The 66,806-nt window shown below is 44.9% G+C and overlaps 20 protein-coding genes across 20 annotated transcripts in view, besides 20 other annotated features; 9 read left to right on the plus strand and 11 right to left on the minus strand.

Moving 5' to 3' along the window:
* The first annotated feature begins 964 nt into the window (after positions 1 to 964).
* Positions 965 to 984: a microsatellite.
* A 265-nt stretch (positions 985 to 1,249) lies between these two features.
* Positions 1,250 to 1,307: a microsatellite.
* A 255-nt stretch (positions 1,308 to 1,562) lies between these two features.
* Positions 1,563 to 4,670: a mobile genetic element.
* A 2,336-nt stretch (positions 4,671 to 7,006) lies between these two features.
* Positions 7,007 to 7,120: a microsatellite.
* A 2,565-nt stretch (positions 7,121 to 9,685) lies between these two features.
* Positions 9,686 to 9,717: a microsatellite.
* Positions 9,718 to 9,982: 265 nt separating this feature from the next.
* Positions 9,983 to 10,040: a microsatellite.
* Positions 10,041 to 11,840: 1,800 nt separating this feature from the next.
* Positions 11,841 to 13,295: a mobile genetic element.
* TSTA_022840 (uncharacterized protein) lies at positions 11,844 to 12,449 on the plus strand (the record flags this gene model as incomplete). The annotated part of the gene is made up of 2 exons (XM_002484419.1): positions 11,844 to 12,270; positions 12,319 to 12,449. The coding sequence occupies 2 exons, from the start codon at positions 11,844 to 11,846 to the stop codon at positions 12,447 to 12,449; spliced, it is 558 nt and encodes a 185-aa protein (XP_002484464.1).
* On the plus strand, positions 12,831 to 13,373 carry TSTA_022850 (uncharacterized protein; the record flags this gene model as incomplete). Its single annotated transcript, XM_002484420.1, has 2 exons — positions 12,831 to 12,902; positions 12,963 to 13,373. 2 exons carry the CDS (start codon positions 12,831 to 12,833, stop codon positions 13,371 to 13,373), a joined length of 483 nt encoding a protein of 160 aa, XP_002484465.1.
* A 344-nt stretch (positions 13,374 to 13,717) lies between these two features.
* On the minus strand, positions 13,718 to 15,480 carry TSTA_022860 (O-methyltransferase, putative). Its single transcript, XM_002484421.1, has 4 exons — positions 15,077 to 15,480; positions 14,379 to 14,964; positions 14,117 to 14,301; positions 13,718 to 14,035 (listed from the first exon to the last, which is right to left on the minus strand). Exons 1-4 carry the CDS (start codon positions 15,354 to 15,356, stop codon positions 13,926 to 13,928), a joined length of 1,161 nt encoding a protein of 386 aa, XP_002484466.1. The 5' UTR covers positions 15,357 to 15,480; the 3' UTR covers positions 13,718 to 13,925.
* A 1,349-nt stretch (positions 15,481 to 16,829) lies between these two features.
* TSTA_022870 (uncharacterized protein) lies at positions 16,830 to 17,594 on the plus strand (the record flags this gene model as incomplete). The annotated part of the gene is made up of 2 exons (XM_002484422.1): positions 16,830 to 17,162; positions 17,196 to 17,594. 2 exons carry the CDS (start codon positions 16,830 to 16,832, stop codon positions 17,592 to 17,594), a joined length of 732 nt encoding a protein of 243 aa, XP_002484467.1.
* Positions 16,857 to 18,380: a mobile genetic element.
* On the plus strand, positions 17,898 to 18,466 carry TSTA_022880 (uncharacterized protein; the record flags this gene model as incomplete). The annotated part of the gene is made up of 2 exons (XM_002484423.1): positions 17,898 to 18,436; positions 18,460 to 18,466. The coding sequence occupies 2 exons, from the start codon at positions 17,898 to 17,900 to the stop codon at positions 18,464 to 18,466; spliced, it is 546 nt and encodes a 181-aa protein (XP_002484468.1).
* Positions 18,467 to 19,149: 683 nt separating this feature from the next.
* TSTA_022890 (uncharacterized protein) lies at positions 19,150 to 20,825 on the minus strand (the record flags this gene model as incomplete). The annotated part of the gene is made up of 3 exons (XM_002484424.1): positions 19,150 to 19,583; positions 19,716 to 20,126; positions 20,348 to 20,825. 3 exons carry the CDS (start codon positions 20,823 to 20,825, stop codon positions 19,150 to 19,152), a joined length of 1,323 nt encoding a protein of 440 aa, XP_002484469.1.
* Positions 19,225 to 20,106: a mobile genetic element.
* Positions 20,088 to 22,844: a mobile genetic element.
* A 1,846-nt stretch (positions 22,845 to 24,690) lies between these two features.
* On the minus strand, positions 24,691 to 25,051 carry TSTA_022900 (uncharacterized protein; the record flags this gene model as incomplete). The annotated part of the gene is made up of 2 exons (XM_002484425.1): positions 24,691 to 24,857; positions 24,907 to 25,051. The coding sequence occupies 2 exons, from the start codon at positions 25,049 to 25,051 to the stop codon at positions 24,691 to 24,693; spliced, it is 312 nt and encodes a 103-aa protein (XP_002484470.1).
* A 480-nt stretch (positions 25,052 to 25,531) lies between these two features.
* Positions 25,532 to 26,546, plus strand: TSTA_022910 (uncharacterized protein; the record flags this gene model as incomplete). The annotated part of the gene is made up of 4 exons (XM_002484426.1): positions 25,532 to 25,579; positions 25,647 to 25,796; positions 25,857 to 26,156; positions 26,193 to 26,546. The coding sequence occupies 4 exons, from the start codon at positions 25,532 to 25,534 to the stop codon at positions 26,544 to 26,546; spliced, it is 852 nt and encodes a 283-aa protein (XP_002484471.1).
* A 40-nt stretch (positions 26,547 to 26,586) lies between these two features.
* Positions 26,587 to 27,065, plus strand: TSTA_022920 (uncharacterized protein; the record flags this gene model as incomplete). The annotated part of the gene is made up of 3 exons (XM_002484427.1): positions 26,587 to 26,599; positions 26,647 to 26,909; positions 26,961 to 27,065. 3 exons carry the CDS (start codon positions 26,587 to 26,589, stop codon positions 27,063 to 27,065), a joined length of 381 nt encoding a protein of 126 aa, XP_002484472.1.
* Positions 27,066 to 27,275: 210 nt separating this feature from the next.
* On the plus strand, positions 27,276 to 28,007 carry TSTA_022930 (uncharacterized protein; the record flags this gene model as incomplete). The annotated part of the gene is made up of 2 exons (XM_002484428.1): positions 27,276 to 27,512; positions 27,684 to 28,007. The coding sequence occupies 2 exons, from the start codon at positions 27,276 to 27,278 to the stop codon at positions 28,005 to 28,007; spliced, it is 561 nt and encodes a 186-aa protein (XP_002484473.1).
* Positions 28,008 to 32,418: 4,411 nt separating this feature from the next.
* On the minus strand, positions 32,419 to 35,512 carry TSTA_022940 (uncharacterized protein; the record flags this gene model as incomplete). The annotated part of the gene is made up of 5 exons (XM_002484429.1): positions 32,419 to 32,793; positions 32,882 to 33,643; positions 33,671 to 33,781; positions 34,178 to 34,882; positions 35,093 to 35,512. 5 exons carry the CDS (start codon positions 35,510 to 35,512, stop codon positions 32,419 to 32,421), a joined length of 2,373 nt encoding a protein of 790 aa, XP_002484474.1.
* Positions 35,513 to 35,747: 235 nt separating this feature from the next.
* On the minus strand, positions 35,748 to 41,040 carry TSTA_022950 (uncharacterized protein). The gene is made up of 2 exons (XM_002484430.1): positions 37,344 to 41,040; positions 35,748 to 37,318 (listed from the first exon to the last, which is right to left on the minus strand). The coding sequence occupies exons 1-2, from the start codon at positions 40,919 to 40,921 to the stop codon at positions 35,965 to 35,967; spliced, it is 4,932 nt and encodes a 1,643-aa protein (XP_002484475.1). The 5' UTR covers positions 40,922 to 41,040; the 3' UTR covers positions 35,748 to 35,964.
* Positions 35,986 to 37,308: a mobile genetic element.
* Positions 37,301 to 37,879: a mobile genetic element.
* Positions 38,039 to 39,796: a mobile genetic element.
* Positions 38,609 to 39,577: a mobile genetic element.
* Positions 41,041 to 42,650: 1,610 nt separating the features above from the next.
* Positions 42,651 to 43,544, minus strand: TSTA_022960 (uncharacterized protein; the record flags this gene model as incomplete). Its single annotated transcript, XM_002484431.1, has 2 exons — positions 42,651 to 43,423; positions 43,496 to 43,544. The coding sequence occupies 2 exons, from the start codon at positions 43,542 to 43,544 to the stop codon at positions 42,651 to 42,653; spliced, it is 822 nt and encodes a 273-aa protein (XP_002484476.1).
* Positions 43,545 to 48,765: 5,221 nt separating this feature from the next.
* Positions 48,766 to 48,803: a sequence feature (UNKNOWN FEATURE KEY polypurine).
* Positions 48,804 to 48,904: 101 nt separating this feature from the next.
* Positions 48,905 to 50,458: a mobile genetic element.
* On the minus strand, positions 48,923 to 50,043 carry TSTA_022970 (uncharacterized protein; the record flags this gene model as incomplete). Its single annotated transcript, XM_002484432.1, has 3 exons — positions 48,923 to 49,223; positions 49,443 to 49,725; positions 49,843 to 50,043. Coding segments are annotated over 3 exons (785 nt in total), but the record flags the coding sequence as incomplete, so codon positions are not given.
* Positions 50,459 to 50,479: 21 nt separating the features above from the next.
* TSTA_022980 (uncharacterized protein) lies at positions 50,480 to 53,230 on the minus strand (the record flags this gene model as incomplete). The annotated part of the gene is made up of 6 exons (XM_002484433.1): positions 50,480 to 50,739; positions 50,833 to 51,073; positions 51,206 to 51,635; positions 52,020 to 52,199; positions 52,302 to 52,776; positions 52,840 to 53,230. The coding sequence occupies 6 exons, from the start codon at positions 53,228 to 53,230 to the stop codon at positions 50,525 to 50,527; spliced, it is 1,932 nt and encodes a 643-aa protein (XP_002484478.1). The 3' UTR covers positions 50,480 to 50,524.
* Positions 50,921 to 52,651: a mobile genetic element.
* Positions 51,140 to 51,733: a mobile genetic element.
* Positions 52,436 to 53,230: a mobile genetic element.
* A 952-nt stretch (positions 53,231 to 54,182) lies between these two features.
* Positions 54,183 to 55,857, plus strand: TSTA_022990 (uncharacterized protein; the record flags this gene model as incomplete). Its single annotated transcript, XM_002484434.1, has 2 exons — positions 54,183 to 55,104; positions 55,141 to 55,857. The coding sequence occupies exons 1-2, from the start codon at positions 54,187 to 54,189 to the stop codon at positions 55,855 to 55,857; spliced, it is 1,635 nt and encodes a 544-aa protein (XP_002484479.1). The 5' UTR covers positions 54,183 to 54,186.
* Positions 54,232 to 55,719: a mobile genetic element.
* A 975-nt stretch (positions 55,858 to 56,832) lies between the features above and the next one.
* Positions 56,833 to 57,806, minus strand: TSTA_023000 (uncharacterized protein; the record flags this gene model as incomplete). The annotated part of the gene is made up of 2 exons (XM_002484435.1): positions 56,833 to 57,277; positions 57,355 to 57,806. 2 exons carry the CDS (start codon positions 57,804 to 57,806, stop codon positions 56,833 to 56,835), a joined length of 897 nt encoding a protein of 298 aa, XP_002484480.1.
* An 821-nt stretch (positions 57,807 to 58,627) lies between these two features.
* On the minus strand, positions 58,628 to 59,048 carry TSTA_023010 (uncharacterized protein; the record flags this gene model as incomplete). The annotated part of the gene is made up of 2 exons (XM_002484436.1): positions 58,628 to 58,680; positions 58,751 to 59,048. The coding sequence occupies 2 exons, from the start codon at positions 59,046 to 59,048 to the stop codon at positions 58,628 to 58,630; spliced, it is 351 nt and encodes a 116-aa protein (XP_002484481.1).
* Positions 59,049 to 61,250: 2,202 nt separating this feature from the next.
* On the minus strand, positions 61,251 to 63,351 carry TSTA_023020 (uncharacterized protein; the record flags this gene model as incomplete). The annotated part of the gene is made up of 3 exons (XM_002484437.1): positions 61,251 to 62,067; positions 62,903 to 63,069; positions 63,118 to 63,351. 3 exons carry the CDS (start codon positions 63,349 to 63,351, stop codon positions 61,251 to 61,253), a joined length of 1,218 nt encoding a protein of 405 aa, XP_002484482.1.
* Positions 63,352 to 65,778: 2,427 nt separating this feature from the next.
* TSTA_023030 (uncharacterized protein) overlaps positions 65,779 to 66,806 on the plus strand; it is a gene marked incomplete at both ends in the record, with an annotated part of 1,073 nt that continues 45 nt past the window's right edge. Inside the window, 2 exons of the mRNA XM_002484438.1 lie at positions 65,779 to 65,821; positions 65,924 to 66,751. Coding sequence (XP_002484483.1) covers positions 65,779 to 65,821; positions 65,924 to 66,751 — 871 coding nt within the window. The remainder of the gene's footprint in view (positions 65,822 to 65,923; positions 66,752 to 66,806) is intronic.

Genomic DNA, 66,806 nt, shown 5'->3' on the forward strand with positions numbered 1-66,806 from the left:
CTCGTTTCTAACTGCCTACTAACATTCCATTGTTCTGTGTGAAGCTGCTGTGGTGCTAAAGAGCAATGTGGATTGCTTCTAGTATTCAAAACTGTTGGCATTCTGGTGGTATCAACCGAGTCTGGGCAACTTGATGGGGTTAAGTTCGGTGGCTGTCCAGTGCTAAAGCTTCTAGACGCTCGATTTCTACCCTCTTTGGATCGCTTGAGGGGCTTAGATATGCTATAAGTGCATGCACTCTGGTTGCTCTGACATCTTTAGCATACAGGTCGATCGCCTGAGCAGCGGGCTTTGCATCGGAAACATTGATCACAGGCAGTGCCACAGTATAATTTAGGCCGGGAACCTGAGGTTGTGTTCTCCATTCTACCTAGGTGTCCATATAGAAGCCAAGTCTAGAGGCCAAAATCAAACGATTAGAGAGAATGTGTGCTGGAGAAAATGCTTCTATGGGGGGATTTTGTCACTCATATACAAGGGAAGTCAAGTTTCCTGCCGCCTGTAAGCGTTGTAGAATATACAGCCCAACCCGCTATTGCTTTAACACTGACTCGGTATTACTCTTTTAGTCAGAGGCAGTACTCGATAGGTATAACTTAGGATGCCAAAGACTCTAATTTAGAGCCTATCTCGGGCTTTCATATAACCACTACGTAGCAATCTTGCGTTAGAACGAGCAAATTAGACAAGCGTGATTTTTATTAATCGAGGCTAAAGTTGGGGCTCTTATATAGTGGAACGCCTAAACAGTACCTACACAGATAAAAGAGGGGTTTTGCCTTGCAGCAGGGAATTGAATCCATCTATGCACAGAATATTCGCTACTCTTATTGTTGGTTTAACTACGGTCCGTATCACGAAGCATAGACGGTAGTAAGGCGCGAACACGAAGCGGCCTAACGAGCCTGACAATATGAAGATATCTTGATTCCTAATATTGTGACTTATTCCTAAGAACGAGGGGGTGTGTGTGTGTGTGTGTGTATATTTAACGGCCGTGGTTCGTGACTCGCACGCTTCCCACCGATCCCTACTGGGACATAGGCCGCCGAGGGGTAAGCCTCAGGTTTCAGGTCCTATCAGATTTATATACAAATAAGAGACTCTTTGGCGCATTTCCATAGCTGCCGTGGTCTTACAGGGAGGTCCACTTTGAGTGGGTTTTAGGTATTTGCTAGCTGTAATGGTCCGCCTACACTCCATGACCTATTACTCTACCACTATTATAACTGAATAGTAAGTTTTGCAGAGAGGGAAAGAAAGAAGAGAAGAGAAAGAAAGAAGGAGAAGAGAAATATAAAGGAAGAGTAGGGCTGTCTTAACTAGGTGCTAAGGAGAGGTTGGCGAGGGCAGATATCCTCAAAGAAGTGGGTCTCTGCTAGCCATGTGGCTAGCTTTTGTGCTCCTTTAGCAGTGCCTAAGAGAAAAGAGATGACCTTAGAAGAGGGCCCAGGAGGCTGAGGGGCTTGTCTCTTAGCTATATAACAGAAGAAGAAGTGCAGAGGTGCTTTTCGTGCTCTGCATCAGCAGAGAAGATAAGCATCATCATGGTTGAAGCATTCATAGTAGTCTGCAAAGTCTCCATGACCAGTATAGGCCGCAATAACATAGCCGAGGTCAAGTCAGTTGAGTTGAAGCTTCCCAGGGCGCTTAGGGGAAGTGGTTATTTCTAGATCTTGATAGCTCTATGGTGCCACCTTCTCCCATTGTGACTGAGCAGTGGATAGGGATTGAGTCTTGGCGTATCTCTTTAGCGAGGCGTATGAGGATTTGTGAGGAGCAGGAGGGATTGAGGCAGCTCCCTCTTTGGCAGTGAGATCAGCCGCTTTGTTCTTAGGGATTTTGGCGTGTTCAGGGACCCATTGGATTTGGATAGATCCACTTTTGATGTGAGGAAGCCTTTTACGAAGTGGCCAGGCAGCTGCAAGGGTGTGGAAGGATTCAAAGATTTCTTGGGAAGATCCTGTAGAGGGAGATAGAAGGCATATAGCAACTTCTAGGTTGTCAAGGCAGATCCATAGGTTGGTAGCAAATTAAGCTGTTGGATATACTATTACTGCTTGAGCGCTAGCTAGAGCTGCTTCTGCTTCTATGTTGAAGACCTCTTTCCTATGTCTATATGAGAGTGAGGAGCGGAGGAACTAATGGTGTGCTTGAAGTCCAATATAGCTATCCCCTGCACGTCCGTCTGCTAGCCTAGATCAATCTGAAAAGATTACAATATCTGAGCTAGGGATGGTATATTGAAAAGCTATGAAATTAGCCACTGCCTATTCCTTAGTGCGTCCCATGGGAGCTCCTATTCAAGCTTGAGCATTCCCACGAGGCTCGCGAGGGTGCCAGGGAGCATATTGGAGAGGGTTTATCTGTTCAGAGTTTGGGAGGGCCAGTATATGGCGGGCAAATTGGCTGATTTGTTAGCTATTACTAGCGATCTGTTCTGCGCGTCTTCAAAGTGGGTGATAAAGGTCGAGACGCCGTAGGCGGACAGTTGCAAGGAGGGCTATTCAATCTAGTTCGATTTCTGGTGGAGAGAATCCAGACTCTTGATAAAGGACTGGCTTTGGGGTTGTGTGGAAGACTGGAAGGACTGCTCTTGCGCCTGTTAGTATTACTTTAGTTAGTTTCTCAAGATGTTCTCCAACTTAGTTTGAAATCTGGGAAGGTCCAGGGCGAGTACGTCCTAGCCACCAGGTTTCTGCGCCATAGTATGCTTTATAGAGTACACAGGCTGATACAGCCTGCTATAGTAAATTAGGTTTGACTCCTCGAACAGTATTCCCTAGAGAGCGAAGAGCGTTAGCCATAGTGAGGGCTTTAGATGCTGTTTCTCTAACGTACTATTTAAATGTTAGCTTTTTATCAAAGAGGATTCCTAGCCATCGTAGATATAGCTGTTTAGTGTTTTCTGATATTGTAATAGATCCAGCTTTTACTAAAGGTATATGGGTTGGGTCCTAGTCTGCTTTATATCGGGAGAAGTGAAGAAGCTTGTATTTATCTAGTGCAAATATAATGCCCTCTATAGCGCCCCAATTAAGAGCTTCTTGAAGTGAGTCTGATAAGGCTTCGCAATTAGTAGCAAGAGAAGTTAAGATCGCTAGGTTAGCTACATCGTCCGCGTAACTAAATCTGTTCCTTGGGTTTCCTAGACGGAATAGAGGTGCTATATAGAGCATGAAAAGAATGCCAGATACTGGGGATCCTTATGGAAGACCGCAGGTAATGTCTGTTGAGGAGCCGATCTCTCCATCGAGTCAGATCTGAACTGATCTTCCAGTAGCAAAGGAGGCAATCCAGAGAATGAGATTGGTAGGCCAGCCCTGCTCGCATAGTCTGCGGATCAGTCTGCCGGGAAGTACGGAATCAAAGGCGCCTTTGACATCTAGGATAAGGAGTAAGGCAGTCATGCCTTGATTTAGCGCTTGTTCAATATCATGTATTAGGCATGTGGTCAGGTCAGTTGCAGATCTTAGTGAGAGAGCCCCAAATTATTACCTTGCTAATACTTTATAGTATATAGAGATCCATGCCATATTCCGTGCCACCAAGCGCTCTAGTCCTTTGCTAAGTACTGATAGGAGAGCGATTGGTCTGTATAATCTAGGTAAAGACCAATCAGTCTTTTTTAGTTTCTAGATAATTGCTAAGATTGCATGTTAAAAGCATTTAGGATGATAACCAATCTTTAGGCACCCTTGATATAGCATTAGTACCTTGTCTTTGATCAGAGGCCAGGCTACTTTGAGTATGCAGGTTGGGATTTCATCTGCGCCAGGGGCTGTGTTTCCTGCCTGAAGTACTGACTCCTCCACTTGTAGCATCAATATATCTGGGAAGTAGAGACTAGTGGAAGGCACTGCTGGGGAGTCCAGAGGTATGTCTCCTGCCTCTGCCGAGTTCTGGAGAAGATTGCGGACTAGTACGTCTCGTTTCTTATGTACAGTAACTGCTAGGAGGCTGTTGGGCCTTAGCGGATCTTTTAGTGGAGGGCTTCGGAAGATGCCTGTAGACTTATGCCATTTACTCATGTTAAAAACATCCTTCATTTGTGTTACCGTAGAGAGCTTCTCTCGCTAAAATTATCGTTAAGACCATCTAGTTATCCTGCGGAAGTCTATCTTTAAGCAGAGGCCTAAGCAGTAATTATATAAAGCTTTCTTGCAGTCTTTGTTCCACCATAGTTGTCCTATGCCTTGTGTCATAGTTCTCTTAGTAGAGCCTCTATATACTCCTTGAATTGTAGATGTTAGTTTTTTAGCAAGGGTATCAAGATCTTCTTCTGTTGTGGCTGAGCTCTCGGTGCCAGCGAGATTAGAGGCGAGGAGCGAGAGGAAGGAGGTGTGGTCTAGTGTATTAAATCTTAGTTTCTGAGCTGTTTCCTTGTATCTCTGATCCCATGGAACAGTGGTAATTAGTGGTTGATGATCAGAGGTAGCATCTAAGTGGCTCGCTATGCTAGCTTTGGCTCCTGCGAGTGCCAGAGGGCTTGAGGCAAAACTAAGGTCTAACACGTTACCCCTTTCATGTGTGGGACAGTCTATGTCGGAAATGAGTACTAGACCCTAGAGATCCAGCCAGTTGATAAACAGCTCTGCAAAAGTTGTAGGGCTGCATTGTAGCAAGGGTTGCCATCTGTTGTGTAGTAGGTTGAGATTGCCTGCAAGTATTGTTATTTAAGGGAAATACATCTCTGGTAGGGTTGTGAGAGCTTTCGCAGCTTCACCTACTCTGCTGTAGCCTGCTAGGGCATTATAGATGTTAACTATCAGAGCGGACTTTCCTATGGGCGAAAAAATCTAAAGGAATAGGAGATCTAAGGCTTCTTTAATGTCAGTTGTAAAGGGGCGTAGCTAGGAGGTCCAGATGCCTTTCTTCTTTTAGACATAGGTAAGGACTTGTAGTTGGCCACTTATTACCTAGCTATTAGTTAGGGAGAAGCATTCATATAATAGATATTTTTTAGTGATCTGTTGGCTGAGGTCTTTAAATGTATATAGTTCTTGGATTAGGATAATATCGATGTCGCTAGTATATGCCAATGTGAGGGCTATTTCATGTGCATCTGACGCGTGTCCTACATTTAACTATAGGATTTTGAGAGGCGCCTTTTGAGTTGGATAGTGATAGATCATAGCTCCTGTTCAAGAAGAGAGGCGAACCAGTTTTATGGTTGAGGGGTTATAAAATGGACTGCACAAGCTATAATAGAAGGATCTTTAGTTAGGGCGCAAGGTAGAGAGGTTACTAAACAGAAAGGAGAGATAATCTCATAGATTAAAGGCTATAATGGCATCTCATCTAATACTATAGGTGTTTCTTATGTGTCTATGAAGAGCTGAGAGCTACATCCTCCTTTAGTTCGAGCTTTTGCGAGGTTTATAGCGCAGGATTTACAGATCTCTATTTGTTAAGCTTTAGTATGTTTAGTATTGCCTTTGGGGCGCAGAAGGTATTCTATAAAATCAGCTGGATGTGGTCCATGGCAGTGTATGCATCTAGGAGGGCATTGATAAGGCTCTAGGGCTGTGCAGCAGTTAACATGGCCCTCTTTAGTATGCTCTGAGGAGCTACATAGTTGGCATTGAGAGGAGCATGCACAGAATCGTGCATTATACTATTTCCAGCATCGTATGCATTAAATAACTGTTATTTTCTTAGAGAGGTGATAAGCATTGGTGATAGTACTAAAAAGACGTAGCTGGATAGGCAGTAGTGATTTCGTGCCTTCTAGGAAGTTAACAAACCAGCTTGAGGAGAGAATATCAGGGTTGGCAGCGCTTGTAGTGGTCTCGCTAATAGATATAGGCTTAAGCCCTGTAGTTTCGCTAATTTCTAAGGATAGTAGTGTAGGATTGACAGGGATTAGAGAGTATTAACTATCCAAGATTTGGCCAATTTTCCTTGGCACGTTGGTGACTCGGTATGAGACCTATCAGGAGCTGCGTTCTATCTGGCAGTTAACAAAGAATGCAGAGATAGTCTCTTTTTGGGCCTCAAGGGCTAGAAGGGCTTCTGGAGATGAGGGGCATAGTGCAAAGCCAGTCTTTGTAGCTTGGACTTCTTTTAGTACTGCACTATTTAAGTTTAGTTGAGATTGTAGGCTAGAATAGATAGCGTAGGCTTCCATTTTTCTAGCTGCATAGTCAGCTAGGAGGCATACAAAGAGCCAGATGTCAGGAAGGGGTTGTTTCACCAGAGGCATAGGCTTTTTGATGGAGGCTTTAGGGTGAGTGGTGGGAGTTAATTTAACTAGGGCATGTTAGGTAATAGTCGCATAAGTTGACTGGTTAAGACCTAAGGGGGGACGTAAGGGAGGGGGTGAAGAGGGTAAGGGATTTAGGATGGGGGAAGAGGAAGGGGTAGGAGATAGGGCAGGTAGAATGGAGGTCGTCAAGATACCACTAATATAAGCGTTGAAATGTTATTGAGCTACCAAGGTGAGGTCATCGCTTAGAGTGGTGAGGGCTCTCAGTAGGTGAGGAGTAAGGCTGGTGGTTTAGCTGCGGTGTTTATCAAGGAATACAGCTATGGGGCTGAAGATCTTCTGTCCTTTAGAAGCTCTTGTTGTGGCTGCAGACGTGGATTCCAGAAGGGCTGTCTGTAGAGGGCTGTCTGTACCAGGGCCTTTACGCGCCATGGTGTTGCCGGGCGCGTTGAGACGCGTCAAAGGCTGCACTCCTGGGAGCTAGGTGGTAGAGAGGGTTGAGGATTTTGAGCCTCCGACTGTTTGATATAAATAATTATAAGGAAGTCGCCTACCAACTCGTTAAGAACGAGGGGGAACGGGGGATAGCTAGTTAGATATACACGCGGCACGCACGTGCCACGTGAGACTGAGTAGTCCGGTGCCGAAACGCGTAGGGTTTGATATTCACGTTCCGACACTTATCGTATATACGACCAATTATTTCTGGACTAAGGCACGCTATCCAGTTACCCTATACTCGCCGATGCATCTAGACGAATCAGGCTACGCTCGCCAGCTGTCGACTACCGCTCCGTACGAATCGAATCGAATCGAACTTTTTCCTAATTCGATTCGATTCGAATTAATCCTGAATATGGCTATTCGTACGAATTCGAACCCACAGTCGATTCGAATTCGATTCGAGGTTCGCGAACTTATTTGATCTAGTCCCAATTGGGAAGGCGGTAAGAGATACTCGGCAGTACTTTTGTTCAACACCATGTCCAGCAACGTACTCGATTTTATATATATAGCAATACCGCGTACAATTTAACAATTAACTCTTATCAAATAAGAGATATAGGGAGAGCTGAGCTAAAAATATCCTAGGATATAAAATTTTATATAGTTTTCCTTGAATCTAACAAGTTGTCGGGCAATATGAACAGAAATCATTTTTTACTCCAAAACGTCAATCTCAGGAATATATCATTTCTACTCCTGAACTCCTGGAACATCACGAAAGCCTTATTTTAAGTCTATATTGCTTCAAATTAAATTAACTGACAGATCACGCTTATTTACACGTAATAAATGAATATAGAGTGAAAATATCAACAATTGCATACATAGTATTGTCGAGGACTGAGGTGCAGTAAAAGAATAGTATTAATCAGGCTTAGCGGATAAACCACGCGGACACGTCTCCACAAATACGCGCTTTTATCCATAACAAGTTCAAACCGTCAGCTTGAGAGGTCATAAAAACCAGCACTTTTGAAGGAGATATAACTAAAGTAAGTGATTAATCAAGGCACAAGATGGATATACTAATATTGTATTCCAGATGACTTCTCCACTTGCTCCAATATTCGTGACTTAGTGCAGATGACTAGGATGCCTGAGTGGCCGCATGAGATTGCTGCCGCCAAAACCTTTGACTCACGGTAGAAGATGGCCAAGGGTCAGTTCCCTCAACTCACCACCAAAAATGGCAGTGAAGAAGAGGAACCAGAGGTAATAGTCTTCTCGATTGAGGATGGCAGAAAGGACGACGAAAAGGGTAAGCAACCATTGGTAGAGACACCAAAGCAGGCGTCTCAAGATTATGGTCAACAGCTAGAAAATTATGCTCAAAATGACAAGCCTAGTAGACCTTAAGACTACTTAAGCTTGCCTGGGCCTGCTTATACTTACTCATACCGCTCTAAACTTGAGGACGACTGGCGCAGGTAGATACCGCGCTATACTATAGCACCCCCGGCGCCCGAGATCTCAATGTCATCGGAGAAGTAGGACGATTGGACCATGCTACCACCTAGGAAAGTTAAATGTAAGTATATTGATTTGAAGTCAATGCTTACATTCGTCAAGATATGGGACAAAAAGCTTACTTACTCTGGAGATCAGTATGACATCTTGGACGACAAAGTACGCGTATTCTTGAGAGTGTGCAAGCTCTCTAGCATCCTAATTAGTTAATGTTGGGAAGTCTTTCCTAAGATGCTCTCTAGACGTGCAGGGGCGTACCACATGCACCATGTTAAGCTAGGTGCTTCCTTCGCTCAAGCATATAATGTGATAAAAGCATACTTTGACATGCCCAACAACTAGATAGATTACTACTAGGAGTGGACTACAGTCACCCTAGCCAGAGAGCGCCAAAGCAATCCTAGCAAATTGTGGGTTGAGGTCGTAGATCTCATGGTTGATAAACTTCATTTATGCTAGCGAGTGTTAAGACCAGCATATGCTGGTAATGAACACCTTATTGCTGCTATCACAAGAGTGTGCCAATCTACACCAGAAATAGGCAAGGCTCTCAGTGAACCAACAAGTAGCTTCCAGATAATTGTTTCTAAGCTGCATGCTAGGGCAGGTGTAGTGCAGTGGAAGGAATTGGCAGGCTAGTATATAGTAGATGAAGTCAATAATCCTCAAGTATTCTATATGGATAGGAAGTTTATAGGATGTATAAATTATAACAACTGTCCTATATTATGTTAAGAATACCAACGCAAGAACTATGACAATGCCAAACAACTCAGGAAGAGTGATAGAAGGTGTTTTATTTATCATTGAGAGAACTGCCTCTCATAGAAGCATTCTGAAGAAGAACACCGCGAAGCGCGAGATTAATATGACTGCTATTAACAGGTAGATAGAAGGAAGAAGCTATTAACCTGCGCTTACTAAACCTTCTTGCAGGAATATGAAGGCACCTCGTCGGACGAGGAAGACAAGGATTCCACTAAGGAGGAGGTTATACAGGACATGACCACCGTGTACTTTATAGTCAATTAACTGCAAGATCGTACCTTTATCCACTGGATAACAGGTTGCAATAATGGCATAGAGCTGCCTAGATTTCACCTTGATTTTAAAGTTAAATTATCTAACCAATCAGAAGGTGAAAATAACCACCCTACACCTGCCTCTCAGTTTCTTCTTAACCCCCATGAAAATGAGACTTTTTATAGGATTATGCCAGATATAGGAGCATTGACTGTCTCAACTGTTGGTAAAGGACAATTTTCTGCCTTCCTGAGACTCTATCCCCACACCAAGGTTGATAGATTGCGTGCAGGGGAGTACTCAGTCTACTTCGGCATAGGCAATCTAATAATCTCGACTGCAGTGATTACCGTGGAATCGCAGTTTGGTGATATAGAATTCAACACTATGGATTCACCAATGCCTTTCCTATTCTACCTTAAAGATATAGATTGCCTACACATTAAGTTTAATAACCTTACCAACGAGATGATCCAGGGAGTGTGTGTGTGTGTGTGTGTGTGTGTGTGTGTATATTTAACGGCCGTGGTTCGTGACTCGCACGCTTCCCACCGATCCCTACTGGGACATAGGCCGCCGAGGGGTAAGCCTCGGGTTTCGGGTCCTATCAGATTTATGTACAAATAAGAGACTCTTTGGCGCATTTCCATAGCTGCCGTGGTCTTACAGGGAGGTCCACTTTGAGTGGGTTTTAGGTATTTGCCAGCTGCAATGGTCCGCCTACACTCCATGACCTATCACTCCACCACTATTATAACTGAATAGTAAGTTTTGCAGAGAGGGAAAGAAAGAAGAGAAGAGAAAGAAAGAAGGAGAAGAGAAATATAAAGGAAGAGTAGGGCTGTCTTAACTAGGTGCTAAGGAGAGGTTGGCGAGGGCAGATATCCTCAAAGAAGTGGGTCTCTGCTAGCCATGAGGCTAGCTTTTGTGCTCCTTTAGCAGTGCCTAAGAGAAAAGAGATGACCTCAGAAGGGGGCCCAGGAGGCCGAGGGGCTCGTCTCTTAGCTATATGACAGAAGAAGAAGTGCAGAGGTGCTTTTCGTGCTCCACATCGGCAGAGAAGATAAGCGTCATCATGGTTGAAGCGTTCATGGTAGTCTGCAAAGTCTCCATGACCAGTACGGGCCGCAATAACATGGCCGAGATGATCCAGGGAGACCTTATTATACCGGTTATTCATAAGCGAGGCCACCCGTGGTTCTTCCTGGATGAGAAGTATGCACCAGAGACATTTCTAACTGAGGTCGAGATGAGGCGGTTATACCAACAGTTTGGTCACCCTGCAGTTGATAGGCTACACAAGGTCTTAAAGCGTGCAGGCTATCTTGATGTGGATTATAAGATGCTTATATAGATTGAAGAATTCTACCACCATTGCTAAATGAACTGGCAAGCATCTAAACAGTTCAAATTCACATTGCATAATGACTGCAAGTACAACTATGAGATTGTTGTTGATGTTATGTATCTTGATGGCAAGCCAGTACTGCACATCATTGACTGGGCAATCTTATTCTAAGCAGTGAAATTCTTGAAGTCTCTGTCGACTAAGAACACCTGGGAAGTACTCTGGGCAGCGTGGATTGATATATATCTTGGTCCCCCTGATATCATATTTAATGACGCAGGAATGAATTTTGCTGCAGTAGAATTTAGAACTAAGGCCAAGATGATGGGAATCCAATGCCACTAGGTGCTAGTTGAGGCTCATAACACTATTGGCAAGGTCGAATGGTACCACGCACCACTGCGCTACACTTATAATATTATATTGTTGGAACTTAGTGTAAGCGTCGACAAGGAGATCATGCTTCAGATGATAGTTAAGGCCATCAATAACACAGTAGGACCAGACAGATTAGTACCAACCATACTAGTCTTTGGTGTCTATCCTCGTATGACTTACGACTTGCTACTATCAGCATTGACAGTAAAGTGTGCCCAGGCCATAAGGAAGGCCATGATTGACTTAAGGAATGCTGTGGCCACATGTAAAGTTAATAACGCTCTTAACACTAGGAATAGCCCAGTCATCACAGGAACGCTTAACCTGGCACCAGGAACCAACGTGTAGGTCTAGTGAGAAGGTAAAGGATGGACTGGCCCGCACAAAGTTATCTCAGTCAACAATTACAATATGATTGTGGACCTACCCAGCGGTGTCACTGATTTCCGTGCAACTTCAGTACGACATTACTAGCGAGATGAGATCGAGTCGCCTCTGACTCGGCGCCTACTAGGCACTAATCTTCCTCCTTAAAAGGAGGAAAAAGGTAGAGAAATCGATGGCCTACTGGCGGGCCGGCAAAGTGGCCCAGTATTTGCTCGGGGATCCTCCTCATGCGATGCTGCTGCTGGCGCGCTACAAGAAGAAGTGGAATCAGGAGAGCCTACTGGCGCTATAAATCTGAATCGCTGCCTAAGGATGAGAGGGATTCATGTTCCTAACGCACTAGTGATGCCGCCAGCGCTATGCCGCCGAGGACAACCTCTAGGTTTGAAGAACAAGCTAAAGACCTATACCACTGAGGTCAAGGTGTTCCTATCTAGGAAGGAAAAAGACGACCTAGAACTAGCAGTCAAGCTACGCTGAGAAGGGAAGATAACTGCGGACGGCGCGCGATTTGAGCTCTCTGCAATGGCTGAGATCGATGGTCTCATTGCGAATGGCACTTTCAAGATAATGCACTGTGATAATCTGGATCTCAGAGATGTACGAATCTTCAACTCCCGGTTAGTCAATAAGATAAAAGGCAAGAACGAGAAACTATACAAGAAGTCACGCCTCATCATACAGGGTTATAACAACGCGGGCAAAACTAGCATATTGATACAAGCGCCGACAATTCAGTGCGCCAGCCAGCGCCTTATTATGTCACTTATCGCTACGCTGATTCTCATGGGCATGGTCATTAATCTGTGTGATATTACCCAGGCACACACACAGTCAAAAAGCAAGCTACAGCGCCTGATTGTTACTAACCTGCCGGCCAAGATAAGAGATAAATACCCGCCAGATTCGCTACTCCTTATGGAAGGTGCCTTGTACGGGATCCCTGAAGCCAGTGTACACTGGTTTGATACATATCAATCCCATCATAAGGACTGGCTAGGTATGAAGACATCCACATACGACCCATGCCTCCTCATGACAACTAAAGGAAAGAAGAACTTTAGCCTTGTTGATATACAGATGGACGATACCCTACTCATCTTAACAGAAAGTTTTGCTGGAGAGGAATAAGTGGCCTTACAAGAAGCTGGCTTCAAGGCAAAGCCTAAGACACGCCTATCCCAACAAGTGCCAATAGAATTTAATAGCACTAGAATCACTTTGCAAGATAGGAAGGTCTATCTCCGCCAAAAGGGCCAAGCTACAAAGATAAAGCCAGTAGGCAAGGAAGATCGCGCACAAAAGTACATAGAACAATGCGCGCGTGGTGCGTACTTAGCTTCAATCTGCCAACCCAAAGCGGCATACGACTTGGCAATGGCCGCTCAACTACAGGAGAAAGACTGATCTGAGGCAGATTATGACGCGTTAAATAAACGTCTCATATAGTAAGCCGAGAACCCAGATAGAGGTCTCTGCTTCGTTCCGATTAATTTGATCAAGGCCAAGATTATGATATTTACTGACAGTTCCTTCGCCAATAACTGGGACTTGACCTCCCAAATTGGCTTCCTCATTGCCATAGTAAATGAGGACTTTTCCAAATCAGGCTAATTCACGATAACCAGTAATATCTTGCACTAGGCTTCATCTAAGTGCAAGTGGATTACACATAGTATACTGGCCTCCGAGATTTATGGCCTCACTACTGGCTTCGACCAAGGTTTTACCCTGGCCAGTACAGTCAACATGATTACCAAGAGGCTCGGCCAGCCTGAGATGCCGGTAGTAGTCTGCACGGATTCATACTCGCTATATGAGTGCCTCACGAAGCTTGGAACAACCAAAGAAAAGCGCTTAATGATCAATCTCATGGCGCTTCGCCAGTCATATGAGCGACATGAGATTGACGAGATCCGATGGATCCACGGTGATGATAACCCTGCAGATACCTTTACAAAGTTAAACCCGAACAAGGCCCTGCGGGACTTCATTGGATCTAACAAGGTGACGATCTGGGTGGAAGGCTTCGTTGAGAGGACCAGGATTGATTAGGAGCCAACTAGGAGCCGAATAGGTGGCATATAGGAGGTAGTGCTGACTTACGATAGCGATTCGCTTGTTGATTGTTTTGTCATGTTTTACTATGGGTTTTCACAGGTTTCTGGATCTTAATTGCAAATCGATTTGTAAAAGAGATCCAGTGTTGGTTGCTTCATGCGATCGAGATGTGTTAGATAAGCTGGCTTTCCAATGAAGCGATCAATCCGAAACTGTCATGTGTAAGAGAATGGTCTCAAGTTTACCCCATGGGATAGCTTACAAATCAGCTCAGGAGAAGGTCTATATAGACGCGGCTTTGGAACATGATGTACTTAAAAAGATAGACACAGAACTGGATGAATACCCATTGAAATTGACTCCATTGCTTCGTACGTACGTACATGCAACTTAGTGCACCCACAATCGGTAATATATACAGGCGCACGGAATAGCCTTGCAAACTAAGCAGGTTGAACTTAGTGTTCCTACTTGGCGGATAGTATTTTGTCTCTCACTAAATCAGATACTATTGGTTACAGTCGGCCATTTGGAGTCAGGACGCGGCTATGCAATTTCTGCCTCGATGACAGACTCAGCTCCAAGACCGTGGCTATAGATCTGGATTATCTTGAACCCCGACTCCTCTAACAAAGAGGTCCACTGCGCCTCAGTTCCTGTATCATTGTTAGTCCGTGATAGAGAAGAGAAGAAGTTCGAGACAGTGACAGCCGAGATATAGGATGTTATTTACATACTTTCCATACCAGAGACCATCGCCATCATTGCAATGTCAGAAGATGTCCCAGTCTCTTTAGGTTCATTCGTATCAAGCACAACTTCATGGAGGAGCAGTTTGCTGTAGCCTTTTTTCATGCCTGCTTTCTGATTACTTAGAATCTTTTTGCAGTCTGCATCGGGCCAGTCGTGAAGGATGAAATGTCTGTATAAAAAGTTAGAAGTCTGTTCTCTGAAGCGAAAAATGTGTGAGATCGGCCAGAAAAAAGCATTATGCCTTACAAGTAATAGGCCGCAGCCCCTTCCACCGGCTGAGGCGTAAAAAAATCATACTCCAACTTTTTAATTGCTGGAATCAACTCGCCCGCATTTTCAAGCACGGGTGCCCGATCCTGAAGCACAAGGGTTTCCGGTTTGAAGTCGAAGATCTTTGAGAAAGAGAGCAAATCATGACCCAAACTCCCTCCAACATCAACAAGAACAACGCTACTTTCTCCCGAAGCACCGTTCAATAGTTTCTCAGTAGGGTATACTTGAGAAAGAGTTGGTCTATTTCCAGCATAAGTCTGCATAACAGTCCCAATGACTTTCTCAGCATCAGGATGCTCCTTCAGCCATTCCCAGAGAGGAGCTTTGGCCCACTTGGCAAATGAGCTATTGACTTGGTCAGTCGGATTTTGGAAGTTTATGCCCTCAACGTAACTTGGAAGTGTATGGAGGGCAGGGCCTTGGACCTCGAAATACAAGGGAACGGTGCTTGCAATCTGAGGGCCGTCTCCAAGTGCCACGGTGAACGGGGTGAGGCCAAAAACCCCAGGCTGGACAACTTTGAGTAGATTCGTACCAGCAAGCTGCCAGACGATTCGGGCTATGTCACATGGCAAGATAGATCAGTAACCCGATCAACATAACGAGCTTTTTGCCATTCGTAACGGCGACAAAGTGGTCTTCTTGAGAAAGACTCAATTCTCAAAACTTACAGAGGAGTTGATAGTCACAAGTGACAAGCTTGGAAATTTCCTCTAAAGTCTTTGGACCGCTACCATCGGCAACCCATTTATCCCACAGGCCGATCTTGTTTCCGATTTCTAGGCAAGCCATACGCGACGGCTCAATCCATGACTGACGGAAAGCTGTCTCCCACGGCGACTCAAGGCGGGTAATTAGGGCCCGCGCTTCCGCAACGGCCTGTTGACGATCAGATTCGGAGGTGAAGGACTCCTTTGAGATTGAGCGCAGATTTGACGCAATGTTTGCCATCTTGATAGGATCGATAGATTTGTGATAAAAACTAAGGCTTTCTTTGCGTCATAAATAGATGGGAAGAGTTCTGCTCTGCATCTATAAATGTAAACGCAACCCATGGATGGGTGGTTCCAGCGGTAATTGTTTTCACTCATATCTAAGCGATTATTCATCTGTTCAAACGGCTTCAAACAAAGACATCGGAAAATTTACCCCTCATTATATTTACCTAGCCCCTCGTCATATGCTGGATTAGGACAAGGATTAAATGCAACTAGAAGCGGCGCAGGCGCCAGGGTCCAACTTGGACTACTTAGGATAGGCTCAGATGCAGGATAAGTCCTAATTATAATGACTTTTGTCAGATTTACCGGCGTTTATTTACCCTTGATATTGTGAAATTGATAGAAACAAGATGATTTTTTTTAATTTCTCAACTGAAGGCTTGAATTTCTCTCTGCTTTTTTTTTGACCAATTTGTGCTGTTTCTAACAGGGAATTGTCCTCTATAATGAAGAATCAAAACCCCTCGCTTTAATACGTGTTTCTTCCTGATTGGTACGCCAGCTGGGCCTCGCTGCGCTGTGCACTTCACCAATAATATCTAACAACTTTCAGGGATACAGTTGTCACGTTGAATTTTGCAATTCTTTTAAGACATTGGTACATTGTCATCCTCTGAACCTGTGGCGCATGGCCGTGCATTTGTGTAACAACCGACATGTCGGATTGGTCGGTTAACTCCAGGCCAATCCTTAATAATTGTTTATGAGGATAGTAAAAGAAGAAGTGACTAGCAAGATTCTATGTGTTCCGTTCTCTGTCTATCTTTCAAGTTTCAAAGCCGGGTCCTTTATAGACATCTTTGGCGCGGTGATTTGTGAGCTATCAGGACGGGTAAATATTGGGCTGAAAGCTAGGTGCCCAGAGATATGCCTAAAGGTGCCTTTTAGGCCTGTAAGATTGAACAGTCGATCTCTCTGCCTCGTTTGAAAGCCAGATTATCTGACACGACATGCCTGTCAAACCTCCTAGGGGTTAGGGTTAGAATAGAGAGTGGCAAAAGGGTGGATACTTCAGCTGGTCATGGTCAAGGTTCAGCTGGCTATGGTCAATGTTCAGCTGGCCATGGGTAATAATGTATTGCCGTGAAACAACATGAATGTCTCTTTATATAGAATGCACACTGCGGAAGCAGAAGAGATAGGTTTTAGTACATTGACATTCCTAGACTTCCGCATAACCCAACTTGGGTCGAAGGTCTCGACCCAAAACTCAACCCGGACCCAATGCTGGGGCCCCAATAAAACCCATTAAGACCCAACGTGATCCAACTTTTGCATAAATTTGATCATAAAGCTGCTTAGTCATCAAAATAACATAACGTGTTTCACGGGTAAGCGGCGCACCCGGGTAAGTGGCACACCACATCAAAATTCCATCCGGATTTCTAGCAACAACTTTCCGCAGAACCAACAGCATTAAAAAATGGTTAAATCGCGTACGAAAAATGATCCTAGCTATGAAGGGAGGCTTTCTCTTGCTATTGATGCGCTAAATAACGAAAAAATCACGAAATTACGCGACGCCGCACGCACTTTTGACGTATCTTTAACAACACTGCGAAGGCGCCTGAAGGGCTCAGTTCCAGCGCATAATGCCGGTATTACACGCAGAAAGATGACCCCTACAGAAGAAGCTGTACTCCGGGGTTGGGTCTTCTCACTAGAGCGCCGTGGCGTTCCGCCTAGGCAGCATATGCTCCATGAAATGGCAAATATTTTGCTAGCTCAAAGAGATCCTACCAAAATACCTGAGAAGGTTGGTAAGAATTGGGTAACAACCTTTCTTAAGCGACAACCGGATCTCAAGGCTAAATTCGCACGCCGATTATCCTATTCTAGAGCTCTTTGTGAAGATCCAGTCGTTATTGGTGGCTTTTTTGAGGAGATTAAGCAGCTCAAAGAGGAATATGGGATTGCCGATGAAGATATATACAACTTTGACGAGACAGGGTTCGCCATGGGGATCTCTTCTACAGCAAAAGTTATATGCAGCTCAGATCGTTCAGGAAAACCTAGCCTCATTCAGCCAGGAAATCGTGAATGGGTTACTGTTGTTGAGTGCGTTGGAAGCACCGGCACTGTGGTGCCTCCCCTGATTATATTCAAATCCGGCACCAACAGAGCTGAGTGGTATACAAGCCCAAAGCTTCCCCCTGATTGGTCAATTACGCACTCTCCAAATGGCTGAACATCTGATGAAATCGGCTTACAGTGGCTAGAAAGGATATTTGAGCCAAAAACGAGGCCTCTCACAGTTGGTACCTATCGGCTTTTGATACTTGATGGCCATAGCAGCCATTTAACACCGGGATTTGATCAGGCATGTAAAAATAATAATATTATTGCATGTTGCATGCCTCCTCATTCATCTCATCTTCTTCAGCCTCTAGATGTAGGGGTGTTTTCAGTGTTGAAGCGCTTGTACGGGGCCGCCGTTGAGAGCCGGATTCGGATTGGGATTTACCATGTTGATAAGCTGGATTTCTTAGATATGCTTTACAGCGTACGGATCCAAACTTATACCACACAAAATATTAAGAGCGGCTTTTCACACACTGGGATTGTGCCATATAATCTACAAAAAGTCCTATCTCAGTTGCAAATTGCTGTCCGGGAGGCTACTCCAGCCTCAATTCGCCCTAGCACGTCAAGCAGCAGCACCTGGAGCCCAAAAACGCCTTACAATGCCCGTACGCTAGAAAAACAGGCCAAATCTGTCAAGAGATCTCTCAATATGGGAGATTTAGACAGCAATTCGCCATCGTGTCCGGCTTTTAACCAGTTGATCAAGGGATCCCTTGTAGTGATGCACCAAGCTGCCATTTTAGCTAGGGAGAACCATAACCTACGCGAAGCAAATGATATTTTACAGAAGCGCCGCACTCGCCGTACAAAAGCCCTACAAGCCGATGGTATTTTGACAGTCGCTGAAGGCCGAGAGCTTGCTCAGGAGCTTCCTGAAGAGGCTCAACCCCCTCCTCCACCCAACGGGAGCGCGCCTTTGCAGCCAGCTCAACGGGCCCTACCAAGGTGTAGTAATTGCTGGGAAATAGGGCATAAGCGCAATCGCTGTCCAAATATATCTACATAGGTAAATATTAATTTATTCACTGTTTGCATATAAATTGTACGAGTTCTTTGAACCAAGTGGGATGCGGCTGTGCCACTTACCCGGGTGCGCCGTTTACCCGTGAAACACGTTACTGTTTTTTACATCTGTTCACCAACTATCACTATATGTTTGTGGTATAAGTCTCTTAAAAATGTTAAGATTAAGTAGGTTGGGGAACCTGAACATGGAAGCTTGATATTCTGGCTAGTGATTGTAGAAATATATATTTACTAGATGCAATAGCAGTAATATTGATTGATTGATTCATACACGCATCTAAGCCTAGTGGCCGGCGGCGCCTTCTAATTGGGCAGCGTGCGTACTGCCGTACAAAAGCATAAATCAACGTCAACGTGCCAAGACTTCCGGCTTGGCGCTGGCTCAATCAACACCACGCGAAAATCCCAACACATATCCGTATCCAGATCCGAAGAACACCAACAGATAACGAGCGAACAGAACGCCGAAATAACAAAGGAAATGTGTATATATACAAAAGGAGTGAAGGATCTCGGTGCGGAGTGACGTGATATATGTGCTTTGGTGCCCGGTTCTATTTCTAAACGTGTCGAGTGGCTGATCCGTGCGAGCCAAATCAACGTGGTTACTCTTCATCAAGATAGCGTCGCACTCACTGTGAGCGCGTGATTATTAGGGGGATTGCGTGACGGAACTGTGTCAATAGACCAGTCCACATCATGAAATCGATACTCTGCTGAACCCACTGAGGTTCGCTGAGGAGCTTCCGATAGTCTGTTTCGCGTGCTTCTTTCCAGAGGGTCTTCAAACGTAGGTTTATATGGATAGGGCACCGTACGAGGACGTGGGCCGTATCCTGATCTCCAAGGCCACATTGGCATTGAGGTGAGTCTTCAATCCGTACACTCGCTAGGAAGCTGCGTAGCGCTGATTTACCTGTTTGTAGTTGGATCAACACCGAACTCCAGGCCCGTTGTAATCCTTCGTGCAGCTGCAACACTGTCTTCGTTGGCTCTTTAATTATCCGATAGAGATGCCGTCCATGCTTAGCATACTCCCACTGATCCTTCCACCACTTTGCAAAGCCTACATGTAGTCTCTGGTGACACACTGCAACAAAGATAGTTGACTGATTTGGAATATATGACATTCGTGCGGCGTGTGGTGTATTCTGGTTGGGTGCATTGATCCTGGCTATACGGGCGTTCTCCTATGTACGCCGTGTCGCCTCAACTGCAGCCAACTTTGCAAGTTGGTCTGCTTTCTTGTTGCCTGGGACCCCTTCGTGGCCTGGCACCCACTGTAGTCGTACACGCCATCGGGATCGGTTGTCGCGTAGGAGGCCCAGGTGTCGTACGATCCTTCGGATGATATACTGCCCAGAGGACCGCCCTGGCTGGCACGTGGCGCGTATCGCGGCTTGATTATCTGTGTAGATCGTGGCTTCGTGTGGGTTGTCGCCACGTGGCTGGCTTTGGAGTAGGATTTCCAATGCCGCGTCGATTCCCTCCAGCTCCCCTGCGTAAACAGTATGTGTATCAGATGAGCCTACTGGCTTATAGGCCTGTCCTATTGATGAGTAGACTGCTGCCCCAATCCCATTGTCAAGCCACTTCCGTCGGTAAAGAACTGTATTAATATATCTATTCCTGAGGTTGCTTCAATAGCCTTAATAGCCTCCTCACAGGTGTCGTCAATCCTTGCTTCTGGTGGCTCCCACCATGGTGGTACTACAAAGGGGTAGATCGTCTTGATACGTTGACTAGTATCACGTCTAAGTTTGCGGTTGATGGCTGTTTCCAATCGGTGAAGTGGCGACGTATATGGGTCGTTACGGTGGGCTTAGCCACGTATGTAGTAAAGCGTAGATCGAAGTGGCGAGGTCATGATCCGCAGGCAGGCCTCCTCAGCCAGCTTTGCGAGCGTGAGCTCTGCAGGTGGTACGTGGAGGCAGACCTCTAGGGCCTGTTGTGACGTACGTTTGAAGGCGTCAGATATCCGGTGAAGAGCCTGATCCTGGATCGATTGGATAGCTTGCTCCGCAACCCGTTGCGCACCAGTGAAGCCTTTTCTACCTTGTATATACCATGTGGAGCACGTGTACATGATTTGTGGCTGGAGAACAGCCATATATATTTTCCTTAGATGAACTAGGGGCGTTCCCCATGTCAATCCTGTGATTGAGCTTAATCCTGCTACCAGTTTTGCCACCTTCTCTCTCATCTCCTGTACGTGCACTTCCCCGCTGAGGTAGGTATCCAGATAGAACCCGAGATATTTGATCGAGTCCACAGGCTTGATTTCCACTCCCTTGATTATGAGAGGCATATCCAGCCTACCCCTTGGTTTAGGCACCGTTTGGTGCTTCCGCCAGAAGTGGGTAAGTTAATATTTGGCAGGTGCGAATTTAGAGGCATGAGTCCTCTCCTAGCGCTCTGCGACTTGGTGCGCTTTAGTGAGTGTGCGGCAGTTGGCTGCGGCGGAGGTCCCAAACGCCATGATGAAGATATCATTAATATATCTAAGTACGACCACATCCGGGCACTCAGCGAGTATCTGTTCAATAAGGTCTGCATTAAAGAATAGGAATAAGATTGGTGATAGTGGGGAGCCCTGTGGGATGCCTGTATTGACTGGAAATTCCCCCATATTGCCCTTTAGGTGCATGATTGACGTGTGGCAATTGCTTAGAAAGCTCTCAATCCAGCTAATCAGGTCTTCTGGCACCCAGGCCTTTCGTAGGTCGTGTATCAGCCTTATATGATTGACGTTATCAAAAGCCCCCGCCGCGTTAAGTGTAAGCCCTGAGGCTACTCGTGAGTCCTCTCTCCACGCACTATGGGTCTCTTCTAGTAGGAGATAGATTGCCAGCTCGCATGAGCGGCCGCGACGTCCTCCAATATGTTGCTTTAGTAGAAGATTGTATTGCTCTACTAGATAGCTGAGCCTCCTAGCTAACACTGATTCTAGTGCTTTACCAATCATGCTTAGTAACACTATTGGGCGGTATGCCTTTGGGTCAGAGTAATCAGGCTTTCCAGGCTTGCGAAGGATGACTGTTGTCGACCTTCGGAAGTGGCCAGGGCAGTATCATTGACGTAGACACGCATTAAAGAGATTAACGAGATAGGCCTCAATAGTAGGAAGCAGCCTTTGAAGGACCAGATTAGAGATCCTATCTGGCCCTGGTGCTTTATCAGGCTCCACATTATTTATTGCGGTGCGGACTTCGTCTAATGTAATTAGTGGCATCACATATGGTTTGGGATATCTGAATTGTGGCTCAATGTCCAATAAATCTGCCTCTGGGGGCTCCGGATGGAGGACCTCTCGGAATAGAGCTGCTTTCTCCTTTGGGGCTGTATAATTCGTGTTATTATAGTGTAGTGTTGGAGTAAATGTGGCACGTGGCTTACCCTAGTTGCGGACCCAATGGGCAATCCTCCAGAAACCATCTATTGACTCTGTTGCCTACTCGATTCATTGGCGGTGTAGATCTCATGCGAGCTCGTTAGTGCGCCGTTTCATCTCTTTCCTAGCCTCTGCGTAGTCCTCTCATGCCTAATCTGTGTTTATACGACGTGCGTGTTGTCGACACCTGGACACATAGTGTTTGAGCTTCACCATCTCTGGGGTGTAGCCCGCGCGTGAGTAGGTGGTAATCTACTTTGTAGGGGTCGCCTGCTCAGCTATTTGATTGATTGCCTTGACCAGATCGCAGATCGCCTCATTGATCGCCTCATTGTTATTGAGCTCCCTTGGGTGCCAGTAGTACGTATCCATCAGTTTAAGGAAGAGGTCCCAATCTGTTGCATTCCACTGCTTGCGGACCATTGGAGGAACATGTACAGCCATAAGGTTAAATTGAGTAAGGATTAGGACGTGATCTGCACCATACCACCACTCTCTCTTAGTGTCGCAGCTCACTACCCGGTTGGCTAGATCGTGCGATGCCTACACTAGATCAATTGTAGATTTGGCGTTTGCCCTCTCGTATGTGATCGTGCCTGGTGATAGAAGCTGCTCAAGCCCATGCTCATCCATAAGGTCAATCAGTTTGGTAGCCTCCTCGTCAACATGTCGATATCATGTGCCCGCCCATAGCGGGTGATGTCTATTGAAGTCTCCCAATACGATATGCTGCGCCCTAGGTGCCATAGCAGTTTGTAGGGCGCTGATTACAGATTCCTCGTTACTATTAACTCCTGGATTGTATACATTGTGAATATGGATAGTTCTATGGGCGGCTGTATGAAGTGTCAACGTGCTCAGATCTCTATTATAGTATTGAACCTCCCATATGACTGGATCCAGCCCTCTATTGATGTAGAAACAGACACATGGACGTTTCTTGTATTCCTCTCAGGGTGTCGGCTATAGTAGAATATGGAAGTTGCCCTTGAGCGCTAGTGAGTAGGTTGTTAGTGGGTTGGTATGTTTATTGATGTAGGGTTCCTGGATAGCCAGGATATCGTAATTTTGCATCTCCCTCTCACCAAAGAGATGCATCTGGACCTCGTCCCACGATTTCCAGCAGTTAGCCTGCAGGATTTGTAGTCGATTGGTGTTACGATACATTACTGATTGTTAGCCCAGGTGCTATCTTCAAGGTTCGTGGTCATTAGTGTATCAGCCTCCTGAGCTGGCTCAATTGGCTCCTGAGGGGCTTCGTGGATCGACGGCTGGGTGAGTTCATCCTCAGATGAATTATCATCTAGGATTGTACACACGCTCTTTGGTGGACAGTCCTAACAGCTTGTATATATAGGATTTCCAGTGGAGCAATATCTAATTGCAGAACTGGGGTTCCTGGTGGAGGCTTCGTATTCTGACGTGCACGTGTGTTATATGTATATTTAATCTGGGTCTCAGGTCCTGTCTTAGGTTCAGGATTAGGATCTGCATCTATAACTAGATCTTTATCCCACTGCGCTCTCATAGGCTTTTTCGAGGATCTATTGGTGGGATCACCTGATGTAGGGCTTATCGGCTCGGGCTCGGATTGTTCTGCCACTCGTTTTCGTGCGGCTACTACGCTCTTACTTCTCGAGTTGGCAGATCAACGTGTGGTAATTGTACGAGCCGGCGCGCGAGGGCTTCGCTCTGTATTAGTTGCTTCAGCTGGTGTAGAGTCATTTGGTGAGATGGCTCCGGGCCGGATATTGCCAGGTCGTATTACAGGAGTGTAATATTGTGGGCCATATGTACGTCGTTGATGCGCCTCTACGAGGCACGTAGCTCGTATTGGGCACTCCCTCGCGTACGCAAAGTGTTTCGTATCGAGTCTCTTAGCGGGATCTTTGATATGGACATTTTCTGCAGTGCAATTAGCACATTTAGCATATTCTTTCTCTTTTGGTGTAGGGCAATCCCCTGTATCATGAGATCCGGCGCAGTACGCGCAGCAGATCTGGCGCTGACAGTGCCTGGCGATATGTTTATACATCTGACACTTGAAGCACTGCTGGAGATTGGCTGTTTTGTCGTATATTGAGACATTGTGCTGTCTTCCCTTAATATTTTTTTGCCACTGTGTGGATTGTGGAGACGGACTGATTAATATCATAAGTATGAGTCAATGTCCTAACATGAAATACTAGTTAGTTAGTGCCTTCTACTTTGTCTACTACGTAGTAAGTAAATAGGATCGCCGTTCTGACTAAGGATATTTTATAGGTTATTTTTTGCAATTAGGACATAGCTTGAGTCACTGTCTAGACAGTCGACACCATTCAAAGAGCCGGAGAAGAACATAGATATGGCAACTGTAGCCCACAAGGACCAATTCATAGCAGAGGATGATCAGCCAGATTTGAGAGGTTATATTTTCTAAGGACTTCAGCAATTATGGTGGAACCACACTTTCCCGAATTGATGCTGTTCTACGAAGAAGATACAAGCCCCTCCGTCATTAAATTGGATGGCTGTCAAGGACGGATGTTGTGTCCATAATAGAGGAGCACCAAACCATTGCGCGTGATCTGCCCTATATCTCTGAATGTGTGCGATACCACTGCTCCTCTGTGTCTGTATATGCTAAGCTGAGAATCTTCAACTGGTCATCATCTGCTTGTTCATAACCATACTCCCTAGCAATATCGTCCTCGATACGGACCCAGTGCACGGTAAGAGATGCAACCAATCGGTCTAGATTGCTGAAATCCTTTTCTAGCCCCCCTTTCAGCTCCTGGATTTAATCGTTCAAAGCGGTATGCTGATCAGAAACGCTGTCCAGCCCCTTTTGGACCTTTGCTCGTATGGCCTTCACCTTTTTGGATACAGCCCGCTGACGACGTTTGCCCTCGTAGATTGGGTCAATCAGGCCGCTCGGTTCCCAGTGTCTCATGGGCCGTGCAGGATCTAGTTCGAGATCAGTGTAGCTCTAGAGAGAATACAGGAGTTGGCTCACCTCCAGCTTGGCCACTAGCTTGACGCACATACACGCCGTAATACGGTATTTGAGGCGGATGTTGCACCATCAGTGCGCGCAGGCGGTGTTCCTCAGCAATATTTTCATCTCCAAGACAGTGAGAAGACGGTGAAGTGATAGACATCTCATGGTCAGTGTACTGTTGTGAGTTGAGTGTTGTCACTGGATTGTCTGAGTTCAGGAGCACTAAATCACGGTTGGTCAGAAACAGGATTACGCCATAATCGATTAACTCACCGCTGGGAATGTAGTGGGATATCGAAAAATGAGAGAGGTAGAGAGAAGGAAAAGGTTATCCCTGGCCTGGTGTATGAGGTCCGTGACGCGCTAGCCGAGAATCGGGCCCCTCGGGTAACTCAAATATGCCAGCGAATCCAGCCAAAAATACCGTGCGAGTTACGCTAGAGCCCTCAGTTGCAAGGATTATTTTGTATGCAGTTATCGCCCAGTTACCCGTTTCAAAGTGATGTATGAGGTCCCCGGAACGCGTCCGCCCTCAGTAATTACGCGTAGGTATGGGAATCAAGCTCCTATTTTTATCCACCACCAACTCTGCCTGTATACTGTTGCATCGATTCTGGCTGACCAAATGCAGTGTGGAGTCATGGAAATAGACGCGCTATCGCGCATTGCCGCTGGCCTGATTGTCAGGGTTGATTACGCGATGGACTGGCTCTTGAGCCTCCTTCTAAGGATGGCTCCTCTACAGATACATACAGGTCCCTGACATCGCGACCACCGAGCTCGAGCCTCCCCAACCGGAAGATATCGCTATACAAAAGGCTCTTGATGAGGTCCTTGAGTATCATAGAGTTCACCGGCCTAAGAATACAATGAAAAACTATGAGCCAAAGCAGAAGGAGTGGAAGGTAGTTATTAGGTTTCTCCTCGCTTTTCACATACTTCAAGTGCTAACTCTGAGGTCCTAGGCCTGGTGCAAAAAGATGGGCTTCAAGGAAGGCGGCAGATATCTTCCAGGAGACTATGTTGACGAAGGGAAGCTCCTCCTCTTTATTAAAGAGGAAGTTGCTAGCCGCCCTCCACGCCGCGGACAGAGGCTCAAGGCAGAGAGGAAGCGCAAGAGAACAGCAGCAGAAGTACTGTCAGAAGGGCCTCCCTCTAAGCGGAAGAGAGAGAAGATCAGTGTTCCCTCTATGGCGTTTGAAGAGCTACCTGTTGAGAGCGATGATGACGAGGCTTGCTCTGAACTTGTCCTGATATACAATACTGTACGAAGCTATTGCTCTGCTATTAATGAGCTCTAGGCACATCAGACCTCATTAGGCCTCCACAATGCAGCGCGACCACAGAGGGTGGCTATGACTGCTCTGAAGACATCGATTGCCCGAGGCCAGCACCAACGCCAATATGATGAGTTTACGGACTGTGGGCTAGCTACTATACGAGATGGATATGTTGCTTCTCAGATTCCTAATCTTACAAGAAAGGTCTGGGCCCAGTGCCTAGGGCAGAATCAGATTGAGCAACAGTTCCATACACAGCTATGCTTTCTTTTTGGCAACTCTATGCTGCTAAGATTAAGCAATCGGCTGCCTATGGAACTGCCAGGTCTATTCTCAATGCCCCTGCCTAATGAAGGGCTAAAAGGCAAAGACTAGTGTCTTGTTACTGTGATGAACCAGGGTAAAACAAACCAACATGGCCGGCTTGAGTATGAGGCGGCTCTGCGGCATCGAGATTACCAGTCCTATCTTATAGGTGCTCTAGCAATCTATTTCTTCTGGAGATGGCACTATTCTAGAGAGTCGTTCCCTTGTTTCTGGACCAGTCAAGACTGGTATAATATTAAGGTGCTTAAGCGAGATAATAATCATCTTACTGAACCTCTAAGCGATAGCACAGCGGCATCCTGGACCCGACGCCTATATAGTGAGGCAGGGATCAAGAGCTCCAAGGTAACACATGCAGGATGGGTCTCTGGGGCTAGACTTGCTGAGTTGAATGGAGTCTCTGAAGATCAGGTAAGTAAGCTCTATCATCTCTATCTATTTAAGTTAACCTCCAGCCTCTAGATTCGCCGGGGCGGTCGCTGGAATGCAGACCAGATGACTGGTTGTTACTTGACTACTCTGCCTCAATCCTTTATGCATGGTATCGCAGACTTTGACCCTGACTAGTCATCAAACTATTACTTGCCTCGGGAGACTGTCTGCCCTCCACCAGCATTATTAAAGCGTGTGTGGCCAGACCTGGATAGGTGGCAAGCAGCACATTTAGAAAGGACAGATGCAACTAAGAGAGTAGAGCCAAATATTGCTGCTGGTGGATTTCTAGAACTCTTATAGAGGCTTAGAACTGTATTCTTATAGGACTCTGTACTCTAGCAGATGGAGTTTCCTAGCCACCCGATATTCCGAGACCCTCTCTTTCAGATGGCAGAATATAAGGCCTTTGAGTTAGATATTCATATGGCTGTTACAACAGTCATGAAAGAAGATCCTCATTCTATTGCTATTCAAAAGGCCATCCCCGCTGTAAACGACTGGCTTCGTACAATGACTGCAGCTATTCAGACTGGCCAGGTTACTCATTCACAAGCCCTTCGCTCATTAGAGGACTTAATGGTAAGCTGAATAGATCAACTAACAGCCACTATCAATGACTTTGTTGGTGGTACCTTCACCTATCAATTCATGCCTAGAGGCCAGATTGTTCCACCCCCTATCACAGGAGTAGCCTTTGGCCCTACAGCGCCTATTCAACTTCCTGTGACGGCACTTGAGAAAGCTTCATAGGCACCGCAATATCGTATGTTAAGGAACACTACAACAATCCTAGAACTGTGGAAAGAGTGGACTGTCGGGCTCAATGGCCAGCTTTCAATTGAGAGGCTCGATGAGCTCTATGGCTCTGGCTGGAGCTCAGGGCCTGAGAGCTCTGCTGAACGCCAGTTCTATTCTCGAAGGAAGACTCTCATTAATGAGATTAGAAGACTGGCTACTGTTGAAGATGCCTCTTTAGGGGATCCCTGTCAAACAGTTGTAGCAAAGTTAGAGGAAGAGCGGATACGGGCTGGTGCTTCACTAAGCAAGGTAATATATGCTTTAAAAAGGTCATAGTGTTTGTTAGCCAACTAGTAAAAAACAATTCATTAGACTACTTATCTAATTGTTCACCTCTTTTCTTTTTCAGTCTAGATATCTAACCCTAAGATTTGAACAATACCATACCTTACCTAGCATTCTTGACTTGATTGGTTGTCAGCGGAAGGAGACTCCACTATCTTGTCAAACTCTCATAACTTCTTCATTTGTAGGTATTTTTTCTTCTAATTGAGCTACAAGATAAAGCTGCAAGCCTATACTTTGGAGTTCAATTTTCTAGCTCATTGATTAAACGGATGTTGGTATATTGCGATCTGAATATCTTGGTATTGATGTTCCAGGGCAGTTACCGAAAACGCGCTGTAACTCAGTTATTCCCCACTAAAAAGCCCCTCAGATATCCTTCTGATATCTTGTGCGTGTAGTGCCAAATAACGCTAAACTATTTTGGGAAAGGTACACTGGAAGGTGGTGGTGATTTCTATCATTAGGTCTCAATCAAGGCGGTGTCTACGAAGCGTACACAATTTTACCGTATGTCCTCAACTAATTAAAAAATTAGCAATCGACATGACACAGATCGAGATGAAATTGGGACGGTATCTCACTTATCAAATTTGGGGTAGCGCCGCCATTCTACCACAACTCCTGCAACCGAGACGTTCAACATTGGGAATGTACTCTACTCTGACGTTCCATTTGGCCAACTCTCTATATTGATTGTCGACCATAAGGCGTCTCTGTGGGAACTAATTGTATGTTTCCTATACCACATTAGTGATAACTGATTAATGATACGATCAAAATCACCTTGGTGGATGACTAATGCGGTATTTACTTGAAAGGCGAGACAAGGCCTTCACAGAATGGCGTCTGATCAGCCACGATGGTATCCAAGGAGTGCCAAATTGTACCTTTACACCTTACAAGTAATTGACTCAGCTCCAGGGAAAATGGTTTGAGGCATGTTCAATCGGCACATGTTTCAAAGATAGAGACGCCTTGTAATGATAGTAATATCACTGCTTTTCTTGAGTATATTCCTTTTCAGTATAGTCGACACCAGAGGCCTGGCTGTGTGCGACACTCGCCGATTTCCTCCAGCGTTATCATACACCAGCAGACCGGCTGGTCGACGAAAACCACGAGAGCTGTCGCAGCCCACTCATGACGCCGCCTCCTGCCTGATTAGGATGCGTCAAACCGCAAGTCATTGTGAATATCAATTTCTGGGAGAGAGTACCCTCTATGCTGTATGATACCGAGCCACATTTCCTGGGTGGTAGAAATCTGATAGGCCATATTCTACGCCTCACGTTGTAGTTTCTCTCATCTCCACTTTCAGCGTTGTATCTAATGCCCCTGAGATAATAAGAGACGGGTTGCTCAGCCCCATTGTTGGTTGCTTCGTGCAATCGAGATGCCTGGCACTGGTATGCAGCTTAGAGAGGTCACGTATGGCTTACACGTGACCTCGTCAAGCAAGGACTATATAGACCGCGTCGGGGCCTCATTAAGACAGATAGACACAACAGAACACAAAACCGAAGAATCACCTATTGAGATTGACTCAAGTGCTTCGTACGTACGTATATGCACCTTAGTGCACCCACACCCATTGAAATAACGAATCATTGGATATCTGCTAGCTGAGGAAAGGTATAAATTGGGGTAACTTCCCACCGCAGCAGGAAAAATCCTTCTCAATTTTTTTATTGATGCTGACACGTCCAAAAAAATGGAGGGACAGCATCAATCAACTTATTTCCTGGTCAACAACTTGCGTATCCCAAGGTTCACACACGGAGTAGAAGGTGAACCCCTGGCTCCTGACACTGCTGCACAAACGTCACTTGGTTCTCCTCCCTTAATTATTCCCTTCGATGAGGAATTACCTCCATTGCAGCTATCTAGTTAGCGACTTTCGCACAATGAAGAGTCCAGTGGAGCACAGAATCTCCTTATTCCAGTCATTGAAATTAGTAAGGACGAGGGTGATAGTAGCATACTTCTTTCACAACCATCACGACCACGACGTCGAAATACTCGTCATCCCAATTATGCTTACCGAGACTACCAAGCCACAATGGACCATGCGATCTCGGCATCGTTTCTTAGTAAACAAGGAATAGAAGACTCGGATACGTCGAGCTTTCCGCCTAAAATCGTAAGGATCTCATTTTTAGATTTCTTGATCATGGCTGACAATCAATAGAGGCAATTGGTGACTGAAATAAAAGGACAGTATGAAGCCTTAGAAAAGCAAAACGAACAAACAGCCCAAAAAGACATCGATGGAAGAAGAAAAAGGATGAATGGAAGAAGAAAGAGAGAGAGCTCCATCGTCATATTCAATTTCTGCAGCGACAAGTCAACGAACAAAAGCAGCGCAATATTTTAAAGTGTGTTGTATGCCATAGAACATTCAATGAGAAGTGGAACGTTTTCAGCTGTGGCCATACTCTATGCAAAGACTGCGTGGATGATATTCATTCTAAGGGTTCGTTGTTTGAGTACTCTTGTGTTCAGTGCGAAAGACCGATTCAAGCTTGTTTCGACTTTTATCCAAACGTGGTGGAAGCGTAGACCTGGGTTGAGACCATACTAGCCTTATTCTTCCTGAACTTGAGTCGAAATCAATATCTCTGTTTTTCTGTACCGAGTCAGGATGATTGACAGATATCTCTCTGGTACATACTGAACGTGATAGGGAAATTGTATATGTGCCGAACTCCTTCGTAGTAGAAATATCCTGCTAAACTTTCGGAGAATCTTATGTGAAAGCCTTTTGTACTTGAGAATATATTAAGTCCTCGTGTTCGTATTTTCGTTATCCAGGATGGTGAATTTGTTTTTATTCTGGTGAAAGCTTCCCCTGTTTAAAGATTCTACGTTATTCAATGGTTATATGCCACTCATTAAATATTGGCTCCATTGTGTTCACTATATACTACAGAAGGAAGAACTGGGAGGGGGACTGTGAATAGAACCTGCCAGTGCCTAATCCCCTTGGAAATGGAGCTTCCAGAACCACTCACTACTTGTCTCCACTAGATCCAGAAACTAAAATCGACTACACCTTGCTGACTGCGAAAGCATACCATACAATTATCATTTTTGAGTTCTGCTGGATCTACTTGTCCCACTTGGCAGCGTAACAAGTGAACCACGATTCTAGTGAATTGCGGGTCAGTCTATATCGGTAACTTAAAAGTATTCGGAAAATCCGAGCAAAGAAAATCGCCACTTCCGGTCGAGACACCTTCTGTCATGTCAACTCGAGATGGCATTCTGGCAAATGACATGACAGGATGTCAATATACTGGTGGATTGGAGACGCATAGTGGGCATTACGGGATTGTTATTGCGCTTGGAATTTCCTGCTGTGCTCACATACATTTGGATAGCCGAATACGATGCGACTGACGATATTGCTTTGAATTTTGGCCAATGAAGGGTAGATATGCTACGGAATCATCTGCATAAGCGTCAGTTTCTTCCAATCATCAACTCCCTCTTACCGCCCGCAATCGCAAAGTCAGCCTTGTCAACACTCACCTTTATGAACCTCACATCGCAATGCGTATATTAAGAAAGTATATCTCGGATAGCTTATAACGAGCTGAAGTTATAAGGCTTCTAAGTACGAAAGGCTTCTTGAAAGCAAAGTCTTAACAAAAGGATGAATATCCGGTTCGATAGAAGAACGTATACTCAAGTTATCTCAGTTAGGGGGTGCCTAACACGGTTAATTCAAGACGGTAAACTAAAACTAGATACATGGTAAATGAGTGTCCTTATATATGCATCCGTCAATATATCCATAATACAACATATCTTGTCGGTGATCTCTCTGGTTGTATCATTGCTTTTATATATTGTATCAGCGATACAATATATCTAATCACTGATTAGTTCCCAGTTCTATCGGAACTTGCTGTGTACTAGCACAAACTCAGTTAAGCTCAATACTCAAAGATATCTTTATAGTTGTGGGTGCACTAAGGTGCATATACGTACGTACGAAGCACTTGAGTCAATCTCAATAGGTGATTCTTTCAGTTCTGTGTGTTCACTTCTTCTAAGTACATCATGTTCCAAAGCCGCGTCTATATAGACCTTCTCCTGAGCTGATTTGTAAGCTATCCCATGGGCCATGGGGTAAACCTGAGACCATTCTCTTACACATAACAGTTTCGGATTGATCGCTTCATTTGATGGCTTCATTGGAAAGCCAGCTTATCTGACACATCTCGATTGCATGAAGCAACCAACACTGGATCTCTTTTATAAATCGATTTGCAATCGAGATCCAGAAACCTGTGAAAAACCCATAGTAAAACATGACAAAACGATCAACAAGCGAACCGCTATCGTAAGTCAGCACTACCTCCCATATGCCACCTATTCGGCTCCTAGTCGACTCCTAATCAATCCTGGTCCTCTTAATGAAGCCTTCCACCTGGATCGTCACCTTGTTGGATCCAACGAAGTCCCGCAGGGCCTTGTTCGGGTTTGACTTTGTAAAGGCATCTGCAGGGTTGTCATCACCGTGGATCCATCGGATCTCGTCAATCTCATGTCGCTCATATGACTGGCGAAGCGCCATGAGATCGATCATTAAGCGCTTTTCTTTGGTCGTTCCAAGCTTCGTGAGGCACTCATATAGCGAGTAGGAATCTGTGCAGACTACTACCGGCATCTCAGGCTGGCCGAGCCTCTTGGTAATCATGTTGACTGTACTGTCAGGGTAAACTTGGTCGAGCCAGTAGTGAGGCCATAAATTCTCGAGGCCAGTACACTACGTGTAATCCGCTTGCACTTAGACGAAGCCAGTGCAGATATTGCCGGTATCGTGAATTGGCTGATTCGGAAAAATCCTCATTTACCATGGCAATGAGGAAGCCAATTTGGGAGGTCAAGTCCCGGTTGTTGGCGAAGGAACCGTCGGTAAATATCATAATCTTGGCCTTGGTCAAATCAATCGGAACGAAGCAGAGACCTCTATCTGGGTTCTCGGCTTGCCATATGAGACGTTTATTCAACGCGTCATAATCTGCCTCAGATCGGTCTTTCTCCTGCAGCTGAGCGGCCACTGCCAAGTCGTACGCCGCTTCAGGTTGGCAGATTGAAGCTAAGTACGCACCGCGCGCGCGTTGTTCCACGTACTTTTGTGCGCGGTCTTCCTTGCCCACTGGCTTTATCTTTGCGGCTTGGCCCTTTTGGCGGAAATAGACCTTTTCATCTTGCAAAGTGATTCTAGCGCCATTGAATTCTATTGGCACTTGTTGGGATAGGCGTGTCTTAGGCTTCGCCTTGAAGCCAGCTTCTTGTAAAGCCACTTGTTCCTCTCCGGCAAAACTTTCTGTTGAGACAAGCAGGGTATCGTCCGTCTGTATACCGACAAGGCCAAAGTTCTCCTTCCCTTTAGTCGTCATGAGGAGGCACGGGTCGTACGTGGATGTCTCCATACCCAGCCGGTCCTTGTAATGGGATTGATATGTGTCAAACCAGTGTACACCAGCTTCAGGGATCCCGTACAAGGCACCTTCCACAAGGAGTAGCGAATCCAGTGGGTATTTATCTCTCATCTCGGCTGGCAGGTTGGCAACAATCAGGCGTTGTAGCTTACTTTTTGACTGTGTGTACGCCTAGGTAATATCACGTAGATTGACGACCATGCCCATGAGAATTAGCGTAGCAATAAGTAACACGACAAGGCGCTGACTAGCGCGCTGAATCGTCGGCGCTTGTGTCAGTATGCCAGTTTTGCCCGCGTCGTTATAACCCTATATGACGAGGCGTGACTTCTTGTACGGTTTCTCGTTCTTGCCTTTTATCTCATTGACCAACCAGGAGTTGAAGATTCGTACGCCTCTGAGATCCAAATCATCATGGTGCATTATCTTGAAAGTGCCACTCGCAATGAGACCATCGATCTTAGCCATTGCAGAGAGCTCAAATGGCGCACTATCCGCAGTTATCTTCTCTTCTCAGCACAGCTTGACTGCTAGTTCTAGGTCGTCTTTTTCCTTCCTAGATAGGAACACCTCGACCTCATTAGTATAGGTCTTTGGTTTGTTCTTCGAACCTGGAGGTCGTCCTCGGCGGCGTGGCGCTGGCGGCATTACTGGTACGTCAAGAACATGAATCTCTCTCGTCCTCAGGCGGTGATTTGGATTTACCGCGCCGGTAGGCTCTCCTAATTCCACTTCTTGCAGCGCGCTGGCAGCAGCGTCGCATGAGGAGGATCCCTGAGCAAATGCTAGGCCACTTTTCTGGCCCGTCAGTAGGCTGTCGATTTTTCTACCTTCTTCCTCCTTTTGAGGAGGAAGATCAGTGCCTAGTAGGCGCCGAGTCGGAGACGACTCGATCTCGTCTCGCTGGTAACGTCGTACTGAAGTTGCACGGAAATCAGTGACACCGCTGGGTAGGTCCATAATCACATTGTAATCGTTAACTGAGATAACTTTGTGCGGGCCAGTCCATCCTTTACCTTCTCGCCAGACCTGCACGTCGGTTCCTGGTGCTAGGTTGAGCGTTTCCATGACAATTGGGCTGTTCCTGGCCTTAAGAGCGTCATTAACTTTATGCGTGGCCATGGCGTTCCTTAAGTCGATCATGGCCTTCCTTATGGCCTGGGCGCGCTTTGCTGTCAATGCTGATGGTGGCAAGTCGTAAGTTATGCGAGGATAGGCATCAAAGACTAGTACAGTTGGTACTAATCTATCTAGTCCTACTGTGTTATTGATAGCCTTAACCGCCATCTGAAGTATGATCTCCTTATCGACGCTTGCACTGAGTTCTGACAATATGATATTATAAGCGTGGCGCAGTAGTGTGTGGTACCGTTCGACCTTACTAATAGCATTGTGAGCCTTGACTGGCACCTGGTGGCATTAGATTCCCATCATCTTGGCCTCAGTTCTAAATTCTGCTGCAGCAAAATTTGTTCCTGCGTCATGGGATATGATATCAGGGGGACCAAGATATGTATCAATCTACGCTGCCCGGAGTGCTTCCTAGGTGTCCTTAGTTGACAGAGACTTCAAGAATTTTGCTGCTTAGAATGAGGTTGCCCAGTCAACAATGTGCAGTACTGGCTTGCCATCAAGATACATAACATCAACAACAATCTCATAGTTGTACTCGCAGTCGTCATGCAATGTGAATTTAAACCGTTTGAGTGCTTGCCGGTTCATTTGGCAATGGTGGCAGAATTCTTCAATCTGCGCAAGCATCTTATAATCCACGTTAAGATAGCCTGCACGCTTTAAGACCTTGTGCAGCCTATCAACTGCAGGGTGACCAAACCATCGATATAACCATCTCATCTCGACCTCAGTTAGAAACGCCTCTGGTGCATACTTCTCATCCAGGAAGAACCACGGGTGGCCTCGCTTGCGAATAACCGGTACGATAAGGTCTCCCTGGATCATCTCGTTGGTGAGGTTGTTAAACTTAACGCGTAGGCGATTCATATCTTTGAGGCAGAACAGGAAAGGCGTTGGTGAATCCATGGTGTTAAATTCTATATTACTAAACTGCAATTCCACAGTAATCATCGCAGTCGAGATTATCAGGTTGCCCATGCCGAAGCGGACTGAGTACTCCCCTGCACGTGATCTATCAACCTTATTGGAATCTTTTGGGTACTAGTCCGAACGGGGTTAGGCTCTGATAGGAGTTGTACAATTTGGGTGAGGAATAATTGACTCTGATTTGCACGTCTTCTAAAACATAGCTAACTACACATCTTGATCCTCTTTATATACACATCATAGTGGCAAAGTATCACGGATTTACGGGATAAATGACCATCCTGACTCCAAACTGTAGGCTTGAGTTTGGCTCTCATGTTCTCACGGATATGTCGTTATTCCGAGGAATCATGATTAGTAATGACATCCTGATTGGGATTAGCGTATCAAATATCCAACACACCCCTCCAGGAATGGAAGCTTAGAGCTTTTTATTCCTGTGTCAAATGGCCTATATTCACTAGTCCTTGGTGTTTTCTCCAATCTAGGAACGGCTGACCGCGTAGGATCTTGGTAAGTCCATCTGCAGCCATTCGCTTGGTGTCCACCCATTCAATCCGGAGGCGCTTCTTGGAGATCTCTTGCCTTAGCCAGTGATGATATATATCAACATGTTTGAGATTCGTTCGAAACTGCGGTTCTTCACTAGTCAATAGTGCAACAGTCTGCTTGTTATCGCATTGGATAGAGAGCTCTCTATCAGGCTTGAAGCCAATTGACCTGAAAACACGTTTCCAAACTTGAAGCCTCTTGGCGGCCTCGGTGGCAGCTCGGAGTTCGGCTTCGGTGGTTGATGTCGTGACTAGGCGTTGTTTTGTGGCTCTCCAGTCGACTGGGCCCCCATATATTTGGACCAAATAACCCTCGGAACTTGTACGGTCGGGGTTGTCTCCAAATGAGGCATCTGAGGCACATATAAACGCGTCTTTCTCAGGATTTTGCGGTGGTGAGAATTCAATAGCTAGGAAGCGAGTGTTATAAAGATATTGGATAACCCTCCTTATCTGCTGGAAATGGGCGATTGAAGGATTTTTCGTGTGTTTGGCTAGTTCGTTGACAGCCTTTGCAACGTCGATCCGTGTCATGATAGAGGCATACAGGGCGGATCCAACAAGCTCTTGATAGGCGTGAATCTCTTGATTAGTTGCTTCTCCTTTTGAGGCCTCAATATTGCCAGATATTGGTGTGTCGACGTTGTTCGTGGTGTTGATATTGAACTGACTGGCTATCTTCGCGATATAGGAATCCTGACAGAGCCAAATCTTTCTCTGGGCTCGGTCACGAAGGATCCTAATGTTCAGAAACCATTCGAATTTATCCATTTTTCGGAGCTCGTATTTGCTCGTAAGGCCTTTCTCAGTTTCTTCGAAAATAGCTTGTTTTTTGTCCTTGTCGTAGAACACAAGGATGTCATCAACAAAAAATAGTATAAGAACGCCATTTTTGATAAATAGACATTCTTCATCAGGTATTGGAACAAATCCCAGGCTTAATAAGGTCGTTGTTAGTTCTTTCTGCCATAACCGAGGACTTCTCCGTAATCCGTATAGAGCTCGCCGTAATTTTATGACCTTGCTACTTTGTTTGAAGCCATCTGGACACAATGTATAAACCTCCTTATCCAATAGACTGTTTATGAAGGCATTCACGGCATCGTATTGCACAATCTCCAAGTCGAATATAGCGGCTAGAGCCATCATCAGCCTAAAATTTCGGGCTGCCAGTGTGGCTGCTCGCTTCTCGAGCTCATTGGGCTGTTGTAGATCACCGCGCACACAATCCTTGCTTTGATCTTGAAAGTTTGCCATACTTGTCAAATTGCAATTTTTGAACCCATGTCAGTGGTAGAATATGCTTATTTTGAGGTCTAGGAACAAACTCAAACGTGCCTTTCTTGTTTAAAGCTTCAAACTCGGTTTTCGCAGCTTGTATGAACTGATTTTTGAATTTGTGTCGTAAAACGCCTGTCCAATTCTTAGGTTCTGGTGGAAGCTGTTCTGTAAGTGGTTTTTCAAGCTTTTCTAGTGCAGCTAAAAGGATTTTGTCCGTTGTCGAATCTTGTAGCAACTTTTGCCTGGCTAAAAATGCGCGGCTGAGTTTTTTGTGCTTCTTCCTTGATAAAGAGCTTGATTCTGGACTTAGGGCTCTTTTTGACGGTACTCGAATCCTGGGTCCTGTCACTATATTGCTTTCTGAGAGGTCCGCGTTAATCTCCTGTGCTCGAGAGGTACTAAGGGGTTCCTGAGTTCCTGTTGACTCATTCTTTTCGCTTGAATGCTGAGAGGCTCCTTGAGGCGGGGTAGGTAAGTCGTTGTTGACGTTATTTGCTTTTTCTGCATCATGATTGGCTGAAAGCCTTTCCATGGTCACGGGACTTGAAGATTGAGGAAGCTGTTTGTCGCTGGGGATATTCTTATCCTCGTCAACTTCTTCCTTGATATTATCCTCATGCTCCACCCCTCCAGCTGAGTCGATTTTCAACTTCTTCACCACGGATTTCTCACGATTGTCAATTTGTGTCGCTTCTTGGGCTTCATTTTCTGGATTTTCGTGGTCAATATCCATAGTATCCTGATCCGGCTGGGTTGGTTCGTCAATCTCCATGTTTTGTGGCACATCTTGTTGTATATCCAGTGCTTGACCTGGCCTGCTAATATCCATGGAATCATGAGGTAATGTGCCTCCAGTATTTTCAATATTTGACACAACTGGGCTGACCATGCTTTGTAGATTCATATCTTCGTCAACTGAGTCGATTATATCGTTTTGCTCGATGTCTTCAAGATTTGGTATGTCAACGTTGTCAACGTATCTCTGCACACCTTCTCTGACAATCTCTTTAACAAATGGATGTTCTGGGTCATATTTCTTCGTCTCGTCGAAGATGACGTCTCTGGCGCGTATGACTTTCGATCCATTAGGTCCAGTAGTCCATACCTTCCAGATATTGTGAGCTTCATATCCCACCAAGAATCCTATCTGGGCGCGCAGAGCCATCTTCTCGCTTTTCTTAGTGTCCACTCTGACATATGCCTTAGATCCGAATAGAAACAGATTCCCAACGTATGGTTTCGTCCCATGAGCCATCTCATATGCTGTCTTATAGCCCAAGGCTTTTATCGGAGTTCTGTTTAGGATCCAAACGGCAGCTTTCATAGCCTCTGGCCATAATCCTTGAGGTAAGTTGGCTTCCTGGATTAGGCTGCGAGATTTCATGCTGATAATTCCTCCAGCTCGCTCGCTTGGGCCGTTTTGCTCTGGTGTATCTGGCACGGTGACAATCAGTCTGATTTTTCTCTTTTGAGAATAGTCCCTGAAGCTGATTCCATTAAGCGATGACTCTCCGTCTAGTTGGATCTCCTCAATCCTTGTCTTGAAGGTATGTTCGATCTCTTCAATCATGTTTTCAAGGTTGAAGTTGACTGACTTTGTACGAGTTGTCGTTAGGATGTGAAACTTCGTGTATGGGTCAACAGCATGCAATGCATATGAATCCTTGTTCATTGCAAGATTCATGACAATAATATCCACAAATAACTTTTGGAATGGCCTTGTCGGTGGCGTCATTGGAACTCTGCTGATTTTCTTGCGTATCTTGGTGATTGCACAGACTTCGCATTTTTCCTCGAATCCTTCCTCGTTCCTTTTTTGGAACGGTGCGGTAATGTTTGCTCCCTCAGTGGCCTTCTCTATGTTTTCAATCGATTTATTGGATACGTGGGCGAATCTCTTATGCCATACCTGTGCGGGATCCTTCAGTATTCTTTTGTCAAACGAACTTAAGGCTAACTCCTTTGATAGGGATGTCTTAGAATTCTTATTCGAGTTCCATTCAAGCAGATATAGCTTGCCAGTGCATTTGACATGGCAAAGGTCCTCGTTTGTTCGCTCGCTCCACAATCTGTCGGTTTTTCCATCGTATTTGATACCGTGGCTCCGAAGCTGGCTCATTGAGATAATTGTTGTAGGAAACCCTTCCACATACCACATTTCCAAGATCCGTATTCCTTTGCATATAACTTTATCGCTAATAGGATCTGTTGGGTGAAGGATGTACTGTCCTGGTCCATACATTTGGATCTCTGTTTTTCCGGCCATGATTGTTCGAACATTCGACTGCATATTAATAAGCTTATCCCGTTTATTGGTGATATGAACTGTCGCTCCACTGTCGAGTAAGGTCATCTCCTTAATATCAAGATTTCTGCTTGAGGCTGACAGTGCTGTACTGATCGGTGGATTTAGAGATGGTTGCTTGGCGTTGAGAAGTATGCCAATATACTCATCCGAATCATACAATAAATTTGCTGATTCTTTATTCCCATTGTCATTCTTAGCATCAGTTAAAAATGAGACTTTCGTCCCACTACTGCCTTCTTTTTCCAGTTTCTTCTTGATTCTTTGGAGCATTTTTGCTCTGGGATGTCCATGACGTCGCTCTAGTTGCTCGAACTTTTTCTGTATGGCTTCATCTGGTTTCCAATTGACGGTACGTTTCTTCGAATTCACATATGGGCAATCTTCAAATAGATGTTCCTGACCGCATATGCAGGTTCTCGTCTTTTGTTTGGGTGTTGTGTCTTGTTTTTCCTTCTCTGTCTGGTCGGATTTATCGCCAAATGTCGCCATAGCAATATCCCGTCTGGAAGGTGGATTAGATTTGGTATACACCTCTTCCCATTGTTCGAATTGACTAATAATCTCATCAACTGTTGGTATTTCTATTAGATTGGTAGCTCCAGAATCAAGATCGAATTCGATCATACGGGTGGTCCATGTCTCATAGAACTTGGGTAAAACATTCTCAGTTGTTTTGATGAAGTCCCTGGTTAATCGGTCGTCCGGAATCTCAGTGAATTTGGCGAATTTCATGTCAATTATTAAATCTCGCCATTTCTGAATCAACTCTTTTGGTTTCAAGGAATTTTTCGTCATTATGAGCTCTCGATGCTGCTCAATTAACAAGGCTCTTTCTCGGTTTGGTTTTGGAGCAAGCTCTTTCTTAAGCTTTCGTATTATTTCAGAAACTTCGCTGATTTCTCGAATCATAGGCTTATGTCCAATGTACACAGTGTCGAGAATATAAGAACGCATATGCTTCATACGTTTCTGGTGTTTCTCGTACCGACTGAGTTGTCGTTCGTATGTGTTGGATTCAATCTGATATTTCTGTAATAACAGCTGCGCTTCACTTGTTTTGCTGAAGTCTATCTCAGGCGCAACTGGCTCCATAGGCTTGGCTGGTGCGGGCTCAAGTACCATCCGGTTTGGGTCAGGGTTAATGTATTCCCATACATTCTCCTTCATTGCCTCCGTGCTAAGCTGTTCGATCCATTTTCTCCAGTCGTCTGTCGTTTTTAGGATTACAATGTTCTTCCTGGTATCCATTGCTAATATCTTGTATTGCTCTTGGATCGTTTTGAACTGTATCACAATCGAGGACGCTCACTGGTTTGGTATCGTGGCTGGCTGTACAAGATTTCCGAATTGAGGATTGATCTGTGAATAGCTTCAAGTGTAGCTCACAGTGATCCCGGGCTCATAACTATTGGAATCTTTTGGGTACTAGTCCGAACGGGGTTAGGCTCTGATAGGAGTTGTACAATTTGGGTGAGGAATAATTGACTCTGATTTGCACGTCTTCTAAAACATAGCTAACTACACATCTTGATCCTCTTTATATACACATCATAGTGGCAAAGTATCACGGATTTACGGGATAAATGACCATCCTGACTCCAAACTGTAGGCTTGAGTTTGGCTCTCATGTTCTCACGGATATGTCGTTATTCCGAGGAATCATGATTAGTAATGACATCCTGATTGGGATTAGCGTATCAAATATCCAACAAACCTTGGTGTGGGGATAGAGTCTTAGGAAGATGGCAAGTTGTCCTTTACCAATGGTTGAGACAGTTGATGCTCCTATATCTGGTATAATCCCATAAAAAGTCTCATTTTCATGGGGGTCGAGAAGAAACTGAGAGGTAGGTGCAGGGTGGTTATTTTCACCTTCTAATTGGTCAGGTGATTTAACTTTAAAATCAAGGTGAAATCTAGGCGGCTCTATGCTATTATTGCAGCCTGTTATCCAGTGGATAAAGGCATAATCTTGCAGTTGGTTGACTATAAAGTATACGGTGGTCACGTCCTGCTTAACCTCCTCCTCAGTGGAATTGTCGTCTTCCTCTTCCAATGAGATGCCTTTATATTCCTGCAAGAAGGTCTGGTAAGCGCGGGTTGACAGCTTCTTTCTTCCATCTACCTGTCGATAGCGGTCATATTGATTTTGCGCTTCGCGGCGTTCTTCTTCAGAATGCTTCCATGAGTGGTAGTTCTCTTAATAATAAATAAAACACCTTCCATTGCTTTTCCTGAGTTGTTTGGCATCGTCATGGTTCTTACGTCAATATTCTTGACGTGATATAGGACTGTTGTTATGATTTATACATCCCATAAACTTCCTATCTGTATAGAACACTTGAGGATTATTGACTTCATCTACCACGTACTGGCTTGCCAACTCCTTCCGCTGCACTACACCTGCCCTGGCACGCAGCTTAGAAATAATTGTCTGGAAGCTGCTTGTTGATTCACTGAGAGCCTCGCCCATTTCTGGTATAGATTGGCACGCTCTTGTGATGGCGGCAATAAGGTGTTCATCACCAGCATATGCTGATCCTAATACTTGCTGGTATAAATAAAGTTTATCAACCATAAGATCTACAACCTCAACCCATAATTTGCTAGGATTGCTTTGGCGCTCTTCAGCAAGAGTGACTATGGTCCACTTCTGGTAGTAATCTGTCTGGTTGTTGGGCGTGTCAAAGTATGCTTTTATCGCGTTGTATGCTTGAGCGAAGGAAGCACCTGGCTTGATGTAGTGCATGTGGTACACCCCTGCACGTCCAGATAGCATCTCAGGGAAGACTTCCCAACATTGACTAATTGAGATGCTAGAGAGCTTGCACGCTCTTAAGAATGCGCGTACTTTGTCGTCCAAGATGTCGTACCGATCTCCAGAGTAAGTAAGCTTTTTATCCCATATCTTGACAAACGTGAGCATTGACTTTGAATCAATATGCTCACATCCAACTTCCCTAGGTGGTAGCATAGTCTAATCGTCCCACTTCTCCAATGACATTGAGATCTTGGGCGCCGGGGGTGCTATGGTATAGCGCGGTGTCTGCCTGCGCCAGTCGTCCTCAAGTTTAGAGCGGTATAGGTAAGTATAAGCAGGTCCAGGCAAGCTTAAGTGGTCATAAGGTCTACTAGGCTTGTCATTTTGAGCATGATTTTTTGGCTGTTGATCATGATCTTGAGATGCCTGCTTTGGTGTCTCTACCAACGGTTGCTTACCCTTTTCGTAGTCCTCTCTGCCATCCTCAATTAAGGAGGCTATTACCTCTGGTTCCTCTTCTTCACTGCCATTTTTGGTGGCGAGTTGAGGGAACTGACCCTTGGCCATCTTCGACCGTGAGTCAAAGGCTTTGGCGGCAGCAATCTCATGCGGCCACTCAGGCATCCTAGTCATCTGCACTAAGTCATCTAGTGCCTTTGCAATCGTCTTTTTCCTGCCAATATAATCAACAAAGATGCCTCGGTCCATTAGCATGTCCTTGATCTTTTTCTGGATGTGTACGCTAAGCCGTTTGAAGTCATCATGGGTCCAGTTACCGAAGTAATCAAGAAGCCACATGAAGATCTCATAATCAACATATTGATTACACGCGGCATAGTACAAGGCACTTATTGCACGAGTAGATAATGCTATCTTGTTGTCACCAGGTTCAACTTCCTTATCCCATAGCGCCATGTTAATCAACTTGCGTCTAGTCTCGTTGTTGAATCCAATCTCAGTTATCCATCTATCGTTAGGGAAGTTACTTTCTAATACTATTTAGTAAATGCTTGGAGAGACTCTTCCATCTCCTGAAGGTGAATCTTGGTATTGATGTTTACCAGTGTTATCCTGGTCATTATCCGATGGGGTGGTGTTTTTGTTAACCATGACTAATCTTGTTGATATTGTGAAACTTTCAACAAGGTGTCACATTTTTCTCGATGATTGTTTTTGTTGTTGGCTTATGTACGTGCCAACGACGTGTCTCACGATAGGGCGGTAGCTCTAGAATGTTGTTATAATAACAACCTATCCCAGGCCACAGGTTCTCTAGATCTCGCTCAGAGATGAGGAAGCCTTTTAGCAAAGACTCGATTCGTCAACAGGTTGACGGCGTCAAATCTCCCTCTTCCACTGGACTTGGTTTCTTACACTAAGAAGCTCAAATCCTGGAATCCGGTTCTATTCTGTAGCCACAGGTGACTATCGATATAGAATTCAGAGACCTTGCCAATCTGTCTTAGTTTTGCAACCAAGACTGATCAGTGTGGGTGCACTAAGGTGCATATACGTACGTACGAAGCACTTGAGTCAATCTCAATAGGTGATTCTTTCAGTTCTGTGTGTTCACTTCTTCTAAGTACATCATGTTCCAAAGCCGCGTCTATATAGACCTTCTCCTGAGCTGATTTGTAAGCTATCCCATGGGCCATGGGGTAAACCTGAGACCATTCTCTTACACATAACAGTTTCGGATTGATCGCTTCATTTGATGGCTTCATTGGAAAGCCAGCTTATCTGACACATCTCGATTGCATGAAGCAACCAACAATAGTGGAAATATTGATATTGACCTAATTCTGCGCACGCTCTTCTATCTACATCTTGATGGGATTTTTGGACACTATTTATGCTTGAGAATCCCATATATGAGATATCCAGACAATCTCAATAGAAGATTCTCGATAGAGAGCTGTAAAACTGATTCGTAGGCTCAATCTTGTGTCTTCAATTCTCGAATTTTCCTTGTGCCAATCTTGTAGGCTTTCCTTGATTAGGTTTAGCTTACCTAATCCTCGACAAAGCGTTTCGGGGGAATTAGTAGGGACACCACAAGTTTTTAGTAGCCACACCACAATTGATTATGTAATATTTGTCGTTATGTAATCTCACCCTATGCCTTACGATATATCAAAGAAACATGGCTAATTTATAAAGAAAAGGTGATCCGCTGTTGGACCAACCAATACCTCCATCTTGGCAATTTGTCAACCTCACGAGTAGAGGGTTCACATGCCTTTCTCAAGAAGTATATACAGGCCTGAACCGGCGATATACTGACTGTCTGGGGCCGAGTGAGGCATGCGGTACATAAGCAGATCGATGCTCTAGTATATGAGGTTAGACATGACCAACTAAACAGCCTTATATTCTGCCAATCTTTTCTATACTCGCAGATTAACCAGAGAGCTTCACACTACGCAATCAATCGTGTCCACGATCAAGTTAATATAGCTGAGAGAGCTACATCCCTTGCCCCTTTACCAGAGTGCTCTAATAGCTTCACTAGGACAATGGGCTTTCCATGTGCCCACCGAATCGTACGGTTGCTAGAGAAAAAGCATCCTATTCCATTAACAGATATTCATCCTTTTTGGAGGCAAAATATAGCACCAGACGATCGATCTGAGTACCTGCCACTGCTTGAACCTCGATTGCCTATACCGAAGGCAAAAAGATCAGATAAAAAGGGTGGAAATCCAAATGTAGATGTCGAAAAGGGGACTCCAACTGCAACTGCAACGGGCAAGAGAAAAGCGCCTTCTAAGTGCTCGAACTGCGGGGTAATTGGGCATACAATCAGATCATGTAAAGCAAAATAATTCCAATCAATCTGCATGCCAGGTTGAGGCATCTTAATCATATAAGAATTGACCAAACTATCAATGCCATAGTAATTAGTTGGAAGGGTGTGGAGAGATGACATAACGACAAATATTACATAATCAGTTGTGGTGTGGTTAACGTAATCGGTAAGCGAGTTGGCCATGTAAGCGAGCTGGCCACCCGTGTTTTCCATACAAACGATCATTGTTCATGACCTCTATATCTCAACAAAGTCATATAAATTCACTAATTTAAGTATTTACAGAGCTGAATATTCATGATAAGTAATTGATCAGTAGGTTTTAAAAATATATAAACAAGTAGAGACCGAGTAACTCCAAAGAAAATATATTTTACTGTGGGTGCATCTGCACTAGTATGGAATATGGGTTCAATTGGGTAGTCTTAAGTTGTCTATCTTCCCTATCTTTGACCCCGACGCGTAAGGGATTCCTGGTGTAAACGTCCCTTAATCCTCCCGGGGGAAAAATACTGGTCATGTGATTTTGCACATGTGATTAAGTAAGCATGCGCATAATTTTGCTGGTGTGCTCCACGCCGAGATTCGCCCTAAATAATATCAAATTTGTCTCTTATACATTGTATCTATCTCAGCCCTAAATCCAATGCAAAAATCAAGATAGATCCGAAGCTCAGACTTGTAGTTATTAACGATAATACATTGTTGCAGGATGCTTATTCCGACTCCATGTCAGCGGCATTATACGCTGATTTTTGACCCTGTGAATCTCCTCAACAAGAATTTGATTCAATGAATTTGTAGCCATAAAGTTCTCAATGAACCGAATGTTGCCGATTGCCTTTTGCTCATGAAAGATATCCATCGCTGACTGCATCATAGAGATAAATCCTGCAGTGTCGAGCTGTGGTGTAACCTCTTCCTCCATAGTTATTAACTTATCTTCCTCCAGAGATTCGGGATCGATGTCTGACTCTGAGTCTGAGTTAGAATCAATATTTAAATGTAAATTATCCTGCAGCCCCTTGTATTGTTGATGCAAGATAAGCTGCTTGTCAATCCAAAATGGCCTGGACCTCTGCCTCTGAATCTCAGAGAAGAACTTGACAGCATCGCTAATAGGACCATAACAGTGTATGATATGTTTACATATCAGAAATTAACTCAAGAGAAATGCATCACAAGAGCATGTCCATATTGCTGGATTTGTGTGATACTTTTCAATGCTTTTAGGGTCAACTTCACGGTCCTTGAGCTGTTTCCATTGCCTTTTAAAGGCTTTTCTCCAGCTCGCAGTAGCTTTGCGAAAGTTGCCATTTAGGATTGCTTCCATTCGTTTCATCACATCAGGAATAACTCGAGAGATAAGCACCCAAATGACTAGGTCGATTCGAGGTCGATTAAAACGATGTAGGTAATCATGCTTGATCTTTCGCCAATAAGACTCAACTACCATTGTTGTCTTCAGAATTGGTATTTCCTGCGTATTGACTGACCTGGCCCACAGTTCCCATTGTCCTGGTCTATACCAATTGGCGTACAAATATGCCCACAATCGGTAGTAGTTTCGAGCTCGGCACCATGCATACATTTCTAAGGCAGCTTCACGATGAATAGTCGCTGGAGATCAGTAAGTACCATTCCAATCCGGAATTAATGGATAGGCATTATAGTGACAGCAGAAGATCTCAAGTACTATATCTCGCTCATGAGGATTAGAGGTCTCAATGCAGCCCTTTTCTTCAATTCTTGTCAATTTTGATTCGCATGCACACTCTCCATACCTATGAATTCCATCTGGTCGACGCACTGGCAGTGAACCCCAGCAGATTTCCAAATTGGCAACAAGATTTTGAGCATTAGTAGGAAAATAATGAGTCTGGGTACTGGCCTTCTTCAAATCTTTCAACTTTGCTTGAATCGCACACTTTGCGTACCAATAACATAGCTGGATTGCTGTCTCTGGCCATACCTGCTGTATAGCCGCAATTTCAGAAGAGTCTTTGTCACATCCAAAGAAGGTTAGAGTGAATCCAGAAGTCTTTAGTGATCTAAGAAATTGATCAAGGATGTGCGTGACCGCCCCAGGGATTGCATGCCTAGTCCCATCCTCTGATGCAAGTGTTTCAATGAAACAGTAGGCTAATGGGACACCTGTCCCATCAACCTCGGCAAGGACAGCAAATAAATCCATTCCAGTATTATTAGTTCCAAATGTTACATCCATTGCTAATTCCCTTGTTTCTGATGCTAATCTCATTATGGAATCACGTATAAAGACTGCTAATCCACGCATATTGCCAGAGGTATACGTGGTATAGTGGTATTTCTCTTCAAAGTCTTCAAGAAGATGAATTGCTGAGATAAGTTAATCAGAATCCCGTCGCCATAAACTAGAGTTTGCTTGTTGCCATTAGTAATATACCTGATGCTATGTGGCATGCTCACTACTAGGAATATCAGATACTAAAAGGTCGCGATATATCTCAGAAGGCATAGAGACTGAAACACGCTTGTTGATAAATTCCAATGAGGCAGATGACAGTTGAATATCAACATATGGTGTATGGTGCAAGTGATGTAGAGTTATAGTCAATGTTCGATCCTCTAGAGATGGTCGCAATCTCAGCTGGCTCTTGCATTGGAATCTCTGCATCCGCCAGATGTCGTGCTTCCCCGTTCCAACAGATCTAGCCTCCTTAGAACTGTCCTGACAACAATAGTATTCATATACAAGGCCTGAATCCTGCGTGGTCCTTCTATGCCAGAATCGATAGCCCCCAGCCTTCCAGATAATATCTAAAAGTTCTCTGAGAGCCTGATTTAGTGGTTCACGACCCAGCACGTCTGTAGCACTTTGAGCAAGTTTGGAGCCGAAACTGACAGGCAATTGGTCAAGATTAAGAACATATTTAATATCAAGGGGCTTATTCTAATTCTATGCAAATTAGTGATAGCTTATGGGGAATATGATTCACTTCGACATACTGGCTGATTCCAGGTGCGAATCTCCTCTATAAATTCATCCCAATGGTCAAATCTATCCTGACCGCGTTTCTTTTCATAGCGATAGCAGGTTTTCTTCTGTCTGCCATACTTGTTAATCTGAAAGTCATCAACAGATTGGCTATAGTTGCAAGTTGAGCAGAATATCCTTCTTTCAGCATTCATCAGAAAAGCGATGACGCGTAGGAAGCACACGCGTGGTGAAAACAAAAACAGAGACCACGGAAAAATATCGTTCCGCGATTTCAGTCACATGACCAGTATTTTTCCCCCGGGAGGATTACGGCACGATGTTGGAAGTGTTAATGTGCTGGTTGTTGTTATTGGTAATCTAAGCTAACTACAGCTGTGCTGACCCCTTTACGGAGGTCACATGACTCTCGGAACATAGTTGATCCGCGCCAGAGGGAGATTCACGGGTGTAGCACGCTGACACTCCCACTCATCCGGGATCTCACCAAAGGCGTCAGATCGGCTAGGTTCCTCCCACTAGATCACGGGTGATTTTAATGGGGAAAAGAGAGAGTGAGAAAAGAAGAGAAAGAAAAAGAGAGTATATACAGGCAGTCCTGGGGGAAAACCTCCATGCAAAACCCTGTGGGATGAAAAATCATGGAGGAAACCAGGCCAGTTCAGGTACATATCATATCAATTCCATTCCCATCCCTTTTACATGATATTCATGCAATTCCTTCGGTAGTGCTTTCGTCAATATATCAGCCGTTATTTCTGTTGTACGAATATACTCCAGACGAATAAGGCCATTTGCAATAGCCTCGCGTATAACGTGGAAACGGATATCGATATGTTTTGACCTAGTAGAGGGCGAGTGACTAGGTTGATTCGCAATTGCAATGGCGCCTTGGTTATCACAATGAATTGTATTAGAAGGCATTGTATGTTCTGCATACTGAGGCAGGATAGCGAGAATGAGTTTCCGAAGCCAGATAACCTCATATGATGCAGTTGCCAGTCTAACATACTCAGCATCATGAGTTGAGCTGGTAACTAAGGATTGCTGTTTTGATTTCCATGATATTAGGCCGCCATTCAAAAGGAATATGAAACCGGAAGTTGAACGTCGGTTATTCAAATCAGCGGCAAAGTCAGAGTCGCTGTAGCCATATAAGACTGAGTCATTGGAGTATGATTTGCAGTAGGCGATGCCCAGGTTCTAGGTGCCAGCCAGATACCTGAGTACACGCTTAAGCGCTGCGGCATGCTTTATACCTGGTTTCTGCATAAATTTAGAGAGGCGAGAAAGTGCAAATGCAAGATCAGGTCTCGTACAAATCATGAGATAGATTAGCTCTCCCACTGCAGCACGGTATTCCAAAGCATCTGTTTCGTTTAGACTTTCTGCATTAGTTGCCTCAATAAGTGGGTGCTTGGGATCAAGTGGAGTTGCAACAGGATTCGTGGGTGCGTTGAAGCGCTCGAGAATTCGCTGTATATATGCCTTCTGATGCAATATCACTTTGCCATTCTAATGTTCAATATGGATGCCTAAGAAGCGCCTAGGTGTTCCTATATCTCGAGTTTTAAATTCATTGCAGCATTCTTTGACGAATTCCTCAATTGCGTCCTAGTCACCAGTTAGCAGGATGTCATCGACAAATAGGAGGAGTATGAGGAATTTGTTATCCAGGCTGCAAATGAATATAGCTGGCTCAGCATCGCACTGATAGAAGCCTGCTTTCAATAGGAATGAGGTCATCCTATCCCACCAGATGCGCGGAGCTTGTTTAAGTCCATACAGAGACCGGCGCAGTTTCAAAACATATTTCTTTGGATCTAAATCCATACCTTCTGGTATCCCCATATAGACTTCAGAGTCTATATCGCCATTTAGAAAAGCGGTGATAATATCAAGATTGCGTAAGGACTAGCCATTGTGCACAGCTATTGCTACCAGGAGTTGGAATGCAGCTAATGAGGCAGTTGGGGTATAAGTTTCCATGAAGTCTACTCCAAAGCATTGGAGGAATCCCTTAATCACCAATCGTGCCTTATAGCGAATGCCTTTATCAGGACTCAGTTTACGCTTGAATACCCACTTGCCGGGGATCGGCTTACACCCTTTTGGCATCTAACTAATCTCTTGAACTATCCAAGTTCCATTCTCTTTATGAGATTTCAGTTCTTCTTGCACTGCTGGTGGCCACCTAATCGGATCCTGGAGCAAGGCATCCAAATAGGAGAGAGGATCTCCATTGTGGTCTGTTTGGATCCTCTCTGCTGTTTGCCAGGGTGGGCAGGAGAGCGACTCCATGCCTTACACGATCAAAGCGGCTTCCACAAGCTCCCTTGTAGTATCGTGCTCATGGATTTTGACGCAGGTGCCAAATACAACGCTTCCTCGTGGGTTGTAGATGGGCTGGCTGTCCATTCGGAGTGCCAGGAACTGGGGGGAGTCCAATGCCCTTTGGGCTACATCTGCTAGTTCCATAGGATCTACTGGCTTTGCAGGATCTTCCAGGTTCACAGGATCTGCAGGTGGTTAGAATTGCTGCAGCCAGAAGGGGTTCATCAAGGAAAATGGTACACTTGATACATTGGGAAGCGCTCCCGGTACTGACTGACCAAGTACAGTATCGACCGCTGAACCAGGCGGATTTCTTTTATGTGCAATAGACAGTTTAAAACTGGCAGGGCGTTTGAGCCATGGACCAGGGAAAAGGTCTTCATCAAACTTGATTTCAGAATGATTGCTTGTTTGCAGAGTATGAAGATCAAGACATTTATAAATAGACTTTGAGTCTTGTATATAGCCTACCATCATGGCTGGCCTGCAGCGAGGATCAGAGCTCGAGCTGCGGTGCTCCTTTCAAAGGTGTATCCAGACGAGGCATCCCCAGGGCTTCAAGGTAGTAAGAGGTGGTTGCTTCTTATATAAAAGAAGGTGTGGGGATATATTGCCTAGAGTAGTGGATGGCAGGATGTTAGTTAGAAATACCGAGGTGGCCAGGGACTCAGCTTGTAGTTGGTAGTCATCTAGGACACCAGCACCAGCTCTCATAGAGCGTTCCATATTCTTGATCGTCTGAACTCGTCGTTCCAGTACACCATTCTGTTGCTTGACACCAGATGTAGAGACTTGGTGAAGTATTCCGTATTGGCGATTTATTTCTTTGACTATGCTATTTATGAATTCACCGGTACCGCCATCAGTTCGCCATGACTTGATTACAGCATTGAATTGAGTTAGGACCAAGTTTATGAATCCTTGTAGGAGAGGCGTAATTGCAGGAACATTCTTGCTTGAGGCAAAGTAACACCATGCATAGCGAGTGTAATCATCGACCAGTAGTAACATATACTTAGATCCACCAAGGGAGATACCGTCCAAGGGGATAAGGTCGGCATGCACGCGGTTAAATGACTTGCTGCAACGTTCAAGCATAGGAGGGTGCGAATCTGCCTTCATTTTACCTTGTAGGCATGCTGTGCATGTAGGTAGTTGACGCGGCACAGATAAGTTCATGAGATCTCCCACTGATCGAAAATTTTGGTGGCCTAGGCGATTATGCCATAGCCTGAGTATACTGAATTCTCTTGTACAGAGAGCTTGTGGGGCATTCACTAGAGATACAGGACTTATATGCATTCGATAAAGATCTCCATGCTTCGAATTAGCTAGTTGAAACCATGCAGAATTTGAGTCGCCTTGCTGCCGTATGTAGACAATGCCATTTTCAATAAGAGTAGAGTAGCCAGCTCGATCAAGGAGCTGCAAGGACAGCAGGTTCTCTGCCAATTTTGGTACGAACCAGACGTTGAGGACTAGAATATAAGGCCCAACTTGAAGATGTTGAGTACTAGATCCCTCTGCATAGATTGTAGTATTATCTCCAAGGTAGATCTCTCTGGGTTCAAGGAAATGTTTATAGTCCTTAAGGTCCAATTTGCTATTGCAGAAATGCTGTGTAGCTCCAGAGTCCAGTATCCAGCTGAGATAGTCTTGTTATCGGATCTCACTATTGATGTAGGATGCTCTTGTAAGAAGAAGATAAGATGGATAACTGTAAGCGTTTGACTCAGAGCTTTGAGACTGGGAGGAGGAGAAATTTGCCTGCGGAGGTGGAGGAGCCAGTAGAGGTAGCGGCTGAGGCGGAGGTTGCAAACTGCTTGGCTGTTGAACTAAGTAGGCACGACCTCTGTCAAGCTTTGCAGCGCCAGAGTCTAGTTGCTGTTGTCGAATATGACAGTCACGCTCGTAATGGCCCTCTCGTTTGCACCAGTTACAGATAAGTCGCTTATTCCGAGAATTTCGATTTGATCGTTCACGACGGTTTGAATTTGAGTTATTGCCTCCATTACGGAGGTTCCGAGAGCTTGTTCTGCGGTTCGGACGACGGCCTCGAGTTACTAGGGCTTGGCCAGACGTGTTGTCTCCTTCAGAAGAGGAATCTTTGATATTGGCAAGCAGGTAGGTCACTGTTTCAATGAAGGGAAGGTTCAATTGTTTTGCTGTTTGACCTTTGGTCTTGTAACAGTCAGGGAGTCGATCCACGAGGATGTGAACGGCTATATCTCAATGGATTTTGTAAGAGGTGTTTTCCAAGGAAAGAAAGATATTGCGGAAACGACTTGTGTAGGTAGAAATGGTATCCTTTGGCTCCCACTTGTTGTTGTGGAATAATTCGTATTGAGCAATTAATGGGAGAGTTGTCCCGCGGTCGCAGCCAGCCTTGAGTGAGGACCAGAGGTCTCTTGGGTTTGTATGGCCAACTAGGAGCTTGCGACATTCAGGGGACACATGTTGACGGATTTTGGTAAGGTTTTCGGTTAACGTTTTAGCAATATCTTGATTGACATTAGTCGTAGGGGGTGGCACCGTCACTGTAGATGTTGGATCGACGTACTGCCATAGGTCGTAGAGGATAAGATGATCTTGCCAGTATTCACTCCAATCAACCCAATTGGAGTAGTCGAGGATTGGGAGCTTTTCACCAGAGGTAAAGGTGTTAGAGGCAGACATTTTTTTGGAAGAGTAGAGGAGGTTGTAATCGAAAATCAGAGTCGAGTCTGGGTACTCCTAGGAGCTGTATTTAAGCCTAGAAGTCCTTCAGACAGTCGGTGAGACAGTGAGACGGTGAGGCCTGACATGTCGAAGAAACAGTCGATCGTGAAGTTCTTGATTTCCAACGTAGGTCTTGGTGGCTTCTTGACCAACATTTTGACGTTTGTTGTAGGTGGCTCTCTAAGTTGATTTGTCGCGATCCTTGACTGGTGCGGTTGTATATGGCCATCTTGTGACTGGATTCGAATTAGGAAGTAAGTCAGGTCCAGGTAATCACGATAAAGCATCTATAAAGCTCAGATTGAAGATGCGAGGAGCTCATAACCTGTTAATGTGCTGGTTGTTGTTATTGGTAATCTAAGCTAACTACAGCTGTGCTGACCCCTTTACGGAGGTCACATGACTCTCGGAACATAGTTGATCCGCGCCGGAGGGAGATTCACGGGTGTAGCACGCTGACATTTTCCCCCGGGAGGATTAAGGGACGTTATAGCTTCATGTTCGGGGTTGTCGGGGATCGGTGAAAGGCGCTATTGCCAATATCCGCAAGAAGCTATTGTCAATATCCGTGAGGGCTTCGCCCGAGCATGCTCATGAGGTCAGCTCATAACAGTATAGCATTATATACCTTATAAATAAACTAGAAAGCTGGTTATCAAGTCCTATTATTATTTTATACTCTGTAATATAATTTATTTGTACCAACTGCAAAGCTTCAAGTGAAATGAATTGGATATAGGGTTTGCCGCCGACCGTGTAACTCGGTGTCATGTGTAAGTTAACTCGGTGTCCGATTACGTTATTGTTATTGTCGACTCTAACGTAATTCACCACCGAAGCGGCACCACTACCGAGCCGGCATTTTTTCCCGAGCGCGTACACGATATTGATTTTATATTATTCAACACGTCAATATGCCACCAATTCGCAATAAAAACCGGAAAAATTTAGATGAGCAAGAGGGACGAATCTTATTAGCAATTTCCGATTTACAGAATGGCCGAATTCAACGTGTAGCTCAAGCTGCAAGGATTTACGAGATCCCCCGGACAACTTTACAAGATAGACTCAATGGTATTCAACAAAGATCTCTCGTACGCGCCAACAGCCATAAATTGACTCAATATGAAGAGGAATCGCTTGTCAAATGGGTGCTTGATTTAGATCGACGTGGATTACCCCCCCGGCATTCTCTTGTACGAGAAATGGCTAATTATATACTTTCACAACATGGCAAACCACAAGTTGGAAAAAATTGGATAACTAAACTGATTAAACGCCGTCCAGAGATCGATTCCAAATTCGCAAGGAAATACAACTACGAACGTGCTAAATGCGAAGATCCAAAGATAATACAAGAACATTTTGATCGCGTACAAGCTGCTATATCTGAGTACGGCATCTTACCGGAAGATATATTCAACTTTGATGAGACTGGCTTTGCTATGGGACTCTGTGCAACTGCAAAGGTTATTACTGGAAGCGATCGATATGCTCAGCCGAAGCTTTTACAGCCTGGAAATCGAGAATGGGTGACTGCAATTGAGGCAACAAATTCAACTGGATGGGCTGTGCCTTCGTACGTGATTTTCAAAGCAAAGAAAAACGTACGAGAAGGCTGGTTTGATGATCTTCCAGATGATTGGCGAATCAATATTAGCGATAATGGCTGGACTACAGATCAGATAGGATTAGAATGGCTTAAAACCCATTTTATTCCCTATATTAATGGTCGTACGGTTGGAAAATATCGAATGTTGATTCTTGATGGCCATGGAAGCCATTTGACACCAGAATTTGACCATATATGTACTGAGAATAATATTATTCCAGTCTGTATGCCACCTCATTCTTCGCATCTCTTACAGCCTCTTGATGTTGGCTGTTTTGCTGTTTTAAAGCGACATTATGGGCAGCTTGTTGAGCAACGAATGAGGCTTGGTTTCAATCATATTGATAAAATGGACTTCTTAACAGCATTTCCACAGGCTCGTACAGTGGCATATAAAGCTCAAACTATTCGGAATAGCTTCGCAGCCACTGGATTAGTGCCTTTCAATCCAGATCGAGTTATACAACAGCTTAATATTCGATTGAAGACACCAACCCCCCCTCCAAGTCGATCAAGCAATACGGCATCATCCTGCTTACAAACACCTCAAAATATACGCCAATTTATACGCCAGTCGACTACAATCAATAAACGTATAAATGAGCGTACAGAAAGCAACCAAAATCAAGAAATCAATCAGGCAGTTGTACGGTTGTCAAAAGCCTACGAAATGATAGCGAATGATGTTTTACTCGTACGGAAAGAGAACTACGATTTACGAGCTGCACATGAGAAAGAGAAGCAAAAGCGCCAAAAATCTAAAAAGCAAATATCTATTGAGCAAGCGGTTACTAAAGAAGAAGTGCAAGCGCTTGTACAAGGTCAGGTTGAGGCATCCCATGCTGTTACTACTACTCCGGCTGAGCCGGAGCTCCCAGCTTCTCAAGCAGTCGTACGCCGCCAATATCGCTGCAGTGGTTGTAACGTTATGGGGCATAGAATTAACCAATGCCCTAGTCGTATTAGTAGTTAGATTTTTGTATATAATTTGTATGTGGCTTTGAAAATTGGGATTTGAAATCAATATCGCGTACGCGCTCGGGAAAAAAATGCCGGCTCGGTAGTGGTGCCGCTTCGGTGGTGAATTACGTTAATTCTCGAAGATTCCTCGTATCAATGTTGTAAAGGCCTTCCATATTGGGAATAGCTCACCTAAGCTCCGACAGAGTCGGCGCATGCAACAACGGCAGATAACTTACTATTTACTCCTCAAAGGCAAAGATTGTTACCGCTTTAATAGAGTCCTGATTATATATAAGAATTATGGCTAGGTGAGCGACTGTCAGCTCGCACAAGCCACTTTGAGTATTGGTGATTATTTTGACGATATCATCAACTATTTGACGATATCGTATCGGCACACCTGGGATTAGACGATGCCGATTGACGATACGATATCGGCAGATTCTTTTTAGACGATGACGATAGACGATATGGAAAAATGATGGCGATATCGAATCGTCAACAGCTCTACTAAGTTAGCTCTATACCGACCCTAGGTCGTGACAACAACGAAGCACCCCAGTCCAGTCTCTCTGATCAGCGTTGACGCCAGACATGTACGATCTATCCAGAGACCGACGCCTCAAATACCACTTTGGCCGCTACCAAATATCGATGCTGTCGTGACTGAAATTATAGCTGCCAGTATAGGAAAGTTCAATCCACAAGGCAAATTTACTCCAGGAAATGTGAGATCGCAAACTATGGATGCGCTGTGCTTCACGAAGTACTCGCAATCGGTCTGGCGGATCATATTACTTATAGAAAGGGACATTTGAGATTGGTCCATGATTATCTAGGTACAGTGGGAGGTACTAATGAAATTACCTAGATCCATTGACCTAGACAGCGATGCAACTGTTTCTGTCCTTCCAAAATTGTTAAATTGTTTAGGTACAACGCCCAAAGGAGTGATGCCACAAAAAATAACCCTAGCAAGTATATATCACTGGCTAACAATCTTTTTGAGCTCCTCCTCGAGTGTTTCCTCAGGCAAAGATAGAAGTTTGTTATCTGTTGGATGGTACAGCGCATAGTTGCCACCATTTCCATCCACCGAATTGATGTATCGAATCAACAACATCGCACCGCTGAAGTCGCCCTGGGAGATTTTCTCCGTTCCAATTGCCCTCTGTGCTTCACCATCAACATACTCAACGTCGAATTTCGATCCAGTAACCTTTTCGAGGGCTTTCAGAACTTCATTTTGCTTCACTGTGAATGAGGCAACATAGATGTATCTGTTAGCGGTCTTCTCGAATTCGATCAAAGAATTCTTCAATGCAATGCCGATTGAAGGCAAGGTTGTGGTGGACCAAGAGCCCTCTCCATCGTTGTAGATGGTTGCTTTGCGGTTGGGGATATCAAATCCCATAAAGCCAGCCATAGCCCTTGGCTAAGTTAGTCATCAGTTCATGACAAAAATAAATACTTAGTTTGATTTAAGGTGGTAATATCCTCGACTTACAGCTCGAAGAATGGCCCCGTCACAAACGAAGACCAAGTTAGACCCTCCTTTTCCTTCGAAATCAAGTAGTCGACCGTCGCCTGTTTGCCACCAAAGTACTGAGGTAAAATATCCATTGCACTTGGTACGCGAGTATCGCTACCGAATTCAGACGGAACAAATCTCTTGACTCCAGCTTTGATAGCGAGGTCAATGAAACGAGTCTGCTGTCCTGCACTTGCCGTAGCAATAGTGGAGATGACTGCATCTTGATCCTTGAATGCTGAAAGGACCCCCTCATCAGGGTAATCGTCACCGACCCGGTGGACCTTGGTGTCTTTGGGGAACTTTGAGCTGGAAGATTGGCGGCTCAGCACGGAGACATTGAATCGTGAGTCGTTACGAAAGGCAGCCAATATCGAGGGGCCGAGGTGACCACCTGCACCAATGATAAGAACGTTTCTCAATGCCATAGTTTGTAGATCGATGAGCCGAGGTTTCCAGTAGACTGAAAACGATGGTGTGTAAAGAATTCGTATGGTTTGATCTCGATGTGCTTCCTTTTACACGAACGAGCTTAGAGCTTTTTGATATTTAACCAGAACGAAAGCTCGGTCTCGGTCTTAGAAAGAAACCCATTGATTTGAAATCAGGCAATTTATTCCTGTCATCCAAGGAGCGAAAACGCGAGTGACCCTTCCAATCACGATGTAGCTCTGGAAACAAAGGATGCGGTTTTGAGTCAGAGGTTTGCTTCCGCCGAGCTCACCTCGGTCGAAGATATTGGTCTCGTACCTGGTATTCATACCGTATTGAGGATTACAATGGGCAAATATATGTATTAAAACCAGCTCGTACTGTTTCTTATGGCTATGTTTGGTGTCAAGATATCAACGCAATTTCTTCTTTAGGGTTAAAAGGGTATAAGTTCAGCTGGACGAGCCGGGTATTCAGTTCACTGTCTCGGCTTGCCACCTTGATCTTGAGTGCCGAAACTACGCAGCGTTTAGCTAGTATGACAATGGATCTACCCTAGATTCTCTGAGATGGTTTTTCTGGGAGCCCCACCTCGACCGCGAGCAACTTGGGAATGAGAGGGCGTAAAACTAACCTTATCTCGTGTGATACCGGTGCTGCCCGAATTGTAGCAAAATGTTCTAAGAGTTCTAAGAGTTCTAGCATTACAAAATTCAAGAGTGATTCAGTGCGGATGCGAGACTTGCGAAGTGTGTACAGGTAGTATCCGGTGTTGACACCTCGTATCCCAAAACGCGTGAAAGCAAAGTAGAGAGACTCAATCCATCTCAAGAGTGGTCTCAGGCGTCTCAAGCTTGTTGAGATAGTAACCTACAACCTTATAGGTTAGCATCATAATCTTGTATCTCTTTATCACGAAAGAAAAACGGAAAGACGTTACAGGCAAGTTTCCATTTTGTACTGCAAAGTTCTAAAGTCTTTTTGAGAGCATCGAGGTTCGCTCGAAACCCGTTGATCTGTAATTCTGCAATGGCTGCAATTCCAGTGCAGATCAGTGCTGGCAGAGGAACCAATTCCGCCTCTGTGATCGTGCCCACGGCATTAAACTTGGTGCAGATCTCGGCGATCATATTGACGGTGGACGACAGGGCTACCGTGCCCTTTTCTATGTATCGCTGTTGGCTAAAAGGGTCCAGGATTGGCGCTTCCGCTATACGAAGTTGTTGTAGTTTGATCATGGCCCTTGAGCAACGGTATCAGTGCCTGGACGCTACATGATTAAGGAGACAACCCAGGAGCCAGGTGTTTGGTCAAACAGAACCTGTATCATAAATAGTACTCTCCTCTCGAGATCATCCAACGCCTGCACCTGCCCAAGCAATATACTAGCCTGGACTTCGCGGGCAAGGTATGAGACACGTGTCTCCACTGAAATCGCGATAGTATATACAATGCACGATGTGTCCCACAAAAAATCTCATCACTTTAGCACGGCTAGTAATCATTAAAAATAGCTGTAACATGAAGTCGCACTGCTAAAGTGGAAGCTAAATCAACACAGCTAAATCATAGACAAAACCCGTAAATGTAACCTATAGAATAAATTGTTGTGATTATATACATATATCATTCTAGAAATCCTAGGAAAAATGATTCTGGAAAACTTATGAGTTGAAAAACACAAATACATCTTTGCACAAGTGTATGCTCAGTGAACTCAATTACAGTTCTATTTTTCTCCTGCTGGCAACCATGTGTGCTCACAACGTATTTTGGTTTGCTTTGACCACACCTTTTTGTTCATGGGCCACTGCTTAGATAGCTACCCCTACAAAGACTTCCACCACAGCTATATCAACCAATACATATGACCTTCACTGGCCATTGATGCCAAAAAACATTACACGTTTCGAGCATCACAAAGTAAACGAACATGGCATATCCACTGTCACTACAGATGTTACATTTCCAGAGCCTGTGTCTGGGGTTACCGCTGAAGTCGCTAAATGATCTGCTGCGGATGTGGCTACAGTAATTACAAGTCTTGCTTCGAGTGCATGGGTCGCTGCCGCAGGAGTATGTGTTGTCACTGGTGTTGCAACAGCTGGCTCAGCCTGTTTTGTGGCTGTTATTCTAGCAGGTCTTACTACAATCTGGGGATTATTTTTGGTTTCTAAGGATCTCGGTGCTTTCTTAGAGAATAGAGCGGAGCGGCATATCATCTAGGATCTTCACCCCGATTTCCATTCATGGGACAATTGTAGTATTCGCTGCCAGCTTGAAACAAAGAGCGATCAAGCAACCTGGACTCACTTTGCTAATGTGACCATTGATGGCCAGAAACATCAGATGCATTACTGGCAAAAGGATTCTTTACGTGGTCTTCGAGTCCAGCAACTACAGAATAGTCTCACAAAGAGAGCGCCCCAGCCCCAAGAAACTATCTATGTTGAAACTGGATATGCACAAGAAGGACAGTTGATTTCTACTCTCTATTGGGTATCAGACTCTGAGAAAGCGTGAGCCTCCCATCTTACTCTTACATATATGAATCATAACTAACCAGTACTGGATCGCCCTATTATAGAAAAGATGAATTAGCGTCAGATGATTTACAGATAGTTGCAAATGACTTTGCAGGCTATGCAATAGATAATAGCATGTCAATGGGATGTTCAGATGTTGGTGATTCTGACGGGACTGTTTTTCAAAGTGTAGTGATGCTCGATGATTCCGATGAAGTATGGGAGCTGGCCCACGATGATATCCTTCCCACGCTGAATACCTGTTATATCCAAGATCCATACTCAACAGCACCGCAGTGAGATTTTCTCAAAACCAGGTCCATTCTATACAAGAGCTTGCTTGGGCTCTTATTATTCAGAAAACACCCCTGACAGATTTTATCTCTGCATTGACAAATTGATAAGAGTGTTGAAACCTAGAGGTAGTTATTGTCATTTATGTATTTTCTTCTCGTCAGAGATCATTTCACCTTCACACTAACAAAGCTAACTATAAGATCAAGATTAATTAGCGCTAGATATATCCAGCCCTGGTATATGTCTATTTTGTGAAGTACTGTTGAAATTGATTTTGTGAAAGTCGAGAGCAAGTAAGCTAGAGGTGAAATAACCCAGGGTATGTAGAGTATTACTAAATAGAGGCACCGCAAATTAGAGGTCATTCGATACATTAAACAAACGGATGATAGCTTGTTCTCATATTCATGTACTGCGCTGCAGCGATGAGTGGTATTCTTGTCTCAGCAACTTGGTTGTGATCCTGTAATGGTACTAGCTGGGCCTGGTTACTCTTACATTAGTATACGAGTTAGTCGGCGCATCATGTCAAAGTTGCCCCTCCAAAGCGTGTCTGGACTCTTAGTATAATCCCTGAAGGCACGGGAAGCATAAGAAATAACCTGGTTTCGTTGGTACTCACCAAATCTTGGGACTAATCAGGATTCCTAGTCTGATTTCTTCGACAAGCACACGCAATCTCTTCCCCCTGGAGAACTGGTTGATAATGACCTTTCTACTCAGTAGGCTATGTTCATCGGTGATACGGTTCATCACATGCATTGCTGCCCCCTTCTCACCCACAGCTTTATTGTCCTTGGTGCATACTGTACGCCGTGCCAGTTCAATCTGGCCGTCGTACCATTTTGAAGCACCCATATACTCCAGCATGTTGAGTACGGTACACCGACGATTTGTGGCAGATCCTCTCTCCAGCACTTTCATCCACATCTTCCCGTCTGACCAATGACTGACTGTTGAGTCGATGATCGGCCCCTGATTGGTGCGAAGACTTTGCAAGATACTTTGATGGACAGTACGCGGCAGATCGCTCGGATGCTTTTTGAGCAGGTGAACAATGTCGACCATCTGGTAGACTGTATCCAGGAAGGATAGACCCTTGGTAAGATCCTCTTCGGGCACAGGTGGCGACTCTACCTGCTCCCCATCGGGACATATCGGCATTGTGCTATAATCGATGTTCTCGCTTTTAAGGAGATCCTCACCGTGCATGACAAGCGTCGTCGAGTGAACGTCTGGCTTGCTCTCATGCTCATAGGCGGATCTGAGTTCAGCCGCGTCGACACAGATCATAGATTCCAGTGCATCCTCGGTTTCTGGAATTTCGCATTCAAGGATTGGACTCTTAGGGGTTATAGGCTCATTGACTGCGTTGATACCGTCGGTATATTGCCTCTTTGAGATGGGCTGCACCAGGTGACTCGGCCGATAAAATCTATTAGGATTTACAGTTCTCGAATGGCTACCCTATTAACCTACCACGAATATAGACCTGGCGCTGAGGAGCTATAAGCTTCCTACCAGGCTTCCATTAATCAATTCCTTCCCCAGCCCTGTCAATACTGCGTGCTCTGCGGACTGTCGTACTGACAGAGGATGACTATGACGATGACGGTACACTAATCACATATCGTGCTGAGGAATCCCAGGAGCGTGCTACTATATAGATCGGTGGACTCCAGACATACGAGTGACACGACCGAATGTTAAAGGGCAGATATCCAGCCTCGGGTAGCAATTCTCTGAATCGTTCAACAGACAGTTTTCAAATAAGTTCATGAGGGATAAGCTGCATGAATGAGCTGGCAAACCGCTCTTTGGCCACTGACTGATATGCATTTCGCGCCACTCATGTGTCAGACCTATGTCCAAAATTCCAAATGGTGTGTAGAGAATTTGACGTGTCTACAACACCACAGCTAGAATCACTTCCAGAATGTTAGCTTTTAGAGCAGAATTACAGGACCGGACAAAGAAGTTCTCTAGCTTTATGACCTTATAAATCATAGCTCAGTAGTTTATTATCACTATAGTTGCATTTATCAAACTGTGTTGGTCGAACACTCAAGGTCCAGTCTAGCTATGCTTCCACCACGTTTGGATAAAAGTCTAAACAAGATTGTATCGGCTTCCTACACTGAGCATAAGGACAAGGATACTCGAACAAGGAACCCTTGGACTTGATATCCTTCGCACAATCATTACATAGAGTATGTCCACATCCCAGAACTTTCCAGCTCTCATTGAACGTTCGATGGCATAGGACACACTTCAAGATATTGCGCCGCTTCTGTCCATCGAGTTGTCGCTGTAAATATCGAATCTGGAGCCACAACTGTTTCTTGTCATTCTTCCATTGATGTCTCTCTTGAGTCAATCGCTTGTTCTCCTTTTCCAAGGCTTCATACGGTCCTTGGATTTCCTTTACAAATCGCTTCTGTTGATTGTTAGCCAAGATTGAGATACCTAAAGAAGAAGTTCTTACGATTTTAGACTGAAAATCTGCCGCATCCGAATCTTCACTTTTCCGTTTGCGCAAAGGCGGTGCCAAAATCACATGTTCCACTGTATCTTGGTAATCTTGATAAGTATAATCAGGGCGACCCGGATGCCGACGTCGAGGTTGTGGTCGTGTATGATTATCCTCCTCCTCATCACTTATTTCGATGACCGGTGAAGGGGAACCCACTGCTTCTTCAATCTCTTCATTGGGTAACATTCATTTACTAGACGGCTGCCGCGGAGGTGAACCCTCATCGAAGGGAAAGGTCGAGGGAGGAGAATCAAGTTTTATCTGTGCTGGACCGTCACTCGCAAGCTCTTCTTCTGCTTCGAAGCCTGGAATATTCCAGTCATCAATCTGGACAAGAGCAGGTTGTTGCTGTGTCTCCATTTCGATGGATGTCTCAGGGTTGGTTGAAAGAATTTCAGGAAGATAGAGTCACTATGCAATGGGGACTCCCTGCTATTTATGCCAGTCTGATCATCGTCAAGGGGCTGAGCGATCCAACTTTTGTGATTTCAGGGAATCAGGTGCATGAAAGTGGAGCGGAGATGAGCGAGCCCATTATGTGAAAACTAGCTTCGCAGCCTCCAATCGAATAGGAAAACCGGCCACATCATGTAGCATCACGGCGTGGTATGGTCCTAAAATAGAGCATTCGTCATCAACAAGTCGAGCCCCTACCCGTCCTAGTCAGGTATCAGGGTATATCATGCGTGGCAATGCCAACAGCACGTATTACGGCTCTTCAGTCAGCGCCAGCTATCCTAAAGCGGAAAATACTTACAGTGAGCGACGGTATTCCCATCATTTCAAGGCGCTCTTGAGTGTGAGATGTGTAGTGATCGATCATGCCTTGAAGTGTTTAGTCATCGGACGAGAGGCTATTTTATGTCCAATGCTCAACCATCTACGATCGTGTCTTGGAAGGGCCAATTGAAGACTCGGAGGTTGAGGCCTTGCAGAGGACACTGGTGGCAACTTGGTTAATGCATATTTCGTAGTCGTGCACAGGAGCAATCCGGCACCCTCTTTCATACCATTGTGGCTGGCTCCTGCATCAATGATTGGGCATGTACAGTCGAGTATGCGTACTGGATAGACAGAATCTCAAAGTGGTCCTTGGATTCTCGACCAACCAGCAGTCCATGTTCAAGCGCACTTCCGCTTGATCCATGATTGGTTGTAGCATCACAGACACGATGTGGGTTTCGGCATCCTAGGATGCCAAAATGCGTGGTGGTTCGACCATATAAAGGCCTCTGTCCACACTTTTCTTCTGTTTACTTTCACTTCTCCCCTATCATTGAAAGAAATCCGCAACATCAAACCAGAGGTATAGTGCCTAGTATCGCCATGCGAGAAGCGTGCTAATCGTACTAGTTTGTCTGCTATCCATCAACTCTATCAAGAAGCCCCGGAAGTTGTTCAAGCCATTCCTGTGGTAATTCGGGAAACATGGAAAGCCATGAATCGCCAACTGAATGGTCTATCTCAGAGTCGTCTTGACACTCATCCTTAAAACGCAAACGGGAACAGAATCCCAGTCATTCAAACCACCAAAGATGCGATGCTTAAATCCAGATGAACCAGGCCCCTCGATAGAAATAGAAAGTTATTTGGAACGAGATATTACTTTCAAGGAGGATGATCAAGGTTTTGAACTGCGCTCAACTCCATTATTCATCGATGAAAGCGTATTCGTTGGTTTGTGGTTCATTGATAGGAGTGGAAATGGGAAACAACCGGCATATTGCTTAATTGAAAGAGATTTCGAATTCGCATACCTTAAAGGAAAACATTTATTCCCGTGCGATACGACGATTTTGATCCTCTGGATGAATTCGGTGACTGGCTGGGCGATGATACAGAAGATGAGGATGCCATGAGCCAAAAAGAGGTGAAAGTGTGGGTGCAAATGATGTGAGAGAGCAGAGATTATGCCGGCGAGGACTTGATAATTGAAGTTTGACTATTTTCGATAATCAAAGCATGTATATAGTGACTAACAAGAATCGATCTTTTCTGTCGTAAAGTAAGGCAATGGTGAGGCTACATCGACAAACTTAGCAGACATTAACAGGAGACAATATTTAATAATGGAGAATACCTCAATGAATCGGTCTGCAGCTCAATTTCGATGCTGAGAATTTGATTCATTGGAAGTCTCCCTTGTCATTTTTGCCACTTGTGTGAACTGGATTATGAAGCGGCTGGTTGCACAAGGCTATGGCTCATGGTTTTACTTGAGACACTAATTAATGCGCTGCTGTCGTGGACCCCCTAGATACCATTGGTTTAATTTATTTAATCACCTGGAGAACATGTCTTGTTTTGATATCGAAATCGCAATTCGAACACTAACGAAAGAAGGGTAATTAAGATACGTATGAATAGTATAATAGAGATAGCAGTCGCACTGACATTCCTGCTTAACCTACATTATGAATGGTCAGAAATCATGCGCTGAAATCATGGACGGCTTCTTGCCGCTTACAACCTCAAAGTCAGCCTTATTATCGTTCAGCCTCGTCGGCGCTCATCTTTTTAAAACCCCGCATCGTAATGACTCGATAAAAAGAATGAATTGCTCACGCTCCTTGCTCAACCTGACACATGCTTGCGATCTGACAAGAGTCAACAATGGAAACTCCATCCAAAAACGAGTTCCAGATCGGCTGGATATGTGCCCTGCCCATCGAAGCGACTGCTGCAATTTTGATGTTGGACTAAAATTTTGGTATCCTTCATGAGCAAGAAAAATCCAACACCAACACGTACACCTTAGGTCGGATCGGTCAGCACCATGTCGTGATCGCGTGTCTGCCAGATAGACAATACGGGACTACTTCAGCCACCACAGTTGCCAACAATATGATGCGAACGTTTAGTGTCTCGCTCCGCATTGGGTTGATGGTGGGCATCAGTGGAGGAGCTCCTTCCGCGGAGCATGACATTCGCCTGGGTGATATTATAGTCAGTCGCCCCAAAGGCTCTCATGGCGGAGTTATTCAACACGACATAGGTAAGATCGGTAAAGGCGGCAAAATTCAACGCGTTGGGTCCTTGAATAGCCCGCCCACGTCCTTGCTGAATGCACTAGCTCAGATGAGGGTAGCAGAACTATATGAGAATCCTCAGTATCCAGTTTACCTTCAAGAAGCTATTAGAAGAAATACACGGACACAAAAGACCTTCAGCCGCCCTGACGTCAAGTCGGACCGGCTATTCAAAATAGAGTATGAGCATCCTGAGAATGCAGCGTCCTATGATCAGTGTTTGGTAGAGTGGGAGGAAGATCGTATCACCCGTGAAGACGGCGACCCACAAACACATTATAGAACAATTGCATCTGGGAATACTTTGATTAAAGACGGAAAGACGAGGGAGGCCATCCGCAAGGATACCGGTGCGTTGTGTTTTGAGATGGAGGCGGCAGGCTTAATGGCGGACTTTCCTTGCCTGGTAGTACGTGGTATTTGCGACTATGCTGACTCGCATAAGAATAAACAATGGCAAGGTTATACTGCACTAGCGGCTGCATCCTTTACAAAAGAGCTGCTGGGCTATGTGCCAAAAGGTGTATCTCAAGAGAGCTTAGTTACAGATATCTGTCGTAAGTAATTATTAGCATTGTATGATTTTTTTTCTAGCAGTATAACATGAAGCTT

This window comes from Talaromyces stipitatus, genomic scaffold, assembly GCF_000003125.1.
Source record: "Talaromyces stipitatus ATCC 10500 scf_1105507295549 genomic scaffold, whole genome shotgun sequence".
Lineage (NCBI taxonomy): Eukaryota > Fungi > Ascomycota > Eurotiomycetes > Eurotiales > Trichocomaceae > Talaromyces > Talaromyces stipitatus.

What these genes read in the sequence shown, in the direction of transcription:
- TSTA_022860 (XM_002484421.1), bottom strand. Translation starts at nt 15,356, where the DNA reads ATGGCAAACATTGCGTCAAATCTGCGCTCAATCTCAAAGGAGTCCTTC. An exon ending in TTGTGACTATCAACTCCTCT is followed by an intron (nt 14,965 to 15,076) that starts GTAAGTTTTGAG and finishes CATGTGACATAG; the next exon opens with CCCGAATCGTCTGGCAGCTT. An exon ending in GGGGCTGCGGCCTATTACTT is followed by an intron (nt 14,302 to 14,378) that starts GTAAGGCATAAT and finishes CTTTTTATACAG; the next exon opens with ACATTTCATCCTTCACGACT.
- TSTA_022950 (XM_002484430.1), bottom strand. Translation starts at nt 40,921, where the DNA reads ATGGATACCAGGAAGAACATTGTAATCCTAAAAACGACAGACGACTGG. An exon ending in CAAAAATTGCAATTTGACAA is followed by an intron (nt 37,319 to 37,343) that starts GTATGGCAAACT and finishes TCAAGATCAAAG; the next exon opens with CAAGGATTGTGTGCGCGGTG.